At 44.3% G+C, this 62,107-nt stretch overlaps 1 protein-coding gene across 2 annotated transcripts; it reads right to left on the bottom strand.

Moving 5' to 3' along the window:
- Window positions 1-31,355: 31,355 nt before the first annotated feature.
- Window positions 31,356-57,857, bottom strand: dipk2ab (divergent protein kinase domain 2Ab). Of its 2 annotated transcripts, none has more exons than XM_035142798.2 (4): window positions 57,644-57,857; window positions 50,399-51,261; window positions 37,957-38,260; window positions 31,356-33,747 (listed from the first exon to the last, which is right to left on the bottom strand). In XM_035142798.2, exons 2-4 carry the CDS (start codon window positions 51,050-51,052, stop codon window positions 33,401-33,403), a joined length of 1,305 nt encoding a protein of 434 aa, XP_034998689.1. In that variant the 5' UTR covers window positions 51,053-51,261; window positions 57,644-57,857; the 3' UTR covers window positions 31,356-33,400. The 2 variants fall into 2 exon arrangements, with proteins under 2 accessions (XP_034998689.1, XP_034998688.1); XM_035142797.2 differs by having other exon boundaries at window positions 57,385-57,857.
- Window positions 57,858-62,107: the final 4,250 nt, after the last annotated feature.

Here is a 62,107-nt window from a genome sequence, read left to right on the forward strand (position 1 = left end):
TCAACTATAAAAAACTAGAATTACCCCCCTGCACTTGTACGCCTCCGCCAATCATTGCACAGTGAGTCTCCATAAATGTGTTGTCCTTGACCTTTGATCACTGAAAACATATGTGCCGACTTTGAAAAGATTCTCAAAGCATTCTCAGGAAAACGTGTCCACAAGGCAAAAAAAGGATTCGTTAGGTCACCCTGACCTCGAACCTTTGACCTAAGACTGCATGAATCTAACCAGTTCATCCATGAGAACGTTTGGAAAATGAATGCATATCTATAATCTGCATTGTATATTCTGTAAGGTTTTCATATCGGTACATCTCTGTAAACATGAACCTGTCTGTGAAAGGCTCTTATCTTCCATCTTTTAAGACCAATCGATCTATTGGTCCGACTCTAGTTCTTTGGATGAAGGTGCAAGAGAACTGGAAACCAGCAAAACATGCCTCATAGCTTTTAAAACAAGTTTCTACAGATCAACTGCAAGTCAAATTCTTTCAGTCCCTGTGATTTCTGCTCATTGGTCTCAATCGTGCAGCCGTGTCACTGTTACACGTCGGCAATCTGGTTTGGGTAAACAGCTGGGCGAGAACAAAGACTCAGGAAGTACAAAAGCTGTTTGAGACCAGCTGGCTATTCAAACATTATCTGAAGGAGCTGGTGCTTTCACCTTCCCGACTAATAGATAAATACGGACTCTACTCAGACCAACGTAGGCCAAACACATTTTGAAAGTAATTGAAGCAGCCACGATGGGGCTTTCTGAGTGGGTTTCACGTTGTAAGTCTCCGACGCAGAGCGTCAGGAGCGTCTATGAGGAGGAGGCTGATCGCTCGGTTTCTTCCTCTGATAACTTAAGATCAACAATGTGACAAGTCTTGAAACAGTATGAAATTAGTCATCTGGCTGTGTTATGATGCGAGGCCATTCATCTGACAGCCGACGCTTATGGAAAACTCCTGTCGTGGAGTTACAGGCCGTCTCGCTGCCTCGCGGGTAAAATTGATTCAGCCGGCACGTTGTGTGTGTGTGTGTGTGTCTGTCGTCGAGGCTGACATACGCTTTGTGTATCCTTTTGTTCGGCTGTCAAGTGAGGATGTCGCGGACCTGCTCCTGCTTGTTTATGCCAACATCAAGCAACAACAGCCCGGACGAGCAGTGTGGTGATACAGCTGGTCTGAGATCGCTCACACACACACACACACACACACACACACACACACACACACACACACACACACACACACACACACACACACACACACACACACACACACACACACACACACACACACACACACACACACACACACACACAAATACAGCTGCTACATGCAAACACATATGGGTAGATAAGACACTGGTAGTGATCATATTGCAAACTCAGCCCACAACAGCGATCCGACAATCCGATACCCATCTCTACACACATTGTTTGAGAGTCCAGGAAAAGGCCCGAGAGAGTCTCAGTGTCCCAACGTCCAAACTGGGCCAAGACGATTCCCTCTGTGTCTCTGCCCTCTCTCTGTCCGTCTCTGGCTGGCGAGGTGGCTTTTGACTTGAAGCACATGAGAGAACGGAGGCTGTGCCAGGCTGGGAAAGGATACAAAGCTGCAGCCCTGACAACCACAAAGCCCTTCATCCCCTTTCAAGCCAGCTCCCATTCAGCCAGCAGCCTGCCAAGATCCAGGGCAGGAGCAGAGGGAAAAGGTAACTGACCCCTGATTAGATTGATTAAACCATATCGAATGTGATTAATCGAAAACACCAGAACGGGACACACAAGAAAGTATAATTCACTGGCGACGCCCCGAAGTCGTCACACCTCTTCGGCGAGAAGTTGGCAACGTATCAAACGGATGAAGAAGTCAGCGTTGCTTTCCTTAAGGACCAAATAAAGCAGTCTCCATACAGGGCATTCATCGCTTTTCTGACTTTTCACAAGCACATGCTTTGATATTTGCTCAAGGCTGCATCAAGATGCAAGGCCAAGTCTAAACTGAGTGTACACCCCATTTGCTGCCAGACGGCACAGGTTTATACTGATCTCAAAAAGAATTATGCAAACATTCGGTTGATGTCTCCTGCATTCAGAATCCTCGCTAGATCCCAGAGTAAACTCCTCATCAGAATCGAAGTTTAAGCATCCGTGTTACAGTCTTTAGAGCTCAGCTCAAGCTGCACCCCAGTGTAATTGTCTGGCTGCTTTTGTTTTGCGGTGTTAGCCATTTTATATGTAATTAGCTGTCAGGGATAGTGAAAAGGGGCTAATTCCCTTTCTATTTTTTGCCTCCCTGAGTGGAGGCTATGCTCAAGTCTGACACTGACAATAATTAAAACTCTGCCTCAATGGCTCTCGTGTGCGGTGTTACATTTGTTTTCAGCCAAGTAATGTGTAATATGGCCAGACCCCCCCCACACACACACACACACACACACACACACACACACACACACACACACACACACACACACACACACACACACACACACACACACACACACACACACACACACACACACACACACACACACACACACACACACACAGATCCCTGAGTAATTTGTCCCTCTTGAAGGCTTTAACCTCTTGTCAACGCTGGGACATGATACTTAACAATGTTATCACTCACTAGTCTAGTTAAGAAGTTAACTGTTGAAAGTCGGCAGAACGTGAGCACGTATTGTACAGTTGGTATCAGAGGATCTTCATAATTCACGCAGACACAAATTTTACAACTTTGGCTGCTCGCGACGTCGAGGGATTCAGCCGTCCTCCGAACCATATCTTAGTTTTCTCCTAATTACCAAATACCCTAATTATTTCATGAATTGAATTTTAATATTAAAGGTTTGTTTGATTTTGAAACGGAGGATTCACAGCGAGATGCAGACCAGTTTGGGCTTTATCGCATTCAAATTAAATATCTGTTGTACAATCTTTCCATCCATCCATCCGTATGACCTTCTTTCCCAAAATACAATATTTACTCTTCACAAATACAAAAATGTATGAGACAGATAAAAGACTGTAATAAACAAGGTTTAAGAACACAACTAAATTTCCAAAATACTGTTTAAAAGTACAATGCTTCACCTCGACCAGATCGATGAAAAACTACTTTCAACCCAGACTGTGAACAAAGATGGACGACGAGTCTCCACTTCCTCTCGTTGTACAAAAATGAGGCTAATGTATCAGGCTTCAACTCAACCATGTTGCTAATGTTAGTCCAGACTGTCACTTTTCGGTTTGGCCTTCGCCGTCTCCACAGACCACGACATCCACCTCCTTCCACGTGGAGGATGACGGAGGCGGCCCCTGAACCGGGACGCCTGATTATGATTCTACATAGCATCCTCAATTACTGAGGAACTTGCACCCGCCTGTTCAAACCCTGCTAATTCAATTGGAAACGGTGATTAGCCTTTAATTAGAGGTATCTATAAAAAGTGAACAAACACGATGATCAGATCTGAAATGAATTTTCTCTGCAGCCATGGTATGAATTTAATTAAAGTGCACAGAATTATGCATCTGGGACCCAACAGCTGTTATTGTAATCGTTATCTTCACCACTGCTTTATCATCATCATCATCATTGCGTGTGCAGCGACAAAAGACACGACCGTCCACGTACTTTTCACCCGAAGAAAAACACCCAGCATGACATGACAATTTCTTACGCACCAAACAGAAATCACCTAATCCTATTAGCACAATACCGTAGCCATGGCAACCCGTAAGATAAAGTACACATTCGATCAAGATGTCCTGACTTTGCAAAGGGGAGGTGCACAGATGCTTGCACTCGTAAAAGCGCTGTGAGTCAAATTCTGCTTCTGCCCTCCATCTCGGAGCTGCAGCATATTATGTAAATTCCACCACGGCTGTTTGCATATTTGAGTGGATTTGTAATGAACGTCAGAGAAAGTTTGGCACCAACACTGAATGTAAAGAGGTCAAACAGTCAAATTAAATGATAGGAAACGCATGATTGCTTATTGTCCAACGTTTTAAATGAAACGTGTGAGAGTTTCTCATCTTGATCTTTCCTGATAATGCACATAAATCCCCCTCCAGACTGATGAGGGACACGCCCACTGCGTTTAGAGTAAATGAGCAACCAGGACCGACAATCGAGCGTGTCAGAGTGTTTTTTTTTTTATTTATTTTTTTTGGCAGCGATACTCCCGGCAGGTGCAGCAGGCATCTCTTTTTAATTTTCTCCATGCTCAGTATTCTGCTGCATGGATCAAAGGGACACTTAATTTTCCTCCCCTCTCCCCGCGATGTGCAGCGAGGAATGAGGCGGACTCTCGTGGGAGCGGATTTGATTACGGTTTATCATTACTGTCACTCTCCGACGGTGACACAGGGGCCGATCCCGGGGCCGCCAAAAAAAAAAAACGCAGCCAAACTGATTAGTGAGAGGACCCTTATTTTCTGCTGTAATTTTATGCATCGCTTGTACACTGAAGTCTTGTTAGATTGTAATTGTTAAGTGATTGTAGGGCCTACTTCCCGGCAGCCGCGGCTACATTTTATGTTTTACTACGCTGCGCTGAAGCGGCTTTAATAAACATTAGCCTGAAAACTTAAAATAAATGAAAACATAAAAATGTATCACCAGCTGTAAATCACGCCTGCGTGCTCGCTAAGCACAACATTGTGGCCGACTCTAAATGCTGTATGCTGTTCAATGCAGAGGCAAACTGCGCGGCTAATTATCTCCGATCCAGGTTTGCTGTTGTCTCTCTCGCTCTCGTCCTCTCTAGTGCATCCTCAACTGTCACTTTAAACGCATCCCCCCCCAACTTCCGCATGATTGTGAATACTTCCTAACTACACACTACAGCAGTATTCATTTCCAATTAGAGGCACTATACTTTCATCCCTCAAGTGAAACTGGTAATTTTTTCATCCGATTTGCTTCCCTCTCCAACTTTCCTCTTCCCTTTTTCTTCTTGTGTGATATTTCCCTGTGTCTACATTAGCATAAGCGCGGCAGTGATCTGCTGCAGGTTTGACGGTTTTTAATGGGGCGGCATTTCCATTTCACAGAGGACACATGTGGCGGTGGGGTGTAGTGTGCATGTGTGTGTGTGTGGAGAGGGGGTACTAGCAGGTTAAGGGGAAGCAGTACAAAGAGAATGGTAGAGACACTCTGCAACGAGTCCTCTCACCTTTAATAATGCAGCGAGGAACGTGGGGAAGGCGTAGTCGTCTTCATCCCTAAACGGCAGACGCGAGTTATCTGCCCCCTGGATGCCACGGAGCCCAATTACAAGAAAAAGCCTCCTCTGCTGTCCACCGAGCGCCAGCATCCGAAACGAGGGAGGATCTACAAGGCTCCTATGGTCCTCGCATACAGGTCTTCGGGGAGCACAGGTGAAACATGCTAGGGTATGTCGCAGCGCCGGGGGGGGACAGTGTCACAGCCCTGATGACAGGGACTTGTCATGGATGTCACAAGGACTTGACCCACTTTCTGGATGGAGTGCTGGCAGCTGTCTCGTCAAGGCAGCATCTGTCAGTATCAGCTCGCAAACTCACAAAACGACCAAATGCACATGAGAGGGTGTAAATTTTCCGAGACAGAGGCATCACTTTAACATCAATTGCTCAGTTAATGTGCAAGTGTCTGTGTGTGTGTGTGTTTGTGTGTGCCGTGTGTGTGTGTGTGTGTGTGTCTGCCTCTTACAAGGTGTGAAATTCTAAAAAGGTTAGAAGCAGCGACTGAATACAAGCCAGAGAAATGACTAGTACTCAAAATGTCCTTATAAATACAATGTAACTTGCCAGTGAACTGTCTGCTTTAAACCCATCACCAACGAAATGCATGTGTGGAGAAACGACCCCAATATCACAACACACAGAAAACACTCTGCACTCTGTTTTTTTACTAAACTGTTCTTACAGTTCGAAAGCTTTTCACACTTGTATGTTCTGAAAACAGTTGTGAAACTAATCGATTTGGAGCAACATTCCTGCCATCTTCAAGTGTAACACAAAGGTCAGCTTGTCAAGAGGAGACACTTCAGATGGCTGATGCCGAATAGCACACTCTGATTAACTAATCAGGTCTACTCTACGTAGGACTATGCGATTAATAAAAAAAGGAAGAAAAGGTCATGTTATCGTAGAAAGTGTATTTGAACTTTTAAATTCCCACAATTTAGCTTATCTTAGCTGCAACATGTCCTATTAATATCATAATCCCAGGGGTTTCCTTAAGGACTGGAGAAGTGAGACTGGATCCACTGCAGTGGATTTAATATGGCTTTAACTTACAATACACAAAATATTTAATTCACTTTATGAAATTGATAGCACCTTTTCAATGAGTAAGTCTATCTGTAGGTATATGAATAAATGTTATATCAATAATTAGAATATATAGAATATAGAGTAGAGCCAGACTTATATGGATTTTTGACAGAATATGCAATACTGATATTAGGGAGTAAATTAGGGGACATCGATATAAAATCTCTACGATTTAGCACTGGTGTATATATAGAGCTAGAGTAGATATATTGAGCTATAGTGATATATTGCACAGTAGATAGGCCCACGTATACAGCTAATAGTCATTATGGTGGCAAAGCAACATATAATCAAGTTTTTATAATGCAACACATTGTATTATGTGTATAATTGTATGCTCTGCTGAGAACCGTACAGTTGTCATGGAAACACGCAGAGTGAAAGCAGTATCTACCGTTGTAATGCTGACTTCCACTTGCCTGCAGAGGGCAGTAAATACGTTCTGGATGTTTTTACAGGTCACAGAGAAGGAAAGAAAGAAGAGCGAGAGACAGGAGCGCAAACAGAGCGTCACACTTAACAGCTCTACAATGAGACAACAGTAAAAAGACAAGATGTTTTATGTTATTGTGAGAAGTGTTAAAAATGTTTGGATCATTATGAAGCCCTGGCGGGACAGACTAGACTGCGGTGGACTTTAATAGTCGAGGTAATTAATGGGGAAACACTGCATTAATCAGAGGGACGAGCCCTGTGACTCCACTGTCCTGGAGCAGCTGATCCAATAATGAGCTGTCCTTCCAAAATAATCTGCAGGGAAAAACCCTAATAATTATTTTCCCTTGGAAAAACAATACAGTCACTTTGCCCAAATGTGCGGCTGTGTCGGTCTGATTTGTTATGCGCACGCACGCACGCACACACGCACGCACGCACACACACACACACACACACACAGTTGTTAAAATGTTTGAGCTGTGAAGAGATGTGGTTTTTTCAGCAGCCAGTAATTTAAAGTTTCCACTTTAAAGTTTAGTAATGCATCATGTTTTTCTTTTCATGTCCAGAAACAGGGGGAACTCAAATCTAAATGTGACTGATTAAACAGCAGTCGAGAGTAAATACAAAATAAATAAAAACCACATCTGTGACAGCTTAAGAGCACAGGCCTCAAAGTGCACTCCCATACAGTATATGGTCAATATTTTTTGGAATACATTTATGGCTTGAGATTAATGATGCAGCATATAGGTTTTTTAGCTCATGCATTAAGAGATATTCAGCTTAGATCAAGCTTCAGATATTGGTTTTGTAAAAAATATATGAGTGTATGTTATACTGTGGGCTGTTTGTACCTTCATGGATATGCAATAAACCATGTTCTTTAACAAAAAGGCCACGGTTAATGTAGCTACCGTATCTCCACCTAATGTCCTAATTAATCTACATGAATCCAAGGCCTGACTCAGATTCCACTCAGGCTATTCAGGGAGCACTTGAGTAAAGAGCTGTGCATTTGTTTATTTGTACAATGCAAGTGCACCCAAACCCTGACTTTCCTTTAGATTCCCCATTAAGTGGCTTTAAAGTAAAAAGAAAAGAAATGTTATTTCACACTGTGTGGGTTTGAGTATTTCGGAATCTTCTTCCACATCTTGGCTGAAGCTACATGATGCTCACAGCGAGTGACACTTCAACTCAAGATGCCTTTTGCACATTGCCGTACACCCATTTCCCTGTAATGCAGCCTGACATATTTGGTGTCTTTGGAAATGTTTGTGTCATGGCCAGAATTTAAAATACACTTCTGCGGGTTTGAACAGTGCCTGTTCCTCGCAACATGCATTTTAATGATAACCAGCCCCTCCTCCCTCTCCCTGGTGGGCCTGACAGGGGTTTAAGAGGTTAAACCCAAGGAAAGCGAAAGTCCACCGGCGACAGGATTCACATGCAAACTTACAGCTCCTATTCATTTGGACAAGGACACATGTACTTAGGTTTTCAAAGGCTTGTGGGAAGGTGAGCGTGAACATTTGCAAGCAGAGCGGCGAGGGGGCGTTGAAAGGAGAGCTCAAGTTGTCGATGCAAATTTAGGCAGAACTGAAAGAGCCGTCGACTAATGAACTGCCAGGTGTCTTGTTGATTGACGTCAGTTCATAAAACATCCAGCTCGAGCTTCAACGTGGTTCAACCCAAAGTCTATGATTTTACCTTCGAAGGGAAAAAAACAATAAAAAACATCACAAAAGGATAAATAATTCTTGCTGCCCTCAGTTTTACAAACAAATGCAATTTCTTTTTAAGGACAGAGACAAATTAAGGCAATATCTAGTGAAGGATGGAGAGGATGGAGAATTCAATTCAAATCTAATTTACAGAAAGTGAATTTGTCCTCTCTTTGCATGCCTCTGGGACATCTTACATTCAGAGTGAGGCTCTGTCAAGTGTTGTGAGGCGTCACAAGTTAACATATGGACCAAGACCTGGCTCATACTGACCAAGTGGTCCTGGTGGCAGAGTTGTGCACTTTGGTATTCATGCACCTCTCAGTACACACAGTGTTCGTGCCTGAAATCCCCAAATAGCGGTGCTGTCTGCTTTTTGCACCTCTTCAACTAGATAAAAATAAAAAAAATCCCTTTGGAACCAGTTTCTCTGTGTTTGGCCCATCATGGACATTTTGGCACCATCGGCATTGTTTCAAAATATCAGGTGGCACTCATCCTGGTGTTGGAATCAGTTCTAGTCGTCAGGCAGAAGGGAAGCTTGCAGTGAAATACTAAGGAGCTTTCACACCTACATTGTTTGGTCTGAACCTTCAGACTTTTCAGTTTAGTCCGGCCCAAAATAACAGGTGTGACAGATGCCTCAGAGCCCAGTCTGTACCAAGAGACAAAGTATAGTTTTATACTTCCCCGCCCCCCCATGTACTTAATTCAAAACAGTTAGCGAATAAAATAAACTGACAGCATGGCAACATCAGACACACGCCCCTCGACAAACCAATCAATGTGATGTGCAGGTAGACACACGGCCCACGTAGGTGATGAAGTACGTATGTCACATGTGTGTTCTCCCTTGATTGCAATGTGACAAAGACATGGACATTGGTTTGGACCATTGTCCAGACTCTCAGGTGAGAAAACAGCCTAAAAGACTTTAAACGATGCACTAAATGCAAAAGCAGATTTATATCAGTGTACGAAGACACGTCTCCTGGTCTCTACAGTCACTCTCTCCCACCGTTTTATCTGCTCCTGCAGTAAATGCAAACAATAAAGGTGAGATAATGCCGAGACTATAAAGCTAGAGTGAGCTGAGGTGAAGGCAGCAGCTGGGTAAGTACCATGCATAATATACACATCATAAATATAGTTATAATAATATTATTTTGGATATATTCACATCCAAAGTCAAAAAATATTTGATGTCCTTGCCAATAATTAAAATTACCTATAAAATGTTTTTGTTTAACACACTTAAATACGTCATAAAACAATGTAACACACAGTGGGTCTAATAACACGATTTGCAGTTTACAGCCCCACAGGCAACCAAGGGGTCACAAATAATGGCCCGGTGATGGCTCCGCAGCCGATGCAAAACAAACACATACACTGCATATTAGGAGCATAATGCAAACAAGGGCTGCCAGCAGAATAAAAAATACGTGACACATGGCTGCGCTGTGCAGCATCCGAGATCAACAATACCCATCCGCTGAGACAAATTCAAAAGCATTTAAAATGGCAGCAACACAACACATGCAAACGAAAAACAAGAATTTAGTCCCAGCTTTTCCTGTGAAGATGTAGTAGCCCGGAGAATCTCATTCATCCAACCGCACAATAAGCACACAATGCAACATTGTGAGAGTGACCCACTGAGTAGTGGGTCTAATGAAAGGCTTTGCAGGTTTCAGCTCATCAGCCACATGTGAGGTCACTGTGACGGCCGCTTCAACACAAACCGTGCAACACGACAATGACCTGAAATGCATGCTACACAATGACTTGCACTTAGTATTTGAGGGTTTGAATGAGAGTGATCATGCAAAAACAAATTCAGTATGTTACACAAGTGATGCATGGAGATGTTTTCGTCTATTTAAAATAGGGCTGGGGAATAATAGAACAATAAATATCACAACATGTTAAATTTCAATCCATATATTGCTCAGGCATGTAAACAAAGTGAGGAGGTGTCACACATCATTGATCAACCGCAGATCCATAAAATACTGTTGTTTACTAAGTGTGAGATAAAAACCACAGTCTTTAAACTTAAAAGAATTAATAATGTGACATTTATCGTTGATATCATTTTTGTGCCTCATCGCCGAGCCTTACTTTAAAAGCTGAAAGCATCCTCTCCTGTCAGGACTGTTGACTCTACTGTACTTTGACACTGTGTTGTTGCTTCACTGGCCTCATCGTGCTCAAATCATCCTTGTTTCTTTCTCTAATACAGAATCTACCACCTCCCGGTTGCCTCAGAGAATCTATATTTTTTCCATTCTGCCCTGATACAGTCGCTTTGCCACCAGCGGATATTGAAAATAACAAAGAGGAGGACAAGTGAACTCCTCCACCCTCCAACACTGATGTCACATCCCAGGTGACTCCACTAAAGCCGGTGTCAACCATGTCACGTCCAAGACGGCACCAAAGTGAAACTACAATCGAAGAAAAATAATAAAGCACGTCCGGCTTGTTCCACTACAATGACCTCGAATCACTATAAAAACCCAACAGGTGAGTCGGGGGTTGATGCTGAAGACACAGAGACCCACTGATCAGCTGCAAAGCACAATGCAAATATCCATCTGGTGAGTTACGGGCCACATGGTCTCATTGGTCCGACACCTCCACAGGAGCAGGTGAGCTCACAGATGGCTCCGGCTCCAGACATCACAATTTCACAATGTCTAATATATGCAACAGGGCAAATAGGCTGCGGCTCCATTAAACCAGCCATGTATATTATGCAGCATGTCCCCGTACACAACAGACAGCTTCAACAGTGGTCTGACAGTGACTTCCATTTACTGTTTAACGCTCCTCGCAGTAAAGTCCTTGGTGACGCTGCAGACTCCAGTTTAACAGCTTCATGTTCCTCTCAGGCCATTTTCCTCCTTTAACTATATCTAATTTATCTTTGCTGATCAGGATCCATTGAAGCAGAAGTTACAGCCACTTCCTGTTGGGGAAGTCCTGGACAAAGTTCTTCTTCTCTTGTTTGCTTTTTACGCTGGAGAGCTGCTGCATTGTGCTGCGTGCTGCCCCCTGCTGACGAAGATTTGAAGTGTGTTTGTTTGTTTATTGGTTTGTTAATAATTACGGAACTGATTTTCTAGAAACTTGTTGGAACGATGGGACCGGGGCCAAGACGGAAAAAACATAAAATTCTGGTGCAGATCCTTTCTTTATCATTGCGAGGAAGGTCGTTTGTAACCTTTTGGTCTGGGATAATCTGGGATATTTATGGGACTGATATTTATGATGGTGTGTGTAATTTTATCCAGAATTCATTTCTATGAAACTTGGGACCTGGGCCAAGAGAGAACCAAATCTTTGGTGCAGATCCAGACAATTACTACACTTTCTCTATTATTGCGAGAGTAGGAGGATTTTTTGGGACATTTTAAACAATTTCCTTGGGAATAATGTACGGACACTGATGAACTAGTGTGTGCAATTTGGTGCAGATCCAAATTGATTTAGCGAATTTGGTTTCATCAGGGGACTGTTGGGCCTTGATGGAGATGTGCACTCTACTGAGTGCCGTTCTTGTTTGTTGATTTATTAGTCAGCAGGAGAGAGACACAAAAACCGCTGAACCGATTCCTACCAAACTTGGTCGACGGATGGGGCCCGAGTCGGGGAAGAACCCTTTACATTTTGGTGCAGGTGCAGATTAAGGGGCAGATTCAAGTTTTTCTTTTTTAACATTTTTTACAAATTCACCAAACCCTTCATAACTGGAGAGCAAAAATAAAATTCAGGTCATCACATTATCTGTGGAGCAACTGTGGCTCAATAACCCTCCTCTGTTCCTTTGTATTTTCCTGATGTATGATGCTGCAGCCTCACTCATCTAATTCATTATTCATAAGAGAAATGGTTAATAAGCATAAAGAGCGCCCCACTGTGTATTTACAATACATTCCCACAGTTAAATAAACAGGTCAACACCGGAGGTGTGTATTCTGTCTGAATACATAAAGTAACCACTAGAAACAGCACTGGCGTATTTCAGCTGTCTGAAGCTGGAGGCTGTCATTCCCACAGTTGAATTGACATAAATCAAGTCTTTTGCGACAGCCTATAAATCCATATGACGAAAACTCAGAACTAAGTAGGTAATTGGCAGAATTGTTGCTCCATCTCAGCTGCCACTAGTCACCTGGCAGTGTCGAGCAGATGGCGCTTTATGTATTTATAATTGTCCAAACATTGTAAGAACCTCTCAGTATTTGGATCCTGTGCACGCTAATTAGCTTGATGGATTTAAATTAGAGCGCTTGAAATCTAGCACATCGCTAAAAACCTTGTGTCAGTGTGTGCACGTGCAGCGGTGTTGTCCAGACATGATGTATGGACCCTGTGTGCGAGCAAGGCCCCCCCCTGTCTATTCCTAACGGCCGGCATCCGGCGTCCATTACCCTGCTATTCAACACAGTGTCACGGGGTACTCTCGGGGCGGCAGAGCCAGAAAGTCGTACTCATATTTACGATCTTTCCCAGCAGAGTTGTAAAACTCCGCAAAACTAATACGCTTGATGAAATAAAACTGCTGAAGGTATCGACACCATACATTTGTTACTCCGCCAAACGATTTGAGAGAGGCCGAGTGATGCATGTGGCGACTTGGATTTGATTTACTTTGTTAAGACTGCGAAAACAGAGCATTTAGAGGAACCTCAGAAGCTGCTACTTGCATTTTTTACGTAAGCGGTCTGACATACCGCGCTTTGCTTCACCTCCGACATTCAACGATGTGCCGTGGCTGATTAGTTTGGCATAAATTAGTAAAAATATTCTATATATCTGCAGCTAATGACGCATGCCAGCATTCTCTGGATTCCTCCTTGTGAAGAAGTAATTATACAAAAATCTGTCACATCCTTCCTTCAGTGCTTCTACACTTTTCATAATGCTGGAGAGATACAGAGAGAAAGAGAGATAGACACCTATCAGTGTCCCTGGAAAGCCTGAGCATTGACTTCGCCGGGTAAGACGCATCGCTGAATAAATTAGAAGTGTATGAATGACAGTGACACATAATACCATCTGCCGTGAGGTGAGACAAATGAAACCGATCGATTCCTCCAGCCTGACGAGCCTCTCGCGGAACAATCGACAAAAAGCGACGCAGCGCTCGTCGAGTGATATATGTCAACTAATTTTTTGGAGACATTTTCTAATCTGGAAATTATTTCACCTTGGCGGGTATTACTTTAATGGGAAGTGCTAGACCGTGACTGACTGCCGGTGTCACCGCACAAGATCCTAAAAAAAAGGAGCGAGCGCCTCTGAGGACGCCTTAATCTCCAAAAAGCTGCAGCTGCGCTCTGACATTGACATTGTGCTGCTGCAAACTCTTTACATTCGGATGAAAAGGCTCAGACGCGTGTAGAGACGAGCGAGGTGCAGATGCTGCAGACGTGACTTGGTAAATACAGCATGTTCCACATCACACGCCAGATGACATATTGTGCGACGTAGAACAAGCATTTGTCTAGTGAGGATCTGGGTTCAGTTGTTATCACGCGATGTGGAACTGTGGTTATTCAGGGTCATGGAGGGCAGCGAATGGAGTCAGCTAGTTGCCGGGCAACCTTAGGCTTGGATAAGGCCACTGCTGCCAGCCACTGGGTATAAGATGTAGTTAAAGCACACAGATCCATGCAAAACCAACATGTGGTTTCATATTTCTCTTGGTGTACAGATGTGTCACATGTTACTTAGCTGTCTTCTCCTCAGACGCCCTGGTGGGCAGACTCAGAGTTGCTTCTTCCTGTTTTTCTGAGCCAATCGAATTCTAGTTCTAGTTCAATACTCAACACGCTCCCGTCAGATTAGTATCAGTTTACCCATCTCGCCCTCAGCAAGAAGGCGAAAGAGCTTGTTTTTTAAAATGTCAAACTACTCATTGAGGTTCCAGAAAGAACCCGACAACGACACCACCCAAGCGAGGTTGGTTCTTCGCTTCACTGCCGAACACTCAGGTGTCCAATAGAAACTGTAGAAAGATGTCGGGAGGGAAGCTGTATCGTTGGAAACTATTTTGAGTAAAAACAACGCTGAAGTTTTGCAACCTTTACGTTAAAATGGTGAACTTTGTCATTTCGAGTTTGTCTCCAACATTCAATCTCCTCTATAGCTGTGTTCCTGAGGGAAATAGTTAAATGGCACAGTGTGTTCTCCAGCTAGTTACTAACCTTGTCTGTGTTCTGATTCTGGAATGGTGCAGGGTATGTTCTGGTTTTGAATAATGTTAAAAACTGATGAGAGCATGTGACAGTGAACCCAAAACAGTAAAGTGCTGCAGGGTTGAACAAAACCTCTGTGATCGCTGCAACACTTTCACATACGAGTACTCCTGTGATCCATTGTTAGTTTAAAAAAAAGGATTAAAACCACTGAATGTGAGAGAATGTGGACGCAGGAGAAACTCATGCAACACCCTTGAAAATCCACTATACTGTCAAATGTGCTCCACATTCCCTCAGATATCCGAGGATCCGAACTCATCAGCATCATCCACTTGTTTATGTAACGCGGGGGCAACGGTAATTATGCGAATACACCATTGTAATTTATGGGGAACGTGTCCTATTTTAATGTGGAAGGATTAAGAAGCCTCCGAGGCTTTTTGACACCAATTCACACGGGAGAACGAAAGCAAAACATTCTCCGCGTGTCACTGACAGCCAGATCTGCATCAACAACATTGTGCTGGGGAAAAGATTACACTGATGATGTGTGTGTTCTGCGGGTGTAGTCATCCAAACAGTTTGTTACGGTGTTGTTGTTTTTTTCTCTGTGTAAAGCAGCAAGTCGTCTGGCCTCATTTCTCCGAAGCGGTTCCCTCCCCATCTGTCTGAAGATTGTAAAAGTAAGAATGAGAATTTGAAAATGCATTTGACTTGATTTCACCTTTCGGGTGATACATTCATAGGCAGTCATTTTACCTAATTAACTGTTGTTTTAAAGTGAAACCTCTCACCTGTGCAGTCCCCGAGGACGTGATTTGTAATCGTCAGAGTGAAATGATAAAGAATCCGAGAACTGCGCTCGACAGCTACACACAATAAAGCAGCTGAGAAAGTCCTCATATCAAATAATTGCATGATACATCGGCTTGTGAACGACATAAAGTATTCAGCAGATTTAATGTGAACATTCTCTCTCTTTTATAAAAAGCCTCCACTTCAAATTAAATAGAAAATGATGCTGCAGGGAGGGCAAGATTTATCTGAAATAAACAGACGCTGCTCTTTGGGCAACGAGACTCCACCAGCATCTTTACACAGAGACTGAAATATTCTCCGGTACCTTCTTAAAACATCAGCAGCTCGTTCAAACCATGAGGGCAGAGTAAATAAAAGGCTTTGACAGGACGATACTGTTTTTCTAGCCTGACCTTCAGCCCCCAATGTGCGGCACACGGACTTTCCTTCTCCGCAAAATCTTGGCCAAGTTCAGATGCTCGTCTTCCAAACAGATTTGCTCTTGTGATGTCCTGCTCAGCAGAGAACGCCCTGATAGTTGGACTGAAACATAATTACTGTGGTTCAGTTCATTATCAGTTAGTTTTTAGATCCACGGGGGCAAAGTTTGACCGAATTCACCCTCAGACGTCTGCAATCACATCTGTGTGATGAAAGCATGTTATGGGAAATGTGTGTTTTTGGGTCCAATGTGTTCAATGTCAAATTAAACATTGTAATGGTGGGCATGTTTTTAATATGGTAGATGAAGACAAAATTAAATCTGTATTGTATATATCTGTATATTACGCAACTAGTATTATTTTCTTATTCTTATTCTTCCTTATTTCACATTTACTCCTCTACATAAATCACCATCTGTACGTTCTACTCAACAACATGTTTATAATGGATTGTGTTCAATGTTTCACAATGTTCTAAAAATAAATACTTTTTAGAAATAATCATTAATGATGAATAACTATTGATCCGATCTGAGTGGAGCGGTAACATTAGACCCTGCATCCTGAAATAGATTTGGAAGAGGCAGAGACTGTTGCATTACGGAATAGGATACATTCTGCAAGTACTTTTACTTCTAAGACTTAAAGTATATATAGGTAATACGGTACTTTATCCTTAGTGCATTACCTCTTTGGTAAATTAAAGAAGGGGAAGAAGAGACGCTGCAGTGTCCCTCCATACCAGTGACCTTTCTACCCTCTCTGCTGAATTTCCCTGAGGGTCAATAAATTATGGGACATCAGTGATGTTTAAAAAGCAAAGGAGACGCGTCTGGAACTAACTCAGACCATGAAAAGATTTAAAAGCCATTTCTTAATTTGTATGTGCACGTCTGTGCTTTCATTTTCACTGTGTTTTGTTCTGCTTTATATGAATAAAAATGAATGACCCGAAGTTAAAGAAATAATAAACAAACACTGGAGACGATTTATCCTGGAAGCATGAAACCACCAAAGCGTGCTGTGGAGAATTGGAGAAACATGAGACACGGGAAATATTCCAATTTTCTTTCTTGCCTGGAGAGAAGATGCAACTCTAATATCTTATGTTAATATGAAGCTACATTTAAGCTAAGCTAGCTGTTGGCTGTAGGATTTAATACAGACACGAGAGTGGTATCAATCCTCTCATATAATTATTATGTATATTTCCCAAAATGCTGAGATGTTCCTTTAAATAAATGCATTATAATCTATAATCACGACTGCAAGGATTTCCTGTCAATACGGGATATTTGTTTAATTTCAATCTATTGTTATAAAGAAACAAAATGCATGTTGATTTATTGTCAAATGACGATACGGCAAAGAGAGTTTTACATCAGCGACTCCATAACAATGTGATGTGTGGACTGGCGAATGGTTTTGGGCTGTAACGGAGAAACACAGCACATTCTTTTAAGGTTCATAGCACAGAGATAGACTCCATAAAAGTGTGTCACACGGCATAATCCCGGTGATTGTGTGTTCTGCCCAGGATGGTGCCATTGTTTCATGGATCTGTTGATGGCTGGTTTCCAGCGCAATCTCTTTTGTCACATCTCCGGCTCATCATCCCATCTCCCTCTCTCTTTCTTCCCTGGAAGCAGCCCCTCTTATCTGGCTGTGCCTCCTCCCTTTCTTCCATTGCTTTATTGCATCTTGTCAGATTGAGTGTCTCTGAGCCACAACTCTCTCATTTTTGGATTATAGAGCCCTCGAGGGTTTTTTCCTCCACCCCCCTGCATGCATCCCCGCCTCTGCTCCTCTCCCGATTCAACTTCCTCTTCTTTATCCTCCTCTCCTCCTGCTTTCTTTTTTTTTCTTCTCCTAATATAGCAGGCCAGTATTCCCAATAAGCCTCTTATCCCAAACCCTCACCTCCATCTTTCTCTGTGTCCTCACGATTAGAGCAAGACGTCCATGATATCCAAGACGAGTTCATTTATTATTCTCAACCTCCCTCTGTGTTTCTTGCACCTTTAGTGCTCAGGACAGGGGTCTCCATCTCCTCAGGGATTCGTGCACTGTAATCAGCGGTTGCACTTGACGTTCGGCGTTTAGCTTTGCCAAATGAAGGCAGATCTATATCACAATCTCTAAACCAACAGCTTCAGCAGTATGTGTGAGGCCAGAGCGAAAATAAATAAATAAATAAAAGCAACATCTCAGCAGGAGTGGCCTACTTAGACCCACAGTTTGATGTGCTTCCATTTGACTGGTTTCACAACTTCAAGTTCCAGGAAGACTTGGCCTTTAAGCCCCGCTGAACGGTCTTGAGGGTCCGGACCTTACAAAAAGATCAACCTGATGCCTTTTTGTCCTTAACGTCTCTGGTTTCACTGTAACAATGGGTCTAAAATATTCATAAAGGGACTGAGAGCTGCAGAGGGCATTCGCAGTGCTGCATCACTACACCCAAGGAATTTCCTCCGTGTTTTTCATCTTGAATAATGGGATTTGTATCACTGATGTAACTCGTTTCAAAGCTCAATCACCGTCAGCTTTTATTTTTGTTTGTAATGAAGTGAAATCGCACACATGAGTCACGCAGACAAGATTCTTTGTGGCTCCCCGTCCTCCCGGTAAATGCAGATTTCCTCCGTGAGTTCGGTGAACCGTCGCCATTTATTAAGATTTCTCGCTTCAACCTTTTTTCATCTCTGCGGGACGTCGTGTTTGTTAATTTCTCACGTCTCCGCTCGGGATGGCAGGCGTTTGCCGGGAATGAAAAAGGAAACCTGGCTCGGCCCCCCTTCGCTCTCCTCCTCTCACTTAGCTCGGTACCCTACGGCGCGGCGAAGCTAAGCAGACGGCCGTCCAGACTCCCCAGATCATTACGCAGAAATCACACTGGGAGAGGTGTGTGGGAAGTGGCTGTGACTCAGTGGGTGCACCGATGTTTATTGACATTCATCTCCATATGTCATGACCCCAGCCAATCAGAAAGCACGGACTTGCATTTGGCTTTGGTTTTTTTGGTGGGGGCGAATAAACATGCGTGGTTGCTGCATGTTTCACATTTATAATCTAATCAGATACAACTGCAACACCATAGATGCAGTTTTATTTACATTCCCTATCAGATAAGTTGTTTTCAGCCTGTTTGGCACCATGCACACTGATCTAGCACAGGCGCGGCAAAACACACTGTTTAGACGATGCAATTCAAACGGACGCCCTCAAATCTGAAATGAAAACGTCGGGCTCTTGTACCCAACTCCAATTACATTCTGGCATATCAGTATGAGAATACATACTCCAGAGCAAATTAAACCCCTCGCTTAACCAACGCATCCCTCCACCCTCCACCCCGAGCAATTCAATTCTTCGCGGCGCTGAAATCACTTCCCTGACTGCACTGACAATCTCCCCATATACGAGGGAGAGCGATTCACTCCAGTCTATTTCTGAAAGTCTAATAAGATGAACCCTCACACTTGCCATGCTTAGATAAGGAGTCACTTGAGTGAGTTGAAGTGTTTACCATGGCTCAGACTTTCACACACGCACACACGCACACACACACACACACACACACACACACACACACACACACACACACACACACAATACCTCCTCCAACTGTCTTTACCCTTTAATTTACTTACTAAGAATCTACAACAAATTTACCCCCTGACACAGCTCATTCTTTACATGATTCCAGAGTCTATGTCCGTCACTTCAGCTGTTTTCAGACATGACCTCCGGAGAATGTACCGGGGAATTGGGTGCGGATTTTCTCCGGAGTTTTTTCTTTCACACACGTACAACGCAGCAGGAGATTCTCCGCTCAGACACAATCACAACACAGGAATCTCGAGCGCACAGGTGAGGATGGTGCAGCAGGAAGTAACGATTTGGGCTGACTTCTGAACAGGTGTCTGACTGGAGAAAGTCCGCAGAAAGTCAGGGTGCTCTCACTCGGACAGTTGCTCTCACACATACGTCCCCTCCAGAGAATGTCTGGAGGTTCTCCTGAGTTCACTGCATGTCTGAAAGCAGCTTTATGGAGATTCGAGGTACAGCCACAGTAACACTTACAGGAGACTGACCTTACACGAAGAGATGAAGACAGAGGAAGTAAAAGGTAGCGTTCAATAGCTGGTCTTTGGCTCTCCATCTTATCATTAACCTTGTTATCAGCCTCAAGGCGTTCAGTTCCTCTGTGTTTATGCACCTCTTCCTTTAATGAGTGCTTATAGGCCGAGCTGCCACTTTATTATAGCCTGTTAAATTGCAGAGTTGAGTGATAGCCTACATCCCACATCAGCCAGATTGCCGTGAACACTGGGTGTGATGCAAAGCTGAAGAATCCTCCGGCGCGATTTCCTGCATCCTCCGAGGGGTCGGATCCTCCTCCCGTTTCAGATGCATCAACTTGCGATCGCTGGCATTTGAGTTGTTTTGAAGAGGCCGGGCAAAGTACCACACGGGCAAGAACGGAGCGTGATAGTCGTTCATTAGCGAAATGGTTTGTTTTTCAAGTGAGTACAAACAAAACGAGAATGTCACTCAGTAACAGCAGAATACCTTCTACCTAACACCCTATCTATCTATTTATCTATTTATCTATCTATCTATCTATTTATCTATCTATCTATCTATCTATCTATCTATCTATCTGATCCATGAATTATTCTCAGAGAAATCGATGAAAATGTTGAAAAATATGATGCCCCATATGATGAAATAGAAAGTGGGAAAAGAAAAAACTCCTGGTTCCGCCCCCTAATCCGTATCCACACAAAAATGTAATAGGTCCATTCCCTGACCCATAATGCATCCCTCCACAAGTTACGTAGGAATCTGTTTAATAGTTTTTTGCGTAATCCTGCTCACTGACAGACAGACAAAGAAACGTAACCTCCTTGGCGGATGGAACCAGTCCAGGCTCAAAAGTCTAAAATGGCCGTTTGAAATTACTCACATCTGTATTTCACGGAGCCACATCTGCTCTTCGGAGCGGTTTCACCGAATGAAACACAGATGATTCTTTACGACTCGACACCGCTCCCATCTTTGCATGATATTTTGTGCTTATTTTTAGAAAGTGCTCCAGCAATTACCCGTGTCTATTTATAGCCCCTGATTGCACGATCGCTGGGGCACAATCAGGCCGCGCCGACGTAGCAGAAAGGCATTGGCTGATTGTTCTTCTTTGAGCCACTAGCTGCCTTTGATTATTGCTGGTGATTGCTACAGAGTGCCACACGCAGCTGCATGCAAACCCGTCCTCCGCGAGCCCCTTCAAAATGTGATCTCCGGTAATCAGCGTAACTGTTTTGTAATCGCTGTGTGTTTGGATTCGAGTCGGGCTGAAGGACTGACGTTAAGCAGTGGTGTACAGCGAGAGTCGGACTCCGTTTAATCTACTCGGCTCCTGGGTTATAATCCTCTTTCTTATTCTCTGACCCCCCCGAGGCTGGGATCACAAGAAGGAACACACACCAGCCCCATTCAGATGATACGACAATCAGAATAATCATCTCTGCTCCCTCTGCCCCGTGTTCCCCCGCCTGCACCACATGCCTCCATGGATATTTGTAATTATCCCTGCACCGCAGATGGCAAAATTTGATTAAAATCCTCTCCAAAAAGATCACGCTTTGTGCCCATTTGTGCGGACAACAGAATGTAATAAACCACCCCAACGTTTTCAAAGTTATGGTAGCTGCCAGGGGTGTGAGGGCGGGGGGGGGACGCTGTGAAAGTGGTTTATCAAAGTAATTGTGGTGATTTTTTGGTTTTTTAACCATTCGGGGACTGAAAGGTAACAGATGTCCTTCTGGAGGAGATGTAGGTCACCGAGTTTCCGGCGACCCCCCCACTGACCCCATCAGATAAAGGAAAGGTTGTTTCTGAAGCGTCTTCCCGCTCTGACATGCGATCAGATCTCCATCTCACTTCCTGCGTTTGAGGAGAATCCATGTCTGTGGAGACGGCAGGACGAGGCCATGTCGTGAGTAATTACCGCACACCGTGATATCATCTGCCCCCCCACCCCCCTTTATCCTCGCATTGGCAGTTGAAAATCCCAGTAGTTCAGCCTCTGTCTTCATCCCTTTTGAAAATTTGTTTGATTGATTTATGAATAAATCTGATCTAAGTGAGGTAAAGTGCAGCATAATTAATGGGGGGGCTGAAATTGCCTTTAAATGTGCTTGATATGATTTTCCAGACAGAACCAGGGAATCCTTAACATGCATCTCTGTTGTGATACTTAAGTCTGTGTCGTGCCACAGGGTTAACAAGGAGATTAATGTTGTAATCCTCATCAGCTACTGGTCTGTCAGACTGTCCTCTTAGTGACTTATCCCCCCCGGGTCAAAGTGCAAGGCCCTGGAGTTGTACGCCATAAAAACCTGAGTCACTCCCAGTCTGCGGCCATTTCTTAAAAAGCACGTCCCACAGGGGGGTGTTAAACGCTTGATTGGTTTTCACAGAACCACGTTTCCTTGTAAAACCCCACAAATGTGACCCCACTGCTCGCCCCCTGTCCTTTCCTGTCCGCACCAGGCCTCGCCGTCCATGCTGGATTATGGGAAGACCTCCGGGCGAGGCTGACGGGCCGGTTTCACTATCAGCTGTGTGTGACCCACATCCCTCTCCCTGGCTAATCCTTCGGTTCCTGTGATCTCTGAGCACCTAGCCACATCTAATCCTTTGTGCTGCTTTATTTCGGCATTAGCTTTCATCTGGAGCGTCTTCCCGATGATACCCCTCATCAGCTGCTGCCGGACGTGCACGGAATCTCCATTCCCCCGCAGATTAAATGAAGAGAAAGTAGTTTCTTGTCATTGGAAGATTTATGTTCTGATTTTGACTTATCGCCCCAATAACAGATAAGATTAGTGGACGAGTAATTATTACACTGCGCATACACCACAGTGAACAGACTCACACTATATGTGTAACAATGCAAATTATACAGCAGTGAAACGTATAACAGTCCTTTATGCATTTGTTGTCATAAAAGTATATTAATTATCCACAAAAAGTGTAAAGTTATTACTTGACATGTGTTGGCCTCCAAAGACTGCACTTACACCGACTGGAGGATTTTGTTAATCACCTCTAAAGATATTTGGGGCGGCTGCGGCTCAGGAGATAGAGCGGGTTGTCCACCAACGAGAAGGTCAGTGGTTCGATCCCTTTCTCCACCATTTCTATTGTTGTACTGTATGGGAGAGGTATGTGACATTTTGGTTCTAAACCTTTCCAGGCTCCACTTACTTATAAAGTTGAGCATTTTGTTGTTAGTCTCATTTCGTCAGAATAAACCGAGATCGCCTCTACAGACATGTGAGTGGCTGTGGGTCATGACGTAGGGCGGGTCGTCCGTTAATCAGAAGGTTGGAGGTTCGACCCCTCGCTCCTCCATACTGCATGTCAAAGTGTAATTTTGCAAAACACTGACCCTCACGTTGCCATAGAGATGCACTGTATGAATGGGTGTGAATGGGTGAACTCGTCTGTAAAGAACTTTGAGTGGCTGAGAATAGAAAAGCGAGTATAAACACAAATCTTTTACCAATTCAGGATTTGAACCTTTCCATCAACTCCCAGCGCACCGAATGCAAGGCTACGTTCACACCCTGAAACTGTCCACGATTTCACACAGCGACTTGACGCACAGTTCCTTCAATACATTATAAGTCCACATCTTCATGCTCGTGGATCTGAGCAAATCCAGTCCAATAACAGCTTGTTTTTCCAAATGATTCCTCCTCTCTGCAGACAGGGTGTCAGAACGAATCCACCACGCCACAGTCACCAGCGTAAATTGATCAATCAAGTTCAATACAGGAGTTAATACTGTGTGACACATCGGTGTTGACGTTTTTTTATTCCTCCTTGTGAGAAGCGAAAGCTCTGGGATGAAGACCGGACGTTTTCTCTCGTCTTCTGGCTTTTGTCTACAGAAAACCCTGACCGGATTCAAATCATGGCGCTGGCTTTCAGGGTTTTAATGTTGTTTTAATGTTTTTTTAATGACGCCACAAAGAGAATAGGCCACGGCCGTTCTCATCTTTCAGTCATGCAGATATGTACGCACGAAAAACACAAGCACACACACGCACGCACACTCGCAGAAACTAGAATTAAATTGGTCTGAGCCCCTTGAGCCATTTAATGACCCTCAACAACTAACCCAGTATATCTGCCTTGATATATTAATAAATAAAGGTTTCTGCATCTATTATACATGAACTTATATAAATATATATATAGAAATGGACATATAGAAGAGGCCGAGCTGCTTATTAAACCAATGCTATACGGGGCTGTAGATGAATTATAGAGATAGTTAGTCAGTTGTGCACTAACTAATGCACAAACCATAACTAGAGGAAAACATCATAGGGGCAGACATCCAATTCTTTTTTTTTGAAGACTGAACACATGAGAGCAAAAATAACCAATGTTTGTTGTCTTAGGTCTGCAGCACCCCCCCTCCCCTCCCCAGCCACACACCTTCACAACCCTCTGAAACGTTCGGCCTCTGCGGGCATCTTTATTTGCTCCGTCACGTGTGAGTAAAAATATCCTTCCTCCTCTCCCTCGACTCCTTTTCGTGTCTTTTATGACCTTTTCACGGCCAGAAGAAACGAGGCTCCCGCCGCAGACTTTAACTCTCTATTGATTAAAGCTATATTCAACACACTGTATAAAGCACCTTTCTCACCGGCCCCTTCACCTGTTGACGGTCTGCAGCCATTTTATTGTGTCAGACTCGCAAGTCCGACACAATAAAATGGCAACGGTCGGTTTGTAACACACACAGTTCCTGACCCGGTGAGAGTTGTGTGAATTTTTATAAGCATCGCTCTGGAGGGACTTCTGGTATGATTGAACAGAAACATGAATTAAAATGCACATATCTATTCGCACATATTCAGTGTAAAATAATAATAATGCCAGTCAAATATTTTGGTGATTAAAAAATTGAGTTTTTCTTTAATTAAACTAAAACTAATTAAATTTGCTACCTCTGTGAATTGATTGGTCTCTGGCTGACTTAAATAATTTGTTCAGACATATTTAAAAATAGCTTTGATCGCTACATATGGTATCGTGGTAAAAAGACTGGGGCTGAATTTGCAAAATCTTCAGCATCCAGAACAGATGAAATGGAAATTAAGAAGCTGGCAGATACGTCTTGTAGCCTGCTGTTAATATGATGAAGCAAAATGTCAGATTCAACTTGTGTGTTATTCAAAGGTATCACCGTGTGGATGATTAGTTTACATGTTGGACGTTAGGGTGAGCAGGGTTTTAAATCCACATGCCATACGAGGACAGATTCAACACAAATGCCGCCTGCACAGAAATAAAACCCACAGTGTAGAAAAGGTTTCTAACATTTTAGCACATTGTGGAAAATGCAATTAAAAAACACAATTATGGTGTAAAGCCAGAGAGTAAACACCAGTGAGAGTCTCATCCTGCAGTACGGTCCTAATTTACCCATCTCAGCTCAGTCTGCTTTACTTTCAGCACATTACTCTTCTTCCTTCTCCCTGCTGCAAAGTCCCTGGTTGGTCAGTCAGGATCCAATTTATGCAGTGTATCACTTTCAAGGTCAGACTCCTGCACTTCGCTCCTCTGTGCTCAAATCTCATTTCCCCTCGACTCGGACTGTCCTGACGTTTCTTTGACATCATCTTAAAAAAAGAGAGTGAAACACATTATGTGGAATGGAAATTTGAGCAGAGATTCCGCAGGTAACGACCTAATTCATCGCTGAGATTAATGATGAAGGGTGTAATGCATCACACAAGAATTAACAGCATCCAAAATCAGATTTGAGAAATGTTATTAGGGGAGTTGAGCGTCGCAGGAATGTTCTCAAAGCCAAAAGGGAGCCGTAAAAATATTCCGTGGGCCGACGGCGGAGGAAGACACAAGTCATCTTTTGTCTCAACCTTTGGATGCACTCATTTACGCAGCCCCTCTCCCTTTCTATCTCTCTCACGCACCCTTACGCAAAAGACATAACTTGGCAGTCAGACACCATAACTACTCAACAAATTGCCGTCCAGCCCGCTATAGGCCCGCGTGCATCATGTCTCAGCATTCCGACGACAGCTTTGAATTGCTTATTATGCAGTTTCTCCGGAGTGCTCCGCTTGCACATGCAAGCCGCAATCTCTGTGCAGCAGCAGCTGACTAGGGGAACTGTGGAAATAATTGTCTGTCGCTCCTTGTTGGCTGCTTTGACGTCTGGTGAATCCCTTTGTGGTGCACTAACAGAGTTGTTTGAAGACTGTCACTGGTTTGGAAGGAGTACGGCTGCACTGCGCGCTCTAGTTCACATCTGTGGTGCATTCCACCGTCCGCAGTGTCAGACCAGCCGGTGGGCAGATGAGAGGTTGGAGGGAAGAGCAGGATGAGGATAATAGCTGCAGGTCTGACCCCGGCAGACGGACGGGGCAGCTCCTGAATGGAGATTTCTTTTTTTTTAAATATCATTTTGCACTTTCCTTTCCCAGACAGACCTGGTGGTGTCCACCCAAGCATCTCTTACATGTTAAAGAGTAAGAGCTGCTGCTTAATGTTGCACGCAGTAAACATCATGGTGAATTGCTCCATCTTGAATAATTGAGGATGTTCAAAAAGCTCTGATTGTGTGTATATTCTGGAGGGATGTGTTTTTTTTTTTTTGCTGCTTTGCTATGAGATGCGTTCCATATTTTACCATCTGGTTTGTCTTTAAGGAGAAACAGTTTTTTTTCAGTCTCTCTTTCCTCTAGTGTGTTGTACAGGATGTCCGTGGATGCAAAGTGAGAAAGTGTGCGATGAAAGGAAACGCTTCCTCATTTGTCCAGACCTGTGCGTCATTGTGACATCACAGTGCCCCACATTTGCATAATGCAAAACTTTTTTAATAATAACACAAACTAAAATTATAAACCTGAACATGAGCAGAATATAAAAACAACAGATAATATAAACAGGAAGGATCCGTGCTTTCACATTGTCTCTGGTCCCTTTGCTCTAGTAGAAATAAAGAAATTTGACCTACACCAACTTCATCATGTTGCCTGCTGAGCGCGACCTGTGCACTGATCTGCTCCCGTGCTCGGACGGGAAAACATTCAGCGACGGGGACAGAACCCAGGGTGAAACTTTCCATCGTGTTATCAGCTTTAGTCAAATGTCACTCAGTGAGGTGGATAGACATCAGAGCAAATGTTCCATTTTGTCCACTCGAGTGTCAGTAAGTGATGGATGCCTCCGGAGTGAGCCCTGGCTGCCGCTCTGCAGCTGCCTGCGGGGCAAATGTGAAAAGCACCATGGATTTTAGCACTGCTTTTCACGGGCGCAGTGCCGATGCCATGTGAGGTCACACAGGGGTAAATATAGCCCCAAGAGGGTGTTGAGGACGTTGGTCTGGGTCTGCGCTCGTGTCCGATTAGTCGTCCTTGCCCATGCTCTGGAGGGCAGGGGGGGGGGGAGTAAGCATATTATTAGGGTGCACCCCCAAGGACAGGACAGGTGAAGGGCAAGCAACGGGGCCCTAATGCTGCTGTGGGTTATAGGGTTTTCCGTCCTTGCAATTCGGAAGATGCGTGATGCGTCTTATCTCGGGCGGCGTGACAGCGGCTGCGGTGGCGTCCCTCTCCGCCAGCTCTGGCTTTGAAGTGGAAACGCAAAACAGTTAGAGCAATCAGTGCATATGTCACCTACTATCATCTCCAACTTGCTAAATGCCTATTACATCTTGTCTGAGGCACAGCGTACCATATGGTGGGTGATAAGATTTAAATATATATATATGGAATAAAACAAGCGACTCTTTATCTGAGCTTCACCGCAGACGCCTTGAAAAATACATTGAAATAAAGAGTCGATTTTTGAGCAGATGTGCACATCAGAATTTGACTCATCGAGCGAGGATCGTGCGATTGGCAGTGTCTGCTCTGGGCTCGTCGGCCTTCGCGCTCATCTGCGTGCGCGGCGGATGATATTTTGTCTTAAGCGGGGATGAATACAAGCCTGGATAAGTGAGTCTGCTGAATAAATGATGTTTATAATCATAGCCCTGGGTGTCGGCTAATGTGCCGGGGAGACGGGGGTGGGGGAGGGGGGGCTGTGGGGGTTGGGGATGAGGAGTTCCAATCATCTGTCCAAGCAAGTCCCTCCAAGGCAGATAATAATGTGGGTCTAAACTGCAGCATGGGGGGGTAATGGGATTGTGAGCACACCGGTCTCCTGCTGGATAAGCTCCCCTGATAGCGGCAATGACCTCTTCCCCAGTGGCTCAGACGGGGGAGTCACAGTGTGGCTACGTTTGCTGTGTGTGTGTGTGTGTGTGTGTGTGTGGCAGTGTGATGCACGAGACACAAGTGCAGGTGAAAAGGTGCAAAGGTAGAAGGTGTACACGTCCACAGAGAGTAAACAGAGGACAGTGGAGGGATAAAGGGCTCAGGAGGGGTCATGTTTGCTGCGACAAAGCATTCTGGGAGATTTCAGTTCAACAGCATGTAGGGAGGAGCACGTACAGAAAATTGTGCAGCAGCGAGATCAGTAGTTTAAACACCGTCTGTCACCTCGCTGCCGGTTGGTTTCATCCTGTGACCGTTATTCCTCTTTGTGGTGATTATTCCAGACAACTTCCCCTTTAACACGTTTAACACGTTGAGCAATTTAAAAAAAAAAATGTTTTTCGGATGTGGAAACAGCTGACTTATTTGCAGCTTTGTTTTTGACTCATGCTCCTTTGACCACTTGAACCAGACTTTCTTCAGTAACCTAGACATTCACTCGAATGCTACTTAACAGCAAATGACGTACATTTGCAAATGAATCATTCAAAGTTTAGTCGTTTTTCTTGACCTTCAAAAGGTCATAAAGCGAAGCGAGAGACTTAGGTTTATTCATATCATCAAACTCTGCCCAAAGCTTTGCAGATGGATGGAGCTGCTTCCAGACATGAGCTGGAGTCTGGACATTTTCTAAAGGGGCTGTATGTGTCAGTTGCTCGGGACATTTTCCAGAACGTCTCCTGCCAGCCACCCGGGAAAATGATCAGAATATTCACAGTGAACGACGATGCTTCTAACACGTGATGGACGCAAAACACCAGTGTCGATGTGCTGCTCTTCCCAGACACCACCCCTCGCCCGGATGTTGCAGAACTATGAAAAACCTGCCGACCCAATTTAAAAAACACGTTCCTCAGCAGCACTTTAAACAGAATCTGCCGGTGTCGCCCGTCCTGAACACTTTGTTATCTTTCATCTTGGAATCCCTTCTCTGTCCATCTGCTGATGTCAGAAGGTGCAGCGTTATTATGTGTCGTGCTGAAGAGTGCGACAGCTTTAAAAGCAAAAAAAAAGCAAAAGCAGCGCAGTATCTAAATGAGGCATAATAGATGTGAGAGTGACATAACCATGTTGAAGGGATGTAAGCAGCCTGACAGGAACATTGCTTCTAGCAACTCCTGTGCTGCATTAGTGATGATTTTCCAGGAGGCGCTCACAAAGAGTCTTCACAGCTCCGCGCTGATCCGCAGCCAAACCCGGAAAAGCCCCCCGAAACAAGGGGAGGCCACGTGCACGCGGGCGAGCGCTTCACACATTGTTATTCACAACCCACCATCCACACCGGCCAAATTTATTTTCCCCCACTTAAAAAAAAAAAAAGAGACAAAAATATAGGTCATTCCGGTTCTAAAAATGGCTGCCTCTCCCTGGGGCTTGCCAGAGCATGAAATAGACTTTACATCACGTTAGCTGAGCAACAGCAACCAAGAAAGTTTACTTTATTTTTTTCCTCTTTTTGTCACTGCCCATTTTTCATCCTCTTTTGTTGCTGTAGTCTCACATGCAGCGTTTTTTCTTTTTACCCCTCAGCTCTCGGTTTAGGACCTGAATGAGAAATCGGCAGTTCAGCAGGTTCGGAATGTGACAGACGAGGCTGAAGTCGTCTAGAGATTTAGATAACGTGGTTTGCGAACATTTTGACAATGGTTTCCACCTCTGCCTTTCAGACCCCCTGCCCCTCCCGTGCTGATAAGCAGGAATTCGAAGGTGGATTTTTTTTTTTAAATGCAAAAGTGCCGTCTGATACGACGAAAGGAAGTCACATGACAGACAGGACGATTACTTCCCCTGCCTGTTTGTGTTGCTGCCCCTGGTCTCAAACCACTGGCAGGTGAATTACATCCGTATCTATGCTTCCTCTGGGTAGTGGCTGCAAAATACAATATGCACAAAATAAGCTGCTCTCGCCTCCTTTTGTGGCTTTAACAAGTTAGTCTGCAATTTATGGAGGCGAATTCACTCGCAGCAAATTGGATTATGCAGCGAGGAAATTTCTGGGGTTGTATTTGCTGTAGTTTGGAGTTTACACACTTCCAGATGCTCTTCCTCCACGACCATATCGTCTCATTTTGTTGTTTTTTCCCGCCCTCTCATCACATCCACCTCCTCCTCCCGCTCCCGTGTCCAATGCACAAAGTCCCTGGTGGCTGCGCCTTGAAATGGCCTCATGTTTATTTAAACTTTTGAGTGTGGCTGCAGCGCGGCCCCGGTGCCTCATTCGTTTTTCTGTGGTGTTTTCTTACAGCCGGCCAGCCCCCGGAGCCATTCATCAGCCGGGCTAAGTGTAGCTACAGCGCAGAGGGCTAAACAGCACTTCACCACAATGAGTGTGACATCAGCTCTCCACACAAACCAGCGGGTGTGTCAAAGAGAGTCACAATTACAGAGGAGGACGAGGGGAAGAGGTGGAGAAATGACCATGCGGGGAAAGAGACGGATGAGGAAATGAGAAGGAGAACGAGGGGCAGAGCGTGTCAGTCATGTGGCTTCTAATTTTGGTTTGGACTCGAGCGCCAGGCTACTACGCTGCAAGCATGAGCAGCTAAGCAAAGACGACACAAACACACATAATAATAATGAGCAGGAAAGAGCGGAGTTAAAAAATTAAATCCCAGAGACGAGGAGTACACGATAATGTTCATTTTGTGTTTCCATAATTTAAGTTCCTCTGAACGGCTTTTAAATTTAATATGATGTCCTTGTAAACAAAAAAAACAAAAAACCCTCCATGCAGCCAAAGTGAACTTAAAAAAATTATCTCCCCAAATATGGATTAAAGAGAAGGACTCGCATCCAAGTTTAATGGAGAGCACAACAAAGAGAACTTGGGCTGGAATCCAAAAAAGAGGAGAGATAAGGACACGAAAGATCAAAACCGAGGAGGAAAAATGTGGAAAAAAAACTGAAATGGGTTTTGGCAGAAACTGACATCCAGCTGTGCGTCAGTGAATCAAAACGTAAAAAGGCAACATCCAACTTACATGGTAAATTACGAGAAAAGGAAGATTGAGACAGAATCAATAAAGAGTCCAGACAGAATTCAATTGTATATATATCTATATATATATATATATCTTCATTTATTTCAATATTTAAACCCACTAAAAGTTGTAAATACAACTTTTGAATGAAAGGCACAGGAAAAATCAGACAATGCTGATATAATACTCAAAAGAAAAAATTACAGTACAAAAGTGAACAGTTAGTTATGCACGTACAAATCCCTCCAGGTTCCTCCAGACGTGGGGAAACAGAAATGTATCGGACACAGCGGAGGAGGGGGCGGCTTCAGACCCACATATACATTAACCGAACTTCTCTTTATTGCTTTTCCAAACCGACCAGCGCCACGCGCTTCCTGCTTTAGATGGAGTGGCTCGTATTTACTTGATTATCGGCCCCTCTATTGACCGTGCTACACAACACTCCACTGGGAGTTTAGAGTCGCAGTCACGACACTGAGACGGATCACGCACGAAGCAAATGGGATCAGAGCAAAATGAGCCTATATTTGTCATTATGCTTTAATTTTGTAGGTCCGCTGAGTGTAAAAATCAACCCGACCTCCAAGTGGTGCCGAGTGTTTAAATATTCAACAGATATCGGGGCTGCAAAATTTGATAAGTGCAGGTCAGAAGCCAGCTCCGGAGCAAGGAAAAATAAATTTGAATATCTTCATTCCCTTTTTTATACCTCTGACTCGATGGAGCTCACGGCACCCGGCACTAGCGGGAGAGCTTCGACAATAGGCTTCATTTATCAATTACAGACATTTAAAAAAGGAGAAACTGGCGCAGGAAGCCGCTGCTCAGCAGTTTTATGGTGTTTTCCCGTCCTCTTAAGAATCACCTCCTTTTCTTTTAGTCAAGCTTTTTTGTGGCCCGGTTGAAAGAAAACGTGTCTCGGCCTAACAGATCGTCATTTATCAATCCTAGGGGAGATTTACAAAGCAGTGGGGCTTATGTGGCATCAAGTATTGCCAATCTTTGTCTTGGTTCTTGCCTGAAGAGGAAATCAGTATGCGGGCCTGCCAGCTCACATGAGATTGTGTACACATTACGGTTTCCTTTGGGCAGCGCTAATGGGGAACAACTGGAGGGAGAGGTGCTGTCACTCTGTACTGCTCGGGGTTTTTAATATTACATATAGCCTCTTTGGTATAGGCACATCTGCATCAAGGGACCACCACTGTATAATAACTCCCTTTCCTTCGTCCTATGTGCTGCTGTCTCACTCTCTCTGGTTCCTATTAAAGGGAAAATAACACCCAGAAAAAAATAAAAAGATGATTGCCGTATGATTGCCGATAGCCGTGAAGGGTGTTCGGTTTCTACCGCATGAAAAGCAAAACCCCCAAGCCCCCCCTCTGCCTGCCTCTCTCTCCGCTCTACCTGCAGTAGCTCGGCCTTCCCTGCTGCCTGACAGCGGGAGATTCATGCTACCTCCACCTTCCCTGCAGTCATGCTACAGAGGAAAGAAAAGCCATGGCACAGCAAAAATGGAAATGTACCAATCTACTTAGATTCAGCCCTGAAAAATAATAAAATAAAAAAATAAAAGAGAGAGATCCTGGGGGCAACATGAAACAGGTGTTAAGTTTCAGTGTTATGAAACACAACAATTCTGAATAGATGCTGTCATGGCCGTGTGATGTTGCTGCTGCTGCTGCTGTCGCTTGGACGCTCTGCTTTGCGTTAGCCTGGGTCCAGTGAAGGATGCGTTTAGGGGATGAGTCACAGCCCTTTGTCACTCCACCCCCACCCCGAAGACATGGCAGGCCCACCCCGATAGAGGAGCAGTTACCTCTATCCCCTCTCTATCCTGGTTCTAAGCAGAATCTCTTAGTGCCTCGCTGCTCGTTCACACAGGAGCAAAGTCAGGTAAAAAGCTTGAGCTTTAACAAATCTGCTTTGAAGTTGGATTCTCACACTTCCTGATGCAAGACCTCTAACACCTTCCTGCTCCGGTGCACAAAGGGGAGCAAATGACATCATGTACAAGAACCAGGATCTCAAGAGTCTGGAGATAAAGAGTCTAAAGGAATCCAGTCTCTCAGTGCTTAAGGCTGACGCCAACTCCATTCATTACCTGGCTGTAGCAGAGGCGGAGCCAGCAGCTAGCTGTGTGAGGTATTCGCGCAGTTCCTTGGCCGCCTGGAAGCGGCCGTAACGCTTTTTGGGTTTGGTGCACTCGTCCAGCAGAGTCTCGAGTTGTCCATCTTTGGCTATGTGGGCGGGAGGGTCGTGGAGGAGGCCCCCGGTGGTGCCCCGCCACGTAGCATACCGCGACAGCAGGTTCTGGCAGACAGCATAGTAGTTGTGGTCCACAGTGACCCTGGAGCAAAGGGAGTCCTTGGAGAAAGACAGGCAGGCCTCCCGGTCACACTCCTCGAAGCGGCTCTCGTACCACACGTCATAGTTCTCCGGCTTGTCTGCAGGGAGATGCAGGGACACTGACATTAACACAGAGCAATAAATATATACTGATCATAAAAAGAACTCAATAATATTGATGGTCGTAGATGCATAATATATTAAAAAACTTGGAGTCATTAGCTGGTGTTTTACAGCCTCCATCAAGTGAATATGTAATGAGATCAGGTCTTTAAACTTCAAACAAAAAAAAAGGTCTTTAATGGGTATTCAACAACTTTCTGTAAACAGCGTAGGAGTTAAAACCAACCTGCAGTTCACAGGTTGATACCCTTCTGTTTTGTGTAATAAGATTTGAAATTAAGCTGATTTGGAGCGATTACAATCCGCTGAATGACTGCACCTGACTCAGACGAATAATAGCTTTCCCGCATTTTCATTGCAAATGACTACTCGAGAAATCAACGTGACCAGAGGCTTTTAGGACCAAAGTGTTTCGCTGCTGTCATCCCGCTGCCCCCAACAGGAAACTCTTTCAAAGCACACAGCCAAACAAGTCATCTACAATATCATTTGAAAGAAATGAACCACTTTCCAGATTTATTGAGCAAATAAAATTCTTTCTTCAGCTCATTTTTTTTCCCTTTAGAGGCTTGTGCAGGGTAAAGCAGGGAGCCAAGAAAATAACCTGCATGATGAGAGAGAGCTATTGGTTTGTGCATTAAAAAGCAGATCAATAACATTGTTGGGAGGGGGGAGGGGGTGGACCCAGAGGATGCGAACACATAATCAGTGTATCAGCGTTGTAATGCACTTCTCCTCTGGCTCATCAGAACAACTCAATCAAACATCCAGCGCTGCCCTGTTAGCAAGGGGCCCCTGTGGCCCCCCGAAGAGGAGGGGCATATCAACCTCAATCAGAGTAGGTGATGAAGATGGATCTGCCGGAGCATGCATGCCACGAGCTCGCACACGCTCGCATGCATACACATATATGCACATAAAGCAGTGAAGTGAGGCCAAAGCAATTAATGTTTCGCAGCCGGCCATGCATCACGCCTCAGCACTGATTGACAGGTGGCATCAGGAGACTGTCCAACTACCACACATCCACACACCCCCACACACTTACAGAAGGCAAACAGAAGAGGAGGGAGGAGAAGGTTCAAATTCAAGGATGAAGAGGTGCAAAGCAAAAAAAAACACCGAGACTCAAACTAAAAAGCTAAAAGAAGACCGAGGCCTATTTTCTTGCACCTCTGCCCCGTTCTCATTGCAGGTCTGACTGTAACAAACAACATCCTTTTCAATTCAGGGTAGTTACTTGTCAAACGGACTGACCATGTTCAACTTGATTCATATTCTTTATAAATAAAATCATTCAAAAAATGTTCAGCTTGAATCTTTTATCTATTGTCTGAGATATAGAGGCTTTAAAAAGAGGGATTGTGGTTTAAATTCTTAAATGGTTTGGTCCTGTAGCTGCATATTTGCCAGGTTATGACTTTCTGAAAACCACATTTGAAAATCTTTTCTAATTTGGATCCCACTATATTTTCATACTAAACCACATCGGACCTTTTTTATTTTTTGTATTAAATCCTCGTGTTATAGTTCTTTCTAAGCAACTAGGTGCATGTCTGAATAATAAAAAAAAATGATTTGAGAGGCATTGAATTGAACAAAAGATTCACTAGTTCATGGTGAATAGTTCCAAAGCCAATTTTTAAGTTTATTTGTGCCATGACGCCTCGTTTAAAGCCTCCACATCTCCGAAATTAAAGAAGACACTAAAATTAATTAAATACAAGAAGGTGAATCAGGAGGTTTCAGTTGATTTGACAAGAAATAATTGGGAGAGTGATGAGCTACCAGCCTCCTTTGTTTCCTGCGTATCTGGAGTCTTCCACATTAAAGGAGCTGGACTTGTAAACATTCACCTCACTCCTCTGCCTTCCCAGCTCCGCACTTGAGAAGGGTCATTGGGCCTGAAATACTTGTTAGCGTGGCCTTACTGGTGGCATTCAGGAGTACGAGCTGGTTTTCACAATGCCTGCCTGCGTTAAGGGTGCATTATTGAATGTGAGAGAAAGACAAGTGTGTGAATGTTTTAAGTGCTGCTGCATTTTGTGTGTGTGTGTGTGTGTGTGTGTGTGTGTGTGTGTGTGTGTGTGTGTGTGTGTGTGTGTGTGTGTGTGTGTCTCTCAGTCAGCAAGCGATCGTGTCAGGGAGAGAAAAGAATGAGCGTGAATTAAGTGTGTGTGTGTTACATTATACAGCATGTGTTTTCAGAAACCACTAGGGTTGAAACCATTCTAAAACGCCATAAACTCAATGATGGGGAATGGCTCCTTTCGCACCACCGGACTGTGCAAACACACGGCGCATGGCGGGACTTCAACATGGCGTGCGTTTTATCTTGCCGCAAACCCACCGCATCAATATGGATGCCAGCGATGAAAGGATGGAGCGACGCACGGCTCTCTGTGTGTTTGATCTGCAAATCAATTGGCCTCAGTTTAGACTGATGAGATTTGTGCCACACACTTGAACTCGCTTTTTCCAACTCGTGTTCTAATTGCAGGGGTTGGACTCTCCACGCTTGTGGAGCCGTGCGAGGTTACCGCGCCTATTTCCTACTGCTGTCTGACACGTGGCCGTGGCCTCGTAATACTCATTACCGCCGTCACCCCTCTTCTTCCCAGCTTCTCCGTGGCGCACAAACAAACAAATCCAGGCCCACAAACACACAGGGAGCACATAAACATTCCTGAGGCTTAAACTCTGAATGGCCACGGTAAGCAGCTTGAGTTGTCAAGCTCTAAATGTGTCGGGCCAGACAAAGGGAGTCTCAACCTGGATTGTGCTTTAGGACTTGCAAAGGGCCAGCGTGACAGGGCGGAAAATTGCAGCTACTAGTAATAAGGTAAATATACCCATTTTTGAGCGAGGCACACACAAACCCAACAATCCCACAAGAAATAAAGTACAAACTCCAGGGGAAAAAACTCAAGGGCATAGTGGAGTAGAGCCATGTGGAATAGCTGTTTTGCAATTCTCTGGTATAGGATCTTGTAATTTGGCAAAAATGTTACTTTACCCAAGGATGAATACATTACCATACTTTCCCTCAAACCAATAAATGTACACAAACACTGTTTCACACAGACACATGCAGACGGTTCATATCCGGCACGAGGCCCAAAGGTAGAATCAAATGTCAGATGATATGAAAAACAACGCTATAATGATGAAAATAGCCACATTTCATCATATTATTAGAATTTTGCTCCTGACCAGACAGTAATTGTTGTTTTTAAATCTGAGTTGGAACATTTGAAATTAAGTGCTATTCCCTCAGCGCAGATGGACACATTTTAAACTTTTGTCACATTGCTATTGAAGAGAATTATACTGCAGTAATTACTGTTGTTTTAAAGCCCAGCACGAGTGGAACCTCAACACCTCGCGACAACTGTTCACCACTTAATTGGGATTTCCACAGGAAGGGACAAATCTAAGAGCCCCGACTGGGTGGTCACCCGTCTCTCTGAAGTAAACCCAGGAAGGGGTACGCCGGGGTAGGACAGAGAAAGTGTAATGTGTTGCTCTCTCTGTTCTTGTTATGAGGTTTATTCTGAGGCACACAAAAAAAAGTAGGGCAGTGGAGATGGCTCGTTATCCCAGCGATCTTTGCTTTGATGGGGACGCTTGTATGTCGAAGGCAGAAGGGGCGCTGGAGGAGTGTATTCTTAGAAGAGAGGAGGTTTGAAGCATGTGCAGATTTGCCCACAGCCGTCTGTCCCCCGAGGCCTCTCCTCAAACCCCTGTCACTGCCTCATCAGCTACAGTTGATGTGGTTCACACAAAGTGTTTTCTGGAGAATCGAAGCTGTGGTCAACAGTTGAATCACGCTCTGGCTCTTGCGAAATCTGTGACACACAGTTGAACGGTGGAAAGGAGGAACAACCGCTGCTTTGTGCGTCATAACATGAATAGAAGTAACGGTTAATTATCACTTTTTACAGTTTTAGAGAAGCACTAATCTCACACAAGTGAAGTGTTAATGTTAAATGAGCAGCATTTCTCTCCTTACGTAGCTCCACAGGTGGTGATTAAAGGTTTAAAGGTGTGATGCATGTTTGGGAACAAAGATGAATTGTGATGGCAACTTTGGGGAAAAAGCTGTATTAGACATTGCTCTCAGACATATGGATGCACACACACACAGAACACGTGTTCAGGAAATGATGGATGCTGCCACTCACTCTGCTTAATCAGCCTTTTGTCTGCCACAAGAACGTTCTCTGCGTCGACGACGATGACCTTTCCATCGCGTGGGCCGACCGCGAAGTTATCAAAGCTGACGTCGAGCAGGTAGAGGGCAAACTCAAAGTCGTTGTTGGTGAGCTGCTCGGCGATGTCCATCAGCTGGCGCGCCAAGTCTACCCTCTTCTCCCAGGGCGCGTTGTAGAAGCTCCACAGCTCCTCGCCCACGTAGTTGACAGCTACCATGCGCCCGCATGCTCCCAGGTACTTGGCGAATGGCCACCCTTCGTCTGACGGAAAGCTCTGGGAGGGAGAAACAAATGAGAACAGAAATTGTTGATTTAGAAACACATAAAAGGTGTCAAGCTGTGTAGTGTAGACTTGGCTGAAAGAAATACCCTACTGACTTTGAAAGGCAGAGGAAGAAAAAAAACATGAATTGCAAGAACCTTGAGAGTGTCAGAAAGTATTTGTTTATCTTTCACACAAATCACTTTCTTAATTGCGAGAGAGAGAAGAAAAAAAAAAACTAACCCAAAAATCCCACACACCAAACAGAAGGTGGCCATGTGCAGTCTTGGGTAGTTTTTGATACACAATTCTACACACAATTGAAAATCTGCTAAAGGGCAGGGTATCACAGATTCAATTTAATAGAAGAAAAGACCAGTTTGTGGTAAAGCCCTACAGCTATGAACTGCTGTATCCTGCCATACTCGGTGCTTCCAGAGAACTGATAGGAGCTGATTTGTGGTAGCAGCAGTTAGCAGGAAAGCCTGATGTGTTGTGATGCAGCAGTGGGGCGATTTAAGCTGCAGCCGGGTGTTGGCTAACCAAGTTAATGCAGCTTGGGCATGCTGACAGGAAAATCACTGTGTATTACTGGTTAAAAATGATTAACAATGAGGTAGTACCGCTCGCAGTGAGCGGCATCACTGCTGCTGCACAATAACCTTAATCCCTCAGATTTACTGATTTAATTAAGGTAAAACAGAAACCGGAACAAATGCACCGTCACCTGAAATCACTAACTTCTGCACAGGAAAACACACACACACACACACACACACAACATGAAAGTGTTGGTAAGCTGCATTTGGCAAACGTCCTGCTAAGGGATTCAGAAGGTCTCATTCCATTTCTTTCCGTGAGCACTTTTCCCAATATATCTTGCTTTTCTTCTGGTCAATTTCATTTCCACACGCTATCACAATGGAGTGGGACAATGGATGAAAAATAATAGAATGAAATGTTTGTTTTTCGGGGGGCCCATATGAGTTTGGCTACAAGTGATAAGCTCCCGTCTTTTATGATAACACCCCCCCACCACCTGCCATAGAGCTCCATCTTTTACAATAAACACCCAGCCATATGCTAGCTTAATGATAGCCCACAATTCCTATGTAACAAATCTCTCTTAGGCTGCTGTTTCTGGCAGGCAGCCACCGTGCAGCAGACACAGAGAGAGAATCATGAGCCCTCGTGTTGCACAGCCGCCTGAGGAGCCCTCCCTCTCTGAAAGCCAATCGTATCAGAGATATGGCGGGGAACGCACCAGGTCACTGCAGGTAAAGTGTGAACTACTATGACTGTCGCGTCTTACTTTACGCTTGTGGTAACTCAATACTTCACCAGCTTTCAATTTCTATCGGGAGAGAGGGGGGGGTGAAATATGCATGGCTGCCCTAAATCCCTTTAAACTTTAATGAGATACAAATTATTTAGAAACATACATTTAACCCTACAGCCACTCCTTTTCAAAGACAATCGCTGGACTCCCGCCACATCGAGATGCTAAAAGACGTGAAAAACCCCGGGTAGGTGAACGGATGACTATGCAGCAATCTGCGGGTTCATTAGTACACCTTTGACTAGTGTGGGGACATTTTTATCACAGGCACTCCTCAAACTAAGCTGCTCTTGAGCTTCTTTATTACGCCCCTTGACAAGGCTATAATTTGCTAAGTGTATTGAAGGCCAAAGCATATGGATTTCGCCTGTGCTACAGTACATGATGGAACAAGCTGATTGCAGTTTGAAATGAAGGAGAAGAACGCCTGGCAAAGGGGTCCTTGACTGGACAAACCCTTGGAATAATCTTACCAATGAAAAATCAAGATCTTGAGATGCTGTGATGTTCGATAATGATACAGAGAGAGAGACAGTCTATTACAAGTCTGTTTTGGTTGTGTGAAGCTATACCTTAGGGTGGATCTCTTGAAAGAGCCACCACCAAAAGGGGAGGACAATGATAAGTTACATTTAGTGCAGTCCTGGTCGAGCCCATTTCCCTGAGGCAACCCAATCAATTGTGAGCCAGACAGAAGTCTGTCTAGATCACTGGCATCCAGTCTGTCAGTGCCTGGTATCCTTAGTTTTAGTAATGACATCCCCAACAACTCTTGGATTGATATCCATCCTCTACATTTTATAATGTAACAAACCGGACAGAAAGAATAAGCCTAGGGAGTACACGTGTCTAAAAAAAAGTGAGGAATTCCAGCAGATGCTGAGAAACAAAGGATAATGGTGGGCTGACTGCACGCCCACATACTGTGCACTGGCTGGAAAGGAGACAATCCCAGACTTCTGAGATGTTGCTAGCTAACAGGCATTCCCACACAAGAGATTTTAGGATTAGAGACTTGACAGGCTGAATATCGGAAATGGCTTGCTAATTTTTGAAGTTGGTACAGAAAGATTAGGTTCAAGCTGGATCAGTTGGTATTAGGCCCGCTTCCCTTTGACCCAGATTCAAACCTCAGATCGCTTTATGTTGCTGCAAATCTAAGCGGCTCTCGGTCTTGTTGACAAAAGTTAGTCTGTCCAATGTTACGCCTAAACCTGCTTTGTAAAACACCATCCTCCGTCTCCCATCCCCGCAGGGCGGCTGGATGGATGGATGCTGGGAAGTGCAGGGCAGTGGTGTGTTGTTGGGAGGGAGAATGCGAAGGGAGACGGCAAACACAGGAGACAAACAGAGTGTCTTTCACCTCTCCGCTCCAGTGGACAGAAGGAATAAACCAGCAAAGACCTGCCTGCTAAACACATCTCTCTCTTTGTTGTCAAGTTGCAGCCTGAATGGGAGCAAATGTAGAGCGGCGGCAGATGGGGGGGTGGCTGATGGGAGGGAGGAGAAGGAAGAATGCCCTACGGCTACTTTCAGACACTGTCAACGGCTGTTACGAGAACGCCTTCAAGTCTGTGCAGCCCTCTTCCGCGGTTCTTAACATAGATGTCGCTCATTCACGGCGCTGACAGGCTTATTGCGCTCGCTCAGTTATCGGGTTCCTGACGACTTATACCTCTGGAGCCATTTTTTTTTTTTATGAGCTTCCTTCATTTAAATTTTATATGCAATAATCCTAAAGGTGAGAGCTACTGAACAGTGCAGGCAAGCACATGAAGTGGGCACCTGAGCATTGGATTCAAACTCGCCCATTACAGAGGTTGATAAATACTCCACCTGTCCCGCCAATCATTCTCCCTTAGCACTCTTTAAATGGTTACTCTGCAGAAGTCATTAACATCCGCAATGAGGCATTCAGGAGGGGGGGTGAAATAAATTGAAAGGCCCAGTCTAATATTACATCCACTGCACAATCTCTGAGCAGACTTAGGAGGTTTTGTGTGTGTGTGTGTGTGCGCGCGCGGCACAGGTAGTGAGTTTTACAAGTCGTTTCCCCGTTGATGTTATGCTATGGAAAAATGCTGAAGGTGCAAAACTTCCAATGACACATCCCAGCGACTTTTACTGCTTTTAAAAAAGGTCTTATCACTTCTTTTCCCTGTCGTTAGATAAAAACCTTTTATCTCCTGCTCAGCAAAACCTTTAACTTATAAAACCAAGTGTCAAATGCTCTTATTGTCTGTATTTCTTTTGTGAGAATGTCATGCTGTGTTAGGGATATGATGAGACTGGCTCCGGAGACATAAGGAAGTGAAAGTGGAAAACAGACCAAAACAAATCCTGCTCATTAAAGACGATCTCAGTGACTTCTAGGCCCAAGTCGGACTGATCCAATCTCAAAAGGTTGTGCCGGTGCACTGGAGTAGCACTGACAGGGGGGTGTTTGTGGTTTCCACTCCCCTCACTGTAATACAACAGACATACTGGCATCCTCTTGGGGGGGTGGATTGGAGAGGGCTGAAATGAAACAGGGCCACAGACAAATGGGCAGCCTCTGGAGAAGAGGATGAAACGAATGGAGCGAGAGGCACAGGAACACACACCTGCGTCCTGACATCTGCTGACAAAGGCATGCCCTTCTTACTGGGCCACTCGGGGGAGGGCGTGGGCGTGTGTGTGTGCGTGTGAGGGATGGAAAGAGGCTCTTTGTGCGCATGTGTGTGTGTGTGTGTCTGCGTGAAACTGGATCGGAGAGTGTGTGTGTGTGAATGAGAACATGCAACGTGACCAGGGCTGATAACAACCTCCATTCAGGGGCCGAGTAAACATGAGCAGCTCCCAAGATATTGGCTTGGCTGGTCTGCAAAGAACACTGGTCCATCAAACACGCAAATACATACACAGAAGCGCACACGGGCAAATATGGTGGACACACAGAGCTGTGTTTAGAAATGCAAGATTTAAAGGAAGCAGTTGCCTTCATCCTGCAACCACATCTACTTAGAGCTAAAAGGAAATTGGTAGTTTGCCACATAAGTGTTTCATGTGTACAGCTTGTGAAAGCCCCTCGGGGGGGTGTGGCGTAAATTCCCAACATTTTCTGTTCTCAACAAAACCCCATCGCTTCATAGCAAACAAGCTGGGACAGGACTCGTCGAGAGTCTGGGGATCAAACGGTAAAGTTGAGGAAGTGTGGCGGACGACAACCAAAGCAGCAACAAAAAAAAACTTTTCGGCCCTGATGAAATGAACAATATTCAACCGGTTTATCAAAAAGGAGCTTAGTGTTAAGAAGGAGTCACATCTGCTCTGCAATGCTGAGTCCACTAAGAAGCTGGACTTGAAAAAACACGTCGGTGTTCAGTGCAGCTCTCCTGTTGACCCTGTGGGTCTGGGAGGATGTGTGGCGAGCCCCGTCTGGCATTTTGCTGGCCACTTAAAGTTTAAAATCCAGTCGGTTGGTCCGCAGCGAGAGCTCAGGCCCCACGGGGGAACCGGTGCTAACTCTTCATCCGGGCACACATGGCTCAACCTTTCTCTTCTCTCGTTTCTCGTCTCATGCTGCTGCTTCTCTTACTAACCCCACTCCCCCCCCTTTACTTTGTTCCCCCACCAAACCCTGCAATACAGAATAGTGATGCTGTCTGTTCCCGACATAGAAGCCAGGAAACGCCTTCTCCGAGTGGTGTGTCTGTAAGGGAGAAGGAAGAGTGGCTAGAGACTGCAAAGTGTATGCATCTGAATTCAGAAAAGGCCCTGCCTCTTTCTTTACCAGACGTGCAGTTCAAAGAGTGCAAAGTCACAGTCTGGCAGCAGTCTTGGGAAAGAGGAAAATCATTGAATGAAGAAGACAAACTAAATAGGACTGCTGGGCGTGTGGAGGAGTCAGAGCCAATAAGAAAGTAAGAGGTAAAAAAATACTCTGATGAGAAATCTAAACCAAGAGGTCAGGTGGAGAAGCTGACCACATACAGTTGTGTGGCACAGAGGGGAAGAGAGTGCACACACACACACACACATCATTAGGTGAGCTCTGCCAAGCAGTGATAGAAATGGGTTAGATAGGTCTTTGAGTTCTGCGGGCCTCTGCACTGTAAAGAGAGAGAATGAGAGCAGGATGAGGGATGAGAGCACAGGACAGTGCAGCTCAGGGCTGCGAGTACACACTTTGCTTCTAGCCGATAGCTGAAACCCGGTGCTGACCTGAACCTGAGCCACCGCGCACAGAGCCACCTCATAAATCCCCTCTGCTGGAAGACGAGGAATGTATTAAGTCATACGCGGCGGTGTTGACTCAGTTTAGGTGGTATTGCCGCCCACGAGGCCTGGGGAGGCACCCAAGAGAAACTTGGCTGCCGACCTGAGGCCTGTGGGTTTGAGGCCAACATCAAGGGTTGTGTATTTCAGAGCAGTCGCTAATTATCTCAGGGGCAGCTGGGTGGTGTAGTGAGAAGGCAGACTGCTGTCACTGACCCTCCACCTGAACCTCTCTGCAGCATCAGGCAAACCCAGAGCTAGAAGGAGGAATTAGGTATATCACACAGAATAGAAGACTTCTAACATAAGAGGTGCTGGCCTATGACACGGCCTCTAAAAACTACACCACCACTGGTGAATTTGATTAAATGAAGTTGGAATTGCAAAGGTACAAATGTTTAAAACAGGAGAATGCTGCAGTATTTCCCTTACCCCCCATATTTTCTGACAAGAACTTAGGTGGTTGATGCTTTAATGCAGTTGACGATTTTACTACTGCAGGGAAGCTGGTGTGCTAAAAAGCATATTTTGCTCTAACATTAGTCCCCAGCCCTCTCGAGAGGACGCAGCACAACAAAGAGCCACTCGTCACCGATCTATATTGGCAATCTTAAGTGGCCCAGGGAGAGTTGTGAACGGTGTTAAGACTCTCCAGCGTTGCAGAACTGCATCTTCAGGAGGCTTGGCTTAAGGTAGGCTGGGGTACAGGCTGTAACAGTAGGAATCTGGGGGGTGGGGGGGATAAATATCTAAAAAAGGAGCTGGTGGGTGGGAGAGGGAAGCAAGATGGGAGGGGATTCGGCCACAGGCATTTACCTAACCAAACACAGCTGTCATGTGTGCGCTTTCGGTGTGTGTGTTTTTGGAGAGAGAGAGAAAGGGATTATGGTAACACAAGCAGTCTGGCTCATTCAAATGGGGGGAAAACACCACAAGGCTCTGGCTTGTACAACACACACTCACAACCCTCTGCTCCCCTCTTCCTCCTCCCGTTCCCACTAGGGCCTCCATCCAGCGAGGGCAGCCAAAAGAGGGGAGTCGGGCCCAGATAACTCCCTGTCTTATCCTAACAGGATTCAGTCTGTACACAAAGGCCTATAAGAATAATGAAAGGGGGTTTGGGAGCACTTGAAGCAGGGTTAAGCGGCGTACACATCCTCCACTCTCATGTGCTAAGAGCGTCACAATCCCCCAGACCCAAAAACAAAAAGGTACTAATCACAGACTAGCAACTTAAATAGCATTTACCAGTGGACCTCAGCCACTGAGCCGGCCTTTAAGACAGACGGCTTTCGCTTAAGCCAGGATAGCATGCAGTGACTTTGATTAAATGAAAAGAAATAAATAAAACTAAAAAACAAAAGAGGCTCTGATCCTCTTTGCTAAAAGAGGCATGACCCAGAAAGCCAGAGCACAAGATTGCAGATTTTTATCGTTGCTGCACGGATAAAATAAACGGCACAGATTCCGTCCACCCTTTGTCAGAGCATGACCATGCAGAAAACAAAAGGGATTTTAAAAATAAATACATATATAAATAGATTGCAGGCAGTTTGTGACCACTGCAGCTTTGTTAGTGTGCAAATGTGCATCTCTCACTTGTTTTTCTCATGTTTTACCACTACAGAGAAAATTCAATATTTCATAGTATTGTGCAAGCAAACACTACAACAAACTACCTGTGAAGCCCCTGAGACAGTCTGAAAGATGAAGATTTCATACAGAATAGCAGGGCGCAGCTTTAATGGGCTGCATTCAATTACAAAGGTTTTGCCACATTATTAAATTTATATTGTATTCACCACACTGTCAAAATAATTGCTTCTGTCTTGCAGATAAGGTGGAATGTAAAAAAAAAAACAACCTGGTTTGTCTATCCTCTGTATTGTTTAGTTTAAAATATGGTCCAATGCGAAATCATAAATTGTATATTTCAGTTACACAGTCATAGGATTACCTGACTCATAGCTGATGTGGGCAGGTTGCACATCTACCTCTGACCTGATGAATTTAAATGTATTTTCCAACTAAAAAAATACAGCCAGGTCCAGTCGGTTGAGTTTCTACGTCTGTCTCACTCTGTGCCAGGAAACCCCCGTGAATTTATTTTGTTGAATTTGGCTTTGCTTCCAGAAATGAATGAGCATCATAATAGATTATGAAGAGCCTCATTAAATTAAAAGCATACCAAAGAGGTATCAACCCCCATTTAAAGACAAATTCAAACAAGCTACTGGACTGGTGTGTTTTTAGAAAGAAACTGGGAATGTTTACTTAAGAATTTGTTTTCCCCAAAAATCTTTGGAGGAATAGAGATGAGGTCATGCATTTCTAATCTCCGTCTTCTGTCTCTTCTCCGATTTTGTATCAGTGTCAGACTTCTGTGTTCTGGTAAAGACGTGGCGTGAGGGGCTCATGCCCTCGGACAAGTATGTCACCATGTCCGGTGAAGCCGGGGTGTTGAATGAGGAGGTGGATCTGTGCAAGGTGGCAAGAGACGGTAATAGAAAGAGCGAGAGGGGTGTCTGGGAGAGCACAGATTTGAGTCTGGAGGACATGAGAGTACTGCTGACTGAGTTAACCCCACAGGCCTGTCACATCCCATTCTCAGCTTCACTGAGCAAGACAGGGATGAGGACCAAAAAGGGTGCAAGTGCAGTCACATGCTCCTGGCTACCTCCCCAAGCTTAATCATTTGGAAGGGAGGACTAGGCTTAATCAAACTAATTTAAGGTTGGGCCAGACGTACTCCAACTAACACAACCATCACCTGATGAATCCATGTCATCTCACCAGAGGAGAGAAGCTAAGGATCACAAAAATAAGAGTCTAGAATAAATTACTTACTGTCTGTGTAAACAAAGTCAAATTAAGCGTATAATATGTAACTTCAACCACTAGGTGTCCCTCAGTCAAAACAAAAACATAAAACCTAGTTTGATGACCTTGTGAAGCAGAGGGGGATCTTGGGAGTTGTGAAAAATGTTCCTGACGCGACTCAGGTTCAACTTTATTTAAGTTTTATTCACGCCACATTATGGTCAATAAAATAAATACACTGGAAGGAAAAAACTGGAGTGGCGTACTGGCTAGCAGAGTGGTTTTCCTTCGACGAAAAATTAAACGTCCCGTTACCTTGAATAAAACTAGGGATTTCTGTGGGTCTGAACATTGTAGGAAACAAGTACACAACAAAATATCTAACATAGTTCTAGTTCTTTTTAGGCATTTTAATGAAGAATTGTTGCGTATCTTAATGAATCAAATCTACTGATGTCGTTGGTAAAAACTGAAATATTTTGGATAATGTAAGAACATAAGTCAACAAAATGCAGGTGCAGGTTGTATTGATACTACAGGTTATACCTTTATAAAGCATTATGTATTTTTCTCCTGATGGCAGAGAGACAACCCCCTCAACACAACTAGACTGATCATAGTAGCTGAAACCTGCTCAGGCCAAAGCATCTGTGCAACCTTCAGACAAACACCATTGGTTCAGAGGAAACAAGAGAGGAAACAGACGAAGTCGCATTAAGTCCCTCCCACTGCACAAGGATTTTCTTGTTTGGCTGTCGTCATTTTGTCTTCCAAAAATATTTATTCCCCAAAGCCAGATTCTCTTCCACGTGACGGAGGAGTGGGGGTGTTGTGTGTGTGTGCGCTTGTTGTACCGCAGAGCACACAGAAAACACATTGTTGGCCGGAGCCGAAACAACACAGCAGATTGTTTCCCACTGACAAAGAAGGTCTGGTTTCTCATAGTGAAACAGGGCCGATTTACTGCCTGTGGCTTCAAAAGACTAGAAACAGAAGCCATTCTAAGAGAGAGTGCAGCTTAGTGAGCGCACAGCAGAAACGCTATTCACATATTTAACTGTAGAAAACCAGAGGGGAGAGACGGGGGGGAAAAGAGCTAAACCATCACTCTGGCGACGACTGACTGTAGGAATCATTTACACTAAATATAGAAAATTTAAATTACACACTGAGCGATGGCCTCTCGAACTTACCAGGGATGTTTGACTACAACCACGCAAAATTCCAACGTTTCTACAGGCCTGACTTGAAGCCTAAGTGACAGAGTTGGAGTGCGGATCGAGTTTCATTAAATAACCGGACATAATCCAGCCAGGACTTCTGGATCTTTTGTTAAAACCAGTCCCCACACAGCAGAACTAACCTCTGGCAAAAAAGGAGAACAAGGTGTTGTAGTACAGCACGTCTCCTGTTAAGTCTCTATAGACGCCATTAATTCTTTATGGTCTACTGCTGCCCAACCTTGTGCATAGGCCCTTTCAGCCTCTCTGCAAATTTCTTTCCTCAATTTTCGGGGGGTTTTTTTGAGTCCAGTGATGCTGACGAAACAGTCAAGGCCCTCAGGATCCGTGATTCTCCGAGATGTCTAGCACATTTCTTTGTACATTATCCATCCCCCACAATCCGTGTTCACCATCTGTTACCCCCAGCCTGGTGCACACACACACACACACACACACACACACACACACACACACACACACAGTTCCTTCTAATGCCCACAGGTCATAAGTTCAGGATGAGATCAACAATTCATGATTCCCTGGAAACATGCAAAGGAGCAGAGTGAGGATAGCCGCGGACAATGTGTGCACACGACTTGTTTGTGTGTGTCATGTAGGCCAGATAAGGGATTGGGGGGGGGGGGGCACCAAGCTTCTCAACTGGGGCATAATGGCATTAAAAACACTGATGGAATTATCTGGCCCGGTTTGTGGAGCGTACACAGACAAATAGGGATGGGTGACACAGACAGAGGAAAGACGCAATGAGAAAGAAAGGAGGAGAAAAGGGAGGACGGGGGAAGGGCGGGCTGCCACACAAGGCTAATCAGATTTTATAGATTGCCCAAACTAAAAGGCTGATCTTGCCTTTTGTCCTCTGAAATGCCTGGAGGTGTCCGACCCTGTGCGTGTGTGTGTGAGGGGGGTTAGAGGTCAGAGTAAGTTATTGAATCTCTACATGGGCCATGACCATTGTTGTTCTGTCTCCCTCACGAGACGCGGTCAATGCCGGATTGAAATTGAAATTGATTGGCTGCTTGTAAATCAGTGAGGGAAAGGGAAGTTGATGGTGCTTATATGATATACAGCTCTGGCATGCAGGATGACAGAATGGAGATGGGTTGATATATCCAGTTAGTCGCAGTATTTTCAAAAGCCTAAAAAAAAGCTTGATTTTGGGAGCCCAGTAACAAGATCGCTGTCGCCCACAAAGTGACGAGAATCCACCGGACACAGACTTATATTAAAATTAAAAACAACTTGGATCATTTACAGATGCATCCCTTAATAATTCAGAATTGCCCTACATATAGTGTTAAATATGCAGTATTGCCGCCAGCCAAAATCTCTCATCTTTTGGGAGGCCACCGCTCTTAAGCCCTTCTCTATTCTAAGCATGGAGGAATGTTCGTGCTCCAGATAGCGGGAGCATGGTCTCGATGTAGCCCGGAGTTTAGGGAGGGTGTAATGGTTCATCTCAGATCTTTGAAAGGAGGAAGGAAAAGGAGGATTCCCCACCCTGTAATTTACTGGGGGGCTTTGTGGGCCAACACCCTAGCTTGCTTTGTACCGATGCTCTTCTCTCCTTTGTAGCAACGTTAATCTTGACACTTTACCACTGAAAGCTTTCAACGGTACAAGTAAAATCTGCAATTGCGATAACATTAGTCATTATTGTCAAGGCAATGTGACTTCAGATAAATAAAGAAATATTGAAGTGTGCGTTTAGAGTTCCTTGCCTTCCACATCCTTCGCACTAGCTAATTTAACCTCACAGCCACCACCAAATTGACACCAATTACTCTGAGGGCAGCGGACGGCTATCTGGGGCTATATCGGATTGGCCAAATGGCCCCTGCACCATGGGATCCCACTGTTAAGTCAAATGTTTGCATGCTGAGTGTGTGAATGTATGATTTTCCCTACATTTCTGGAAAGCTTATGTTGAGGTTGCAGCAGTGAGGCACCGGGGATTCTCCCACCAGGGGATAGCCACATATTGTTATGTCTATCTGATCCGTACAGTGCACCCTATAATGGTTCTTTATAGATAATTCTATACGTTCTTCTTATTGCTTTTAATAAGAAGCAGCAACAGTTTTGTTTACAGCAGCACTCAGTCACTGCAGTAAACAGACTAAAACATCTCCGGAGACAAATGTAAAATGTCAATACACTCAATAATATTTGGGATATGATAACACACAGAGAAGTTGAATGAACCAAAAAGATATCTACCACTATCAGTCATCTCCTCCATCCACCTCCCTGTGCTGCTGATTTATCACCTGCAGGTAAAGCTGCTCTGATAAATCTGAAGATATGTGGCAAATAAAACGAGCAGCCATCACACAGAAAGATATTTCTTTAACGTGCTTGGAACAATTCGCTATTAGTGATGTTGTTGTGCAAATGATTCTACAGTGAATGGGAGCAGTTAAAATGGTGAAAAAAACAAATCAAAAACACATTGCTTTAAATTGCTCTCAAGAAAGTTTAAACAGACAGTACCTGTAGTACGAGTGGTTCCGGGTTGAACGCCAACGTCATGAGCAGCTGCATTCTCTCTGTGTCCTTGAGGTTCTTGAGCAGGAAGCTGCCTGAGTCTTTGGTCTCAGCGTACCGGCGGACCACACGGTCCAGCAGCCTCTGAGAGGGGCAGTGCACCAGGTCGGACCAGCCCTCCACCACCTCCGGGGTGAGCAGACGGACATCGCCGTTGATCCGGGCAAACTCAGTCTTGTACATTGCCTGGATGAGGTCACAGCGCGGCCTGCCTGTGGCCCTCTTGCAGATTTTCTGGTCTATCTCGGCCAGCTCCTGGTTGGAACCAAGACGTTTGAGCACCACACGACGGGTGCCCTCTCTGGGCTCACCGTACTGTGCAAAGTAAACATTCTTGACATTGAATACGTCTAGGAATCGCAGGCGACCCCAGGTCTCGAAGGAGACCTGACCGTTCATGAACTTGCGGCACCAGCTGGTGCCAAAGCAGGCGGGACACTTGTTGAGGTTGATGAAGCGGCGGTCAGTCAACTCATTCTTCTGGAAGGAGGCGAACAGGTTGTGTGTGTTCATCAACAGTATGACGAACAGCCCCACCACAAACAGGAGCTTCAGACAGCGGTACAGGCGACCAAGTTTGAGGGGCAGGAATCGCAGCATGATGGGGACGGGGCAGGGAGAAGGAGAGGTATTGAGATGATAGTCAGAGAGTTAACCTCAATGCCTCTCCGTCATGGCTAACCGGGGGAGATTCTAAAGCAGCAGGCGGGGGCGGGGTTGGCACATCTGCCCCGTGCCGGTCTCTGGTAGAGGCCAGTGAGTCATGTTCTCCCTTCTTGGTTATTTTGTGCAACCTCGAGCCAGCAGGCCTAAAATCAAGAAGCGAGAGAGGAGAACATATTACATCAGGGCAAATAAAGCAAACAACATTTTATAAACACTTTGCAATTGGCCTTTTGGTAATGATTAAGTGAAAGAAAGGTTACATTTTTCATCTGCTTGGGCTGCAACCTCAAACCCTACGTCCTAGCATGAGATACCTTCAATAAAACAAAAAGGCACTTTCTCTGGCATATGAAATGGTCTCACAAATTTGAATTGCTTGGGTCATTTGAGAGATTTCATTACTTTTTGAGCTGAAATGAGATGGCCCACAGCCAATGCAATAAAACCTGCCTCTGCCTGTTTGAGATTTTTTGTATACTCCCGAAACACTGGACGATAAATAACAAGTATGTAAAAGGGTAAATAAAGTGTCAGTGATCAAATTAGGAGGAAATGTACAACGTCCTCTCGTAGTATAAATAAAATGTGATGCGCTCCGAGGATGATTCCTCAGTGGACTACCCGTCAGCAGCTACAGAAGTATCCATCACTTTTCCTCCCATGCACAGCAAATCACACGGCGTCTGCATTACTCAACAGCTCAGAAGTCTTGATTTTTTTCTTCTTCCATCTTCTCACTTTAAAAATGGAGGAATCATACGTTTGTGAAAGGAGTTACGCTGTGTAGATTAACCTTTGATCAGAGCTGCCCTGCTTCGTTTTAATCATGCTCTGAAGTTGATTCTTTGAAAGTGGCTGGTGTCACTAAAACAGCATTTGTGGTTGAGATGGGGGGAGAGATACCTCCATTAGGCATATCGACATCAGCAGTGAAGGAGGAAGAACTGAGCGGGGAAGAGAGAGACCACAATCTGGGCTCGCAGTACAAGCACAATGCTCTCAGAAAAAGCCTCACAAGGGCCCCCCCGTAGTCCGCCCTGTGATGAAGCCATGTTAGCCCACCCAATCAGCTTTTTGGAAATGAATCTTTTAAGTCGCTTTAAGAAAGACTGACTCAGGCCATGCAAATTAGCCATCCTCAATTAGAGCTCATTAGGACATGCCTATTAGGACAGCTGACTTGAGAGGGCATGGCTAACGAGCAGGCACACTAGTGTGATTAGTGCGCGTGTCGATGGGTTCCTTGCGTTTTTCTTTCAGATCGAAAAGCGGCTGAGATTTGGAAGGGCCGCCGGCAGCCAAGAGAGCTGCGGTTGTGGGTGGGTGGGGGTTGACGTGCAGCTGTGGAGTGTCAGATAAGAAAGCTGGATACACTGGTTCTTACCTCACACCTCTGTCTGAATATACCTCAAGCAGATCACGCCAAACATCAGTAATGTAAAAATAGACCATATCCAAATAGGGGAACTACAGACAGCTTTTCTTTTTTTTTTTTTAAGGAAACGAAAAACATGATTCATACATTTTTCTCTTCTCGCCACAAATCTAAAATCAACTCAACAGCGAGCATATGATTTTCTTCTCACCATTACAAGATGGGGATAATGAGAGTAGCAGGGTTCCTTTTAGAGCTTTTAAATGGAGGCAATCTTTAAATCATTTAAAACTCAGTATTAAATCAAATAGCTACTGTAAAACTCAATAATAATAATAATGTCACCAATTTCCAAGACGTGGCTCGACGATTATTTATATATTTTACTGTTAAAATGAAGCACAATGATACAATGAATTTTAAGCCATAGAAATTCATCTTTTAGGGGAGATGTTTTGAATGTATTATGACTTCAAGCCCACGTCGACCTGAGATACCTGGGAAGCAAAAGAAAAGATAATTCGTAATGCATTTCATTCAGCGAGCAAAGTAAAGAAGCTGCTGGTCCACATCAGGTTGACTTGCCTCGAGTCTGATAATTAACCACACTCCATTCAGAATGAACTAAAAGGCCAACACAATATCCTAACAGTGTCTAGAAATGATATTCAAATTCTACAACATATTCATATTGAATTGGAAAGGGAAGATGGAAAAAAAGTGTGTGTGACAAACTCCCCCAAAACAACAACTTCAGTCAAAATAAAGTTTGCCTCCTACTACAGGGAACAGGATGAAGCTGACTGCTTGAGGAGAAAAAAGAAGCAGAATATCCTGTAGCACCACGATTTCGACTCAAGTGCCATTTAGCATCTGACACAGGCAGTCACGGCGCAGACCCGGCTGCAAGATCTTGGGAGCAGATAAGAGATTTACCTAGGATCAGCGAAGGGCTCAGAGAGGATGAAACATAACCTCAGTCAGGTGCCCACGAAAAGATGTTCACCTCCTCATCCCTGAGAGAAAGTGGAGGGAGAGCAACAGTAAAGCTGGAGCAAAGTCCCTGCAGAAAGACCCTGACAGCACGGGATAATGAGATGCATGAGCTGGAGGCTGACACCGGCAGGATACGAAGCTCCTCACTCGTCAAAGGAGTTAGGCCTCAATTACCTGCGGGGCATTCGGTGCATTGTGCCAATGACTTCACCGATTGCTGGAGTGAAAAGGATAAGCTACACCTGGCAATTCTTTTCGGTTAATGAGAGACAACCCAGGTGTTAAAATGCTCACGTGTGAGGGAGACACACAAATGTGGCAGCGGTGGCTTATCCTTGATCCTATACATTTGTTTAGCCGGGAGCAGAGGGGCACGAGAAGTGAAATGCTACGAGGTTAGTTTTTATTGCCGGCTGCTGCTGCTATTACACGCACAGTAACGGTGTGAATGAGACCAAAACATTCGGCGTTAATGGAAGGATGGCACGGTTAATTTAAGACGGGGGGATATTTTCCCCCACTAGACTGCTCCTTGTGAATTTTTGCACCTGCAAAACCATTTATTTGTCTGCCTCACTTTCTCTACTGCTGCATGCCACCCCATTGCTGGGAGGTATATGAAGCATGACATGCGGAGACGAGGGCGAACCGCATAGGCCTCTATAGCAAGGTTGCCTACTCAGATTCTTGACAAGGGTAAAGTTCACTTTACAAATTAAAGCCAGACGCTTTGTATTCCAACGCAGATGTTACCCACCGGAATAGACGGGCAGTGAAATTTAAGGCTGTGTTTTCTTTTGAACAAACCTCATTGTGCCCACAGAAAAAAAAAAAGTGTGTTTTAAATTAGCTCCCCTCCTCCATTCCTCCCCACGGTGCCTCTGCTCCCTCTGCACTCGGGAAGAAGGAGGGATGCACAATACCAAGAGGAGAGCTTGTTTAGAACAAGCACCAAATTACCTCTCATCGTGCACAGCCGCTTGCCAAAAGTGGGCTAAGAAAGTTTTTCAGCGTTCCCGGCCTACAAAGTACACGGATGGTGAGCGTTTCGAAAAGGGAGGCAAAGAAAAGGAGGGCAAATCAAAGGATGCCTGACTCCTCATGCATGGGAGATGAGTCTTGCATTCAAAATGTTCCAAGTTTGGCAGATGTTAAGAGCCGCAAAATGGCTCATTACTGGGACAGAAAAGGCGCAAGATGAAGCAAAAGGCCCCATGTCGGCTTAAAACAGAATGACAAAGGTCGAAACGGATGAAGATGACATTGTAATATTCCAATATTACAACCTTTATTAAACTTAGATTTTGACAGAGTAATCCAGATAAGAAGAGAGGAGGTTGAAAACGAAATTTCCTCCTCGAATAATCTTTCCTACAGCTCATTGTGCAAAAAAAAAAAATGGTTTGAGATAATGGTGTACGAGTGCAAGCCTACTCCCAGGCTCACCCATTTCCTTCACTGCACCTGAGGCTAAACTTCATTATGATATAATGAAGTCAAGCCACACACATGAACACGCCTGATTAATTCCACTGGAAATGCAAAAGGAAGTGTGGGAGAGAGGAAGTGGTGGAAAGGACGGGAATACAGTGCGGGAGGAAGTAGAGGAGAGAGCGAAAAAGAGATACAACAAATGTCTAGCTAATGGACTGCAAGGTGAGAGAAACTCTGGGTTATTGCTCTTGTGATGGAAATGAATGGAAAGAGATCACTTGAATACAAAGTAGCAGTTCTCCATCTCTGAATGGACACACACACACAAACAAACACACATGAACGCATCTCCCCCTCTCCGGAGACCGGTGCCGGCATTACCACGAAGCCTTACTCAAAAGCTCGGAAAAAGCCTCCTCTGACCCCCCCTCCCTCCCTCCCTCCCCCTTTTCCATTGCAATGAGTGGCTCTAGCTGGAGAGAGGAACTACTGTTGTCAAGGTTATCGACTGAGGGAGTCAATAGTGTTTGATCACAAAAACATTCAGCCACTGTGGGACCGCCTGAGTACAGCAAAGACGTAGACAGTGATGGATAGATACAAACGACACGCCTCACGGAACATAGAGTCCTCAGAATATAAACACCAATTAGCAGCATCCCCCACATGAGCGTCGGTGTGTTCATCTCTGGCCCGAGCCAAACGCCGGAGATTTTAATGAGAATATCAATGATATCTGCTTCTGCGCCAAAGCGCCGCAGCTGTTTGGAAGGACACACTTGAACTGGGAAGACTCTGCTCTGGATTCTTCGGCGCAGAGCGTGGTTTGGTTTTGTTTAATTCAAACAGCTGCGCATTTTCACGAGACAGCAGCCCTCAGCAAAAAGTTGGAAAAAGTTGTGACGCATGAGAATCTCACGTTGATGCTCTTGCGAAACGAAATGTGTCGTCGATGTGAAGCTGCACATGATGTGATTTAAACAAGCTTTCAAAACAAGCTATTTGGAATGGGCGGATGGGGGTGGGGGGGGATTAATTAACTGACAGACGTTTATTATTTCATTTGAGGTCACTTCTAATGTAGCTCTATATCTGTTGTGTTATTTCTCCATTTGATTTGGTGGGTCTGGAGGTCAAATATGAAAATATTCTGCTCCTGCGGGAGGTTTTAGGCTACAGTTGCAAAACATTCCCCCGCTGAGCGCCGAGAAACATTCAAATCAACCACCAGCAGAAGATCTTAAGTGCACTGGTCTATTTTCACAGTTCCCTCGTCGACCAACCTTGCAGAAAGCCTCCGTAATTAGTCTCGTCTTGTGAAAAAAAATATGCATTCATTCATTAGAATGTCAGGAGAAATTCCTCGTGACTTAATATAATCTTTATCTGAACCAAAACAGTCGGGAGTGTTTTGGGAATCTGTTTTTTCCCCTTGAAGAAATCAAGGGCAGAGGTTTGCACACAAACGCAAAAAAGCCACACAACCATTATTATTCCATAGAAATCACAAGTAAATTTTAGCCATTAGCACGAATTACACCCTCGTTCTCAGTCTCGAGTCCGAGTCTTTCTGTCCGATGAGCAAATCTCTCAGCCTCATGTTTACTCACGCCAACATGGAGGGGGAAATACAAGGAAAATATAAGGAAAATCAATTCAAATAAGGTCGGCCGAGTGGAACCCTGTTGAGATACAGTAGTTTTATATATTTTTTTTAAGTAAACAACTAATTGGGAGGCAATAGAGAAAAAAAAAAAACAGGTTGCAGCAACATTTTTAAAATGTGGATTGACACTCAGGCGAATAAATACAATCCTATAACCAGTGTTGCTGCTTTAAATTGCATATGTCCTGCATGCAAAGAGCAGAAAGAGGCTGAAGGGACAATGCATATCCGTCCAACACATCATCATCCACATCTGCCTTGGGCTGCACAGTGGATCGAGCACGAGGACAGCAGCCTGCAGCCTGCAGCTCTGTGCGTTATATCAACTTGTAGTGGAAATAAACTTCAATAAAGCAATAAAGTTGAATCTTATCTTCATGGCTAATGTTGTCTAATGCACGGAGCAGCAGCAGCAGAGGAGATAAGATTAACTGCAGACCGATTGTAACACTTACACGCGAGCGTTTGGAGACGCAGAAAACTGACACCACCACCACGAGCAATATTTGTGGTAACAAAAACGCTTCCTGTCCCCCCGTTCACAGGATGCGGGCATCTGATAAGAGTTGTGTTGCTGCTAACAACTCTTTGTGTTGTTGACGCTCACATGTGTCGGAACCTGCTCTGACACTGATGCTAAATGAGAAGCAGAGAGAGGAACCGCTTCACTCGCGGTCCTTGTTTTTGAACTAGTTCGTACACAGTGCGGTGCCGGGGACTCCGCTGTGTGCGCCGGGTCCACGGTGGTGAAGTTCACCGCGGACCGGCTGCGGGGAAACAAAGTGAGAAACAAACCTGGGAGACTTCTCACTGGAACGAAACGCTTATCGCTCGCCGGGTGTCATTCCCTTCAAAGTTGCGGCGGAACACGGACGCTTGGAGCCGTCCACAGCCACGATAGCGCCCCCCGGGGTGGGAAAAGCTCGACGGAGATCGGCTCTGTCAGGCGAACTCGCACGGGCTCCCCATTCTCTAGCTCCCGGGTATGTAGCCAGCTAGCCTGCTAGCTCCTCGGATAAACAGTTGGGGTGTCGGGTCTTAACTCTTCACGTACCGGTGCTTTCCGACCGGACGACGCGCTCCTCTTCGCCGCCGGCTGTGCTGCGCCACACCGTCCGCGGCAGTCCGCCTCTCATGGGTCCGTGTGCGGTCAGAGATCAGCCGTGTTCCCGTGCTTCTTCTCCGGGGCAGCGGCTCACTCCTCTCCGACACCACAATGGACTCGACTCTTTTCAACACCAGCCTCTTTTCTCTTTCACGACACCCACCGCCGCTTTACGGCCGCGGTTGCTAGGAGATTATTCTAATGTTGTCTGGTCTGGAGCTCCGCCCCCAGCTCAGGGTTGACCCTAAAATGTATATTTCCCATAAAACCTTTAGAGAATAGTTTCATGATATAAAATAAACGTGCTGTGAAACTCAATGTGCCCAGAAAATAATCTAAAAGGGAGTAATGATGAAAATCAACATAATATTTATATATAAAATGTATAAAATGATGGAAGCAATGTGTTATATTGTGTGAATGAATGCCTTATTCTATTTTCTGTATTTAGTTATTGGCTGAGGTTATGGTTGTTTATTTCACATTTCTCTGTATCTTTACACTTTTATATAGTTATAGTTTGACTGGAGAGAGAAGCCTCTTACGATATCATTGGACCAGTATGGGTACAATGACAATAAAGATCTTTGAAGTAGCCTATGTTGACATAACTTGGCCAAAAAGTCAGAGGAATCTGTTTTAAAACAGCACTTAATCCTTAAATGTGAAGGGACAATGTTGCCAAAACATCACAGCTCAGGTAAATGAAATGCAAAACTAACTGTGTGTATGGACATTTAACTGGGCTTTGAAACTGTGGCTATACTCTGTATATTAAAAATAGCCCCAACATAATTTTAAATAATTTTACATCTTTTAGCCTTGGTGCAAAAGGTCTGATTTCATTTTGAAAAGTTTTTTCATTAGCATTTGTTAGTTTTTTACATTTGTATCACACTTTGTCTATAAATCAAAGTAAATGAAAGCTCAGAATGAGTCTCAATCAACCGTAATGGTCTGACTGATTAATTAATTGATTGATTATTGATTGATGAAGCTCCATGACTGATTTACTCTGAGCTGAGGGAGGAACCTGCGTAAGGGCCTCGTGAGAACACTGCGTACATTAGTTTGTGTTTACCGCCACCTGCTGGAGAGGTTGGGGACGACAGCCAGAGGTTGCTCTATTCAAATACTGTAAGAGATATATAGCAACTGTTTGACAAGGTAGAAAAGGTACATTGACATAAACAGTGTCAGTCGACAAACTATGTGACAAGGCCTTAATCAGTTGTTTCAATGCTTTTGGATTTGACTTGTAGCTTCCCTCGTGACATTTTTTCATGCAAAGCAAGCCAATAAAATGATTTAGTTCCCACATATAGAATTTTGTTATTTTAAGAGGGAAAACTGGCAAAAAACAAACCTGCAGGGCTATTTCCCAGCAGATGATAAATCCAAACAGCTGTGAAGGCCTCAGTCTGGGCTGCTGCTGCTGCTGCTGATGTCCCTGCAGCTAAACTGAGTTCAACACTTGCTTCCGAAATGTTTGACCTGCGGTCTGCGAAGATGTCGAGCAGCGTGACCTCAAGAGCACAACTCTGTTAGTTCTCTCATCGGTCAGCCCTGCTCTGATCATCATCATCCTCGGTGTGAAGAGGCTCCAACACTTTAACTCATAGATGAAACAGGAGGTGCAGTGTTTTATGGTGAGTGGCCTGTTTAGAATATAGAGGACGGAAGCAGCAATCCAACGAGACTTCCTAAACTCAGTGTTGAAGCAATATATAAATATTATAAAAAACAACAACATTTGAGCCACAATTTTTCTATTTTTGTGGATTTATGATGTAATTGAGGAGCACTGCATCTCTTTCAATTCTAGTTGCAGAACATTGTTTGGACTTATTTATGTGGAAAATTCCTATTTAACTCAGCAACTAAAATCTGATGTATGTTAGCTCAGCTAATTAATCTTCACAGCCAAAAGGAACAGTTAAGGAATATGATACGATAAAGCTGTGATATATAATGTCGGGCCGTTATTTGGTTTTATGGTGATAAATCAAATCTGACTCAACGAGACACCGAATATGCCGCATTAATTTCCAGTTATTTCCATATACCATAAACTGTCAGGGGCTCACCAGCCTGCAGTAAACTTTATTAGTGCAATATTAAAATGTTTGCAGTTCACCACTGTTTTATCACTGCAACATGATTGTTTTCTTTAATGTGATACATTTAAAGACGAGACTGAAGACTCTCGAGCTTTTTAAGTGTCCTCCAGTGGGTTTTATCATCATCAACATCACTTTATTTTATTTTATACAAGTTATTTAATCCTTTTTTATTGTATTTCAAACTGTGTCCTCAGTTATCGCACAGCACTTTGGTTAACTGTCATTGTTTTTAAATGCGCCACGTAAATAATAATTTGTTGTATAATCTTATATAGGACCTTTATATATTTTTGTCAGTTTTTAACTGTGACTGATGATAATGATATACCTGTGGGATTTTTAAAAATGTCTTTCTTTACTTTGCAGGTGTGATTCTGGGGTTAACAGCGAGATGCTTGTCGTTTGGCCGAGGCGTGCACGAGCCTGATCAGTTGTGCGGTTCTCAACAGCACTCCTCAAAGTTTGATGCTCAACATCACACGTGCACAGCTAAGGGAACGTGGGAAAAGCAAACCCAAGATGTCCACAGACATCAGCCCCTCATACTGTAACTGTCTTCCCTGCAGATGCACATAACAAACAGAAAAGAAAAGGCACTTCTAGTGCGTTAGTGCTGCACATTGTGATACAACAAAGGCACCATAATGAAACATTTTCTTTAAAAAGCTGCATAATTGATATTGTAGTGGGGACATGTGAAAACAAACCTAAAATAACGGTTTCCTTTCCCCTGATTATGTCTGAAACACGTTTTTTTTCCTGTTCATCGCATCTATATTTGGTCCCATCGTGTCTATGTTGGGTATTTACCTCCACCGTCTCCTGTAATGCTTCCCAGTGATTGGTTTTCTTTTAAATTACCCGCATGGCTTTTTTGTTATTAGGGAAACAAGCGAGTGGTGGTGCACAGAGAAAAGGGGACAGCAGAGCAATTTAACCTATATTAGGTTTTTGTTGAAGAACAGATAGGAGAGATTACATTTGCAGGCGTGCTTTGTCGACAAGGGGAAATTAGACGACAAGTAAACACAGAAACCAATAAACAGACTAAATACAGAGACGAGCGGAATGGAGCAACACAAAGGGTTTGATCAATGAACCAAAAAGAAGGCTTTACACTAACATTTATGTTCAAGTAAGTTCCTGCAGACAAACTGTGCAAAAAACCCAATTTATTTTCTTGCAATTGTGCGAGTTGTGGTGTTTACATGCAGAACTCAGATAATGCAATAATCTTGCCAGTGACGTTGGTGCCGGATTGTTCTGCACAGCAGGAAACACGTGAGGCTGCTGGGTAATCTCAACAGGCACTGTCACATTTCACTCGCAGGGAGAGATGGCGATCTCAACCTGGGACACAGTAATGGATGTGAATATCCGTTATGTGCTGGAGGGGAGTATTTGTTGTAAACAGCATTCCAAAGCACAAAAACGCTGTGTACAGTCACTGACAGCTGAATTAGCCCCAATCCATTATTTTTATGAAGAAGGTGCTGTTGGTTTGTTTGCAATTATTATTTTTTACACTTGCAACATTAATCATCATTATGTTTCTGTAAAAAATCTCTATTTTATTCTATGTCACCAATATAACTAATGTAGTAAGTCATCAATCGTATATATTGTTTTGTTATTATTTAGAAATATGCACTTTACACCTTAAACGTTGTCTTTGTGTTTCTAAAGCCACTCAGCAGAGAGCACACCTCCACCAAGGCCCAACAGTCCCCTTATGAAATCACATTTAAATTCACCAGGGTCAGGAGTTTTAGATGGATCTGCACCAAATTGCACACACTCATGAATAAAAGTCTCCTAAACACGCCTGTTTATTTTCATAAAGATCCATGAATTATTCTCCTGGATCATCCCCAGATCCACAACCAACATTTAATGGGTGCTTCCCTGACACGTACCGCATTCTTCTGTCAAGTTTCGTGGTAATCTGTTAAGTAGTTTTTTGCTTAATCCCTCTTGTAATCCAATAAACCAACCAAAAGACAAACAGAAGGGGGGAAACATAACCTCTTTGGCAGGGTAGAAATAAGCACAACGTCAAAAAATGTTTCTCGACAAAGATGTTGCATGTTTCATTTCACCTTTACATCCAAAGATTGTTAAACAGTTTATCAAAGTAAAGTCCATTTTGCTTTATTTTTATTGCTGACGTGCAACAAAAAATTATGCTTTAACTTCAACTGGGGCTGAAATCTGTGCTGCAAACTAGTCACAGCAGAAAATTGGAATTAGTCAGCGACTCTAATGTCACTGTGAAGAAGAGGAGACTAAG

Source organism: Hippoglossus stenolepis, chromosome 19 (assembly GCF_022539355.2).
Source record: "Hippoglossus stenolepis isolate QCI-W04-F060 chromosome 19, HSTE1.2, whole genome shotgun sequence".
Lineage (NCBI taxonomy): Eukaryota > Metazoa > Chordata > Actinopteri > Pleuronectiformes > Pleuronectidae > Hippoglossus > Hippoglossus stenolepis.

What these genes read in the sequence shown, in the direction of transcription:
- dipk2ab (XM_035142798.2), bottom strand. Translation starts at nt 51,052, where the DNA reads ATGCTGCGATTCCTGCCCCTCAAACTTGGTCGCCTGTACCGCTGTCTG. An exon ending in CGGAACCACTCGTACTACAG is followed by an intron (nt 38,261 to 50,398) that starts GTACTGTCTGTT and finishes TCTCCCTCCCAG; the next exon opens with AGCTTTCCGTCAGACGAAGG. An exon ending in CAAAAGGCTGATTAAGCAGA is followed by an intron (nt 33,748 to 37,956) that starts GTGAGTGGCAGC and finishes ATCTCCCTGCAG; the next exon opens with ACAAGCCGGAGAACTATGAC.